At 46.9% G+C, this 64637-nt stretch overlaps 2 protein-coding genes across 2 annotated transcripts; both read left to right on the top strand.

The window, feature by feature from the left end:
- The first annotated feature begins 23086 nt into the window (after positions 1–23086).
- LOC126543898 (carboxypeptidase B-like) lies at positions 23087–48380 on the top strand. The gene is made up of 11 exons (XM_050191040.3): positions 23087–23228; positions 27351–27432; positions 28947–29083; positions 30894–30984; positions 34331–34432; positions 35638–35736; positions 36974–37084; positions 37156–37246; positions 40398–40600; positions 47951–48035; positions 48089–48380. The coding sequence occupies exons 1-11, from the start codon at positions 23134–23136 to the stop codon at positions 48286–48288; spliced, it is 1296 nt and encodes a 431-aa protein (XP_050046997.2). The 5' UTR covers positions 23087–23133; the 3' UTR covers positions 48289–48380.
- Positions 48381–49168: 788 nt separating this feature from the next.
- LOC126543896 (uncharacterized) lies at positions 49169–64067 on the top strand. Its single transcript, XM_050191037.3, has 3 exons — positions 49169–49414; positions 53640–53941; positions 63442–64067. Exons 1-3 carry the CDS (start codon positions 49412–49414, stop codon positions 63935–63937), a joined length of 801 nt encoding a protein of 266 aa, XP_050046994.1. The 5' UTR covers positions 49169–49411; the 3' UTR covers positions 63938–64067.
- Positions 64068–64637: the final 570 nt, after the last annotated feature.

The raw sequence follows: 64637 nt of genomic DNA, 5'->3' as shown, positions 1-64637 counted from the left end.
TTACTCATGAACCAGAAATTGCTGTGCTCACAGAGACTTGGCTATGCAAGGATATATAAGCGAATTCGTTCCAAAAAATTACGTGTGCTTCCGTAAAGATCGAGATAGAAGTCTCGATCTTTACGGAACTTTACGGGGTTGCTATTCTATTTAAGGCGTGTTGAATGCCCGACACTTCAGACATTGAAAGCATTTTTTGTACTGCATGCAAAAAACTCATCTGTCCTCGAAAATCTTGAGAATTACATGATCTCTCATATAAAGCCCGACGATATTGACACGTGAACTCGTTTATATTTTACGGGTGAGCGCTTTTACCGTCTAAGAAATGTTATCGCTCAGCGCAGGACGCGTCTACATGTATTGGAAGTTTCTAGAATGTTATCGATGCTTCTATCCGCTGTCTGTTGTCGCCGAACCTTGCGTAATCTGATTGCATGCATGCGCGACGCGAGTGGCGTAGAACTTTGTGGAAGGCACTCGGGTCCCAGCGATTACTCTGGCACATTCGACGACTGATCTATAAAAGCCGACGCGCTTGACTGCTGATCAGATTTTCGACGATCGCCGGCTGTGTTCGCCGTTGTCGCCGTTCTTTGAGAGCAGCCTGTTTTTCTGGGCACAGGTTCGCCCAATAAAGTTAGTTTCGCCATTCACAGTTTTCTTGCTGTGTCCTCAACCGTCACTACCACGTGACAATATATCAATTTTAGCCGACGATTTTAATTTGCCGAATATAAATTGGAACACTTTCTCCGCGCAGTCCTCAGATATGAATAACATTAAAATGTCATTCGTAGAATGGTGTCCGAAGTACTTGTTTGTATTGTTTAGTAAGTCTCTGAAAGATGGGTGTATTGCCAGAATGAAACCATTGCACAAACCGGTCACAAATCAAATGTCACATTATTTTTAATTTCGATTTGTTACAGGTTGTATCTGAACCCACCAGACTTCAGAACGCCATTTCAATCTTAGATCTGTTTCTCGTGAGTGGTACTGTGAAAAACCGTCTTGTGTTACGTCACACCTGGTATATCTGATCACGAAGCCTTAGCTGCTGTTTCGCAACATCTCCTAACTGATGATCAGCGCATTAAAAATAGTCAGTTCCCAAACTTTAAACGCGCCGACGATGAATCAGTCATTGATTGGCTGGATTCTTATTTTATAGAGAGCACTTGTATACATGACCTATGGCTAGCTATACAAAAATATTATTCAGAAATGTATAGTAGGCTTTGTGGCAATAACTAAAAAATCTACACGTATGCCAATGCTTAGATTACTCGAGAAACACTGCAGCTACAACGCAACCTTAGAAGACTAAAAAAGAAAAAAAAGAAAAAATTCTGGAGGTCTATTAAGCCGAGTTCATGCCCTAACACTTCGTTTTCATTTAATGGCCACTTTCTGAGTGATGACCCTACGGTTTGTACAGCTTTCAATAACCACTTCAAATCATCTGTTTCTACGACAGATAATCTTCTAATGTTCAATATGTCCTTACCACGCATGCCGGATGTGGAGATTTCTGAGCACGGCATTTTCAACCTTTTGCTTAAACTAGGGCTAGGGGTTAAAAAATCTCCCGGCCCGAATGATATCCCAAATGCTTTTTAAGAAGGTATGCAGAATGGTGTCCTAAGAGCTTGTTTGTATTGTTTAATAAGTCTCTAAAAGATGGTGAGTGAGTGAGTGAGTGAGTGAGTGAGTGAGTGAGTGAGTGAGTGAGTGAGTGAGTGAGTGAGTGAGTGAGTGAGTGAGTGAGTGAGTGAGTGAGTGAGTGAGTGAGTGAAAACTTTACTGAGCTCTAGTATGGTGTATTGCCAGAATGAAACCATTGCACAAATCCGGTGACAAATCAAATGTCCCATTTCATTAACACCTACTTCTTGTAAAATTTTCGAGCACATAATTTATAAACATATAGTTGATTTTCTTGAACAACCTAAAGTGCTACCAAATGCTCCACACGGCTTTAGAGGAGGTTACGCAACTGGCACACAATTAATTGGAATTGCGCATGATTTCGTAGCGTCTCAGGAAAAACAAAGGAAAACAAACAGACGTTCTACATGGATTTTAGTAAGGTATTTGACAAAGTCTCTCACAATAAAGTACTACATAAATTAGGTTTTGTAATACCAAATCCCAAACTGCTAGCATGGATTAGAGTTTACCTTTCGAACCGCTATCGGTATGTTTCCCTAAACGGCTCTTCCTCAAATCGAGTTGGTGTTGATTCTGGTATTTTCCAGGGGTCTGTGCTTGGGCCTCCGTTGTTTCTGATTTTTATAAATGGCATCATTACTTACACTAATGTTAATATTAAGCTATATGCGGACGACTGCGTGATTTATGACACAGTTAGTTCAATTGAAGATCAAGTCAGGTTAAATGAGAACCTCCAAGAAATCGTATCGTGGTGTGAGAAGTGGCAGATGACTATTGATTTTGAAAAAAAAAAACCGTCTTTATGCTGTCAGGATTGGGGGCTCAATCCCATCGCTCGTGATCCGTTGTCAAGATTGGAGTCGGGCATGAATTAGAAGGTAGCTGGCCCATGCCGTAGTCCAACTTATCCACGCTGAGGACGTTGATGAAGGGAAGGACTGCTTCTCATCGAGAACGAGGAATATGGGTTTATTTACAGTATTTAAATCAGTCTAACATGACTGTTTGAGAAAGTACATCAGTATAACATGACGGCTTGAGATAGAATGTCAGTCCAACATGACTGCTTAAGAAAAGTGTGTCGAGCATCCGCACAACAGCAGTTTTTAAACACTCGGTCCTCCCGCGATACAAGGCGACGGCAACGTTCGTTTGGTGATCGCAAACTAGCCGCCTCTCCGCAGGACGGCCTGCACGCACAAAAGCACACACGTTCGAAGGTCCGGAGCCGACGTCAGAGGGGCCCCGTAGAACTCGGAGCCGTTCCGGGTAGCGCGTTGGGGAGTTTGGGAACAATAGTTGGCCCGCCGAACTCATTCCGTCACAAAGTCGATTTAGTTACGCTGTGGCTAGAAGTTGGCGGCGACGCCCCCGGTATGTTGCCGTCATAGTCGTAAGTAGGTGGCAATCTTGCACTGCAGCTCGCCGTTCTTAACAGCGCCGGGATGTTGCCGCCTATAGTCGTAAGTGGGTGGCAAACTTGCACTGCAGCTGGCCGTTCTTAACAATGCACATAACTCAGAAGAAGCTACTCCTCTTTCATGACGGTGCAAAGCCCATAGACGTGGTTACAAGTAAAGCACTTTAAATTTATCATATCAATTTGAGTATGCAGTACCCATTTGGGACCCGTACACAAACATCAACAAACTGGAAAGGATGCAAAAAAAAGGTAGTGCGACATATTTATAGTTACTGACGTACGCTCGTACGTGAGTTACTGAACTCATCAAGCGAAGTGGATTACCTTCAGTTATCAACAGAAATCTAATTTGTCGTCTAAAGTTCTTCTACCAGCTAGCAAAACAATATTATAACATTACATATTATCACTTACTCCGAAGGCTATGCTACAAGACAACGACATAATCCGAGTTCATGCCCAAACACTTCATTTTCATTTAATGGACACTTTCTGAGTGATGACTCTGCGGTCTGTACAGCTTCCAATGACCACTTCAAATCTGCTTTAACGACAGATAATAATTTTCTTGCAATGTTCACGCGAGATAATTATTTCTGATACTTTCTGAGCATTATTTTTATCCCTGGTTCGGGACTGTTAATTCTCCTTTACTTTGCCAAAGGTACATAACATATTTTTGTTTTTCCTGAGACGCTACGACATCGTGCGTAGTTCCAATTATTTGTGTGCCAGTTGAGTAACCTCATCTAAAGCCGTGTTGAGCGTTTGTTAGCACTTTGTGTTGTTCAAGAACATCAATTATTTGTTTACAAATTATGTGTTCGAACATTAAAAATTAAATTATGGGGTTTTACGTGCCAAAACCACTTTCTGATTATGAGGCACGCCGTAGTGGAGGACTCCGGAAATTTCGACCACCTGGGGTTCTTTAACGTGCACCTAAATCTAAATACACGGGTGTTTTCGCATTTCGCCCCCATCGAAATGCGGCCGCCGTGGCCGGGATTCGATCCCGCAACCATGTGCTCAGCAGCCCAACACCATAGCCACTGAGCAACCACGCCGGGTCTGTTCGAACATTTTGCAAGAAGTAGGTGTTAATGAAATGTGACATTTAAATTTTCACCGAATTTGTAACTCAGAGGACACTTCTTCCAGGAAATAAAGGAAAACATGCTGATTGTGCTCGTGCCTTATCTGCCGCGCCCCGGCCGAAGTAACATATCGCGTTTGGTGTTAGTTGGAAAAAAACCGTGATGGCTCTTGTCTTAGCGTAGATAAACTGCACGGATGTTCCTTCTTTTTTTTCTCACAAAAGCGATCACCACAAAAGCAAATTGACAACGTCACTGCAAAGGTTTAAAGGTGCGTTTTGTTTCGTCCCAGTCGCCATGTCTTTCTCTAATGAGCGGAAAGTAAACATGACCCTAGCCTTGAGATGTGCAAATGGCGACAAGTGTGGCGGTAGACCAAACGCATCGACAATCATTAGAAATTACGACAACCTGGTTGTCCAGGTTGTCATAATGGAGTCCTCCGGCAGCATCAAGAGGCAGCGGCGGAGGAATCCATTTTTGAGTCTTAGCCTACGCACGGACGTTCTAGCATCTATTGCCTCAAACGCCCATGCTAGCGTGCGGGACGTGGCCGCCCAGGTATCCAGGGACCTGTGTAATCGTCTGGATTTCTCGAATTGGGTCCTCACAAAAGCCGATGAGTCACCCGACTTTTTGAGCAACATCATGTGCACAGATGAAGCCAATTTTCACAGAAACGCCCAGGTAAATTTGCATAATATACACTATTGGAGCGATTGCAATGCACACTGGGTAAAGTGCAATCGGCACCGGTACCAGATGTAGTTCGATGCAAGGTGTGGAATTTACGCCGGTGCTATAATCGGTCCAATCTTCTTCGATCACACATTGACTGGACAGCGTTAGGTGAACAAAATCCTTGGAGTGGTATACGAGTTTCTCAGTGAAGCCCCGCTGAGAAACTCATCCACCTTGCTCATCCATCCATCTTGCTGTGGTATCAGCAAGATGGGGTACCCGCACACAGCAGCAGCCGAGCACTAAACTGGCTGGATGCGCAATAGATTGGAAGGCACGGGCCGGTAAATTGTCCGGCTAGGTCACCTGACCTCTCTCCACTCGATTTCTTTCTTTGGGGTTATGTGAAAGAGCGTGCTTATGTGAAAGCTGGTTGCCCGCCCCCCCCCCCCCCCCCCCCCCCCCCCGGAAAAATGAAAACTCTCCGCCTATGCAGCTGCTACATGGTTTGGACACATTCTGCAGGGGTGGTGGAGCGGATTCAACAGCAAGAGGCTTTGCTGCACGTGTATTCTGTGTGCGGAGAGCAGAATTCCTTGATGAGAGTCTGCGACGAGAACGACGTCGTCTGACGTCAGCAGCTGCTTCTCGATGAGTCGACCGGTCCCTCACCATTTTCTTCAAAGACGGAGAGTTCCCTCTTAACTCATTTGATGAGGGGTCGTGGGGCGCCTGACAGTTTGGACACTTATAACTTTTAGCCTGGCAGTTGTCTGCGGAGTGTTGTGCTGCACAACGGGAACATATCGTAGACTTTCCATAGACGACGCTCACGTGACGGAATTTCTGGCATTTTCTGCACTAAAGTGACTTGCGGACAAAAGACCGGACAGCATGTCGGAAATGACCTACCTTCACATGCGACGGAAGGCAGTCACCTTTAAAGACGATTTCTACACATCTGGAATTTCCGAGACGGGTCCCATGATTGGCAGGCTTAATCAAAAGTGGTAAATAATCGCCTGAGATGGTCGCATTAATGTCATATATGACGCCTGTAGTAGCCTCTTCTCCCAGCGGGATGATGGTACGAACGTTCATGCCACCGAGGACATGTAGCGACAGCGCACCGATAGTCTAACGCCGACGCCTGAGCGACGTCTACCGCAACAACATTCTTCCGAGAGTTGACTCTGACCTTCTCAATGCTATTTGGCAACAGTCTCTCGCGTTCAACCGATGCAACTTGCCTCTTGAGGAGCCTCATGTTGTCGGAGGGTAGCGCAGGTAAGAAAATGATGCTGCACTTCGGCGAACTCTGCGGATTCTTCATAGTAATTGTGTCCACAGAGGCCCTGAGCATCCGCCGCTTTGCTTTCTGACTCAGGACAGTCACGTTCGGAGCTGTCCGTCGTCGTCGGAGCTGTCATCGCTCTCGGTCGAGTCTATCGGGGTAGCCTCGCTGTCGCTCGAGAGGCAGTTCCGCTTCCTCCAGGCTGCCGACGCGGGTCAGGTGGCAGTGCGGGTGGCTCCCCTTCCATTCCCGTCGATCAGGGAACAGTGTTCCCCGAAAGAAAGCGAGAATTACCAGAACATCCTGGAGACGGAGCACAAACACTCAGCAACAGAATCACTTCGTCGTATTTAAGAAGTGGCTGCTTAAGTATTTAAAGGAGCTATGCGCCGTAAGTAGTCCAGCTTTTTAAGTGCTTTGTTGGAAATACAATTTATATCAGGAAACCATGACATGTTATTAGTGAAAGAAATGCCCAGGTACTTATATTCGAAAACTTTTTCCAGTGCGCAACTATTAACTGCTTAAGGAAACGTGGATGGAGACAAACGCCTACAAAATGACATCCACACGGTTTTCTTAAAATTTACAGTCATTTGCCAGGTTTTACACCATTGACAGAAGTTATTAAAAGAATCATTAAGAAGAATATGACCTTTAGGGGAGTTTAAGTTTGAAAAATCACACAGTCGCCCGCGTATATTGACAGGTATGTTAGAAGGCAAATCATTAATATACAACAAAAGATATATAATGGCCCCAGAGCGGAGCCCTGCGGCACACCGAATGCTATGTCAATAGCAGAAGAGTGTTCATGAAAGAAACGCTTTGCGAATGACCGGTGAGAAAACTAACGATCCAGTTAACAAGACAAGGATTGTTACATATTGAGTCAAGCTTGCATAAAAGTTTGGAGTAACAGTATCAAAAGCTCGTCATCGATGAAGTAGGCATACTGATCACTTGATGCGCAGGTAGACAAGCCATGACTATCGTCTACCAGGGAGATAGGGCTGTCCTAGCGCAAACAGAAGCTATCCACGTGCTGAGCCAGTTTCTGTGAAGCATTTAGGCCGCAGGGTTCCACAGCTGGCGCAGCGCAGTCAATGGCTGTATATAGCATCAATTTGGTAAGCATAAACAAAGCGCACTAATAATGTCGTCACCAAATTCTATCAACTGAGTAAAGGTGCTGTAACCACGACGAAAACCGTGTTGACAGTTAGATAAAATATTGCTATTGCCAAGGTAGTCTGAAATATGCCTCTGTAGTATATGATCCAACATTTTGCACGAGTAGGATGTTAGAGATATCGGCCTATAATTTAACAGACCATATCGCCTGATATAACGGAATAACTAGTCCATACTAGTCGATAGTGATTTCTTGAATGTAAGCGTTAGGTAGCGACAACACCAAAGAGAACGACGAAGAAAAGCATTGGGAATCTCACCTGGGCCGCCACTTTTTTTCATGTCAAGGTCCGAACCTTGACATGAAAAACATGTTTAACGTGATCGTGTTAAAAACACTTTCCTTGGAGACAAAGGCATCTTCAATAGGGGGATACACATCACTCCTGTAAGGAGGAATTTCGCGACTGTCTATTGTGAAAACAGATCGAAAATGCGCATTAAATGCTGTGCTGATTAGCTTACCATCTTAAGAACTTACGTTAGGAAAAACTGTGCTCTAGCATTTTCTAGGATACCTGCGCAATAGGTTAGTTCAGGTAACATTCTAGTAAAATTTAATGGTTTTCGTTGTCTTAACGCGAAATCATTCTTAATAATATGAAAGAGCGCATAGCATGGATGTCAAAGGCGCGCTTTAGGCGTCTCAATATGGAAATGCGACGGGACATGGGTAGTGATTTTCTAGTCATTCGAAGGACCTTTGTTTCTTAGTTTTTCAGAGGAACAAAGCTTCGTCGCTGCCGTTGCCTCGCCCACTGAAGCCAGAAGCGCATGGTACGAGTTTTATACCCTGGCTCGAGGATGTCACGGGACCATGCTGACCGGTATCGGAAACGTCCAGAACAACGTCATCGATGACGTAGGCATACTGATCGCTTGGTGCGCTGGTAGACAAGCCATGACTATCGTTCACCAGGGAGATAGGGCTGTCCAGGCGCAAACAGAAGCTACCCACGTGCTGAGCAGGTTTCCGTGAAGCATGTAGGTCGCAGGGTTCCACAGCTGGCGCAGCGCAGTCGATGGCTCGATCGGCAAGGAAGAAAGACTGCGCAAGAAGCAGTGTGGATGAGCCTGCTGTCATCGTTGCTGTTGCCTCGTCAACACATCCACTCCAACTCGTTTTTATAGCGAAGCCGTTTTCCTCTAGCCCCCGTATGCATTCCCAGGGGCGGTACCCTGGGCGGCTTACATCCGTATCGAGGATACGCAACGCCACCTTGACTGGCTCAAGGCCGGGGTGCTGCCTCCGTGACATAAGCCAGACGCTCCGGCGGAAGCGTAGGAACGCTTCAGTACAAATCCGCATAATAGTTGTGCACTTGGCTGACTTCTTTATTTCGGCTCTGAGTGCTCTGAATAAAATTAGGCAGAAATATAGAAAATAGAGAGACAGGTGTTTTCTACAGGCACCGGCGTTCTATTCATTTATTCGTTAGAGTTTGCAGCTTCCGCTTTTTAGCCTTGTTGTCCGGGTCAGACACCATGTCATTCAATCGCCGGCAGAAATTTTTTAGGAGAATGTTTGTACTGCACCACAACACATATGTCAGCACCACCTCGCTCGTGTGTCCCTTTTCACAGACGTCAAAGTCTGAAGGCTCCTCATCGCTGAGCAGTTGGAGTGTCAGTTCCGTGGCCACTTGGCGCTGGTTTTGGACCTTTAGCTCACGTAACTTAGCTGCTCATTCAACTCGGATATCTTCTTGGCCATGTAGCGGAGGAATGTACCGTCTTGATGCTCCAATTGCGGGTTCATCCCGAATGATGAACATGTTGACCGAATGGTCCTTGGTTGTGGCATGATGATGCTCCCGTGACTGCGCATGTACTTGTATGCATGGGACGATATTGTAAAAAGTATACAGCAGTACACCATGAAGTCAACAGAGTAGCGGCGTCGTTCTTTTTTTGTTGACATCAGCTGCACTTGCTCGGTGAGCAGTTGAATTGCCGGGAAGTTAACGTCTCCTTGTGTTGCACATATTTTGCTCAGAAGAGAAACGACAGTCTCGCAGATGTCCATATCTGAGTTTTCAGAACTTGAACTCACGGCACTGTCGAACCCCTCGACTCCCTCAAGCAACTCCAGCAGCCGTCGTTTGCTGTCGACCGCCGACGGAACTAGCAATTTGGAGCAGAGCCGCTTCACTGGTGCTTTTGCGACATTTACTGTTAAAAGTTGGGTCTGCTTTTGTAACAACAGAGTATTTAATGCAAGGAGCCTCATCGCTACAAATGTGAGCCAAAATGACGTGTTCATTGCATTCGATGACATGCCAAAATGTCAGCTGCTTGCCTCGAACGGAGTTTGCCAATTCTTTCAAACCACAAAGCTTGCCTGCTTCGTCCTCCTTCTGGGCAGTAATAATTGACTCCGCAAGCACTTTCTCAAAGGCAGCGGAGTCTAAGCGCATTCGCTTGCTCTTTGGGTCCACTCGTCTAGTCCCTTCTCTGGACAGGTAGCTTGGGTAATCGGGAAATACCGTCGGTACGGCATCAGGTCGAAGCCGTAAACGTGAGAGTGACGCTGTCACTGTGCGGCCGGAGGCTTTGTCAATATAGCTTGTTTCTCGAACGATGTCTTCGGCTTTAGACTGACGCTCGCACACCTAAACAAAATAAATATATCCTAGCATAAGTTCGGTTACTTGACATCGCGGGATATGTGTAACACATTTAGCCTTTACGTGCGACAAAGGAGTTGTACGTAAGCAAGGCTTGCAAACCAACGGTAGAAGCAACCTGCTCAGAAAATAAACATTCAAAATTTCTTACCCTGGAGTAAGCTGACACAATCAGGTTTTTACGTGGAATGGGACGTATCCACGCTTTTCTCACTCCGTCGGTTTTAGGGAACGAGAAGACGTGCACCTTGGGGCCTGTCTTGTAATTGCCATTGCATCACGGCACACAACACTTCCCAGGCATTTCGCAGTTTCTTATAATTCTGCACAACCCTGTTCGGCACACATAACACGCGATAAACACCGATGTCAGTAGCCGTTGCCGATTCACGCGCAGAAATAAAGATTCGGAGGCGTTTCCAGCGCTCGTTCCGCTCGGACGTGTTTTTCCGTAGCTCCGGAATTTCGCCCCGTTTGCTGGTTTCTTTTAACTTACACGTGCTCAATAAGATGTTTCCGACACAATACAGGGCCACCTGCCCTTGGTGCGGTGCCAAACCTACACTCTACCACATCACCTGGGAGTGCGAACGCAACAAAGCATTCCACAAACACGAACACCCGAGTGCGGAGCAATGGGAGAGTCGGCTCACCAGCAGCGAGCTCACGGCCCAAAGGGCCCTAGTGCAGCACGCGAGCGATGCAGCACGACTCAGTGGAGCCTTGGAATAGGGGCCCACCCTTGCTGAAGAGGAGTCTCAAGTCGCCAGCGCCAAGAAGATGAAGACGACGGAGACCTCGTAACCGCGAAACTCTTGAAAGACACAAAAGTTTTCACTCACTCACTCACTCACTCCCCGCTACTGGAACTCTATTGTTTATGGACCGCTTTGGCGGTTCGTAATTACTACTGGCACCTATCTACAAGGTCCGTCGTCATCTACACCCTCCTGCTGCGTCGTCCAACTCGAGTTCCTGCGCGGCTTCGCGAGTGCGAGTGCCCCCGCGGCACTCGCCGCATCGGCGCGGAGCATCCAAGATGTTGTCCGCTGCGTCGAAAGAGCGGAGCGTTGCCGATGCAGCTGCCATCCAAGTCAGGAGCGTCTCCTTCGTGGGGACAAGTGCAACGTGCGAAGGCGGTACCCTGAGCATGGATACCACCAACATGGAGCAGAACAGCCCTGCTGTCGTGGCGCACACCTCAGCCAAGAGAACGAAGGAAGCTACTGGCCTTCCATCGGATGAAAATGTAGCTCCAGCAGCCCCGAAAAGACCTCGCTCATCACAAGGCCTGCCCGCACGACCGACACGCACGTCTCCGGAGTCGCCAACAACATCGTGGTACAAAGTGGTTATCAAGCCTCGTGCTAGATATGACATGTCCACTCTGCACAACCGTATCATTCAAGCGGCCCTGAACGCCTGCCTCGAGACTTCCCGATTTCAAGGTTTTGCTCTACACAAACCCACTAATACGGTCTCAGTATGGGTGTCTGCTATGGCACTAGTTTATAAACTCGAAGAACTGCAACAAATACAAGTCTCGGAAGAGTGTGTCCTTCCAGTCCAGGCGTACCTCGCCAGCGGTACCGATTTAAGACGCTACGTGGTTAATGGCGTTGACCTTGACGAAGAACCCGAGAGGCTCCTGCAGGAACTATCGTGTCCCACACACAAGGTCGTGGCTGCTCGCTACCTAGGCAGCGGTCGTACGTGCCTAATCACGCTTCAAGGTCCTAATTTCCCACCTGAACGTATCCTGTATTACGGCTGCGTACTGCGCCCGCGTCCGTTCAAGCCTTCCGTTGTGTACTGCTACTCTTGCTTTAGACAGGGACACATGAAATCATCCTGCCCCTACCCACCTAAGGACGACACCATGGAGCCTGAACCGTCGGCATCGTTTAGATGCGGCCTATTCCAAACAAACGAACATGACATCACTTCCGCGACGTGTCCTACGAAGTTGAAGGCCACTAAGAAGGCTCGACAACGCCATTCTCGACAGCCAGCAAGGACCCCTCGAGATTCATCAATGGAACAAGTCCCTGTGTACAACCGTTACGCCGTTCTGGCCTCACTGGAAGAGGACGCTAGCCAGGTGACAAAAGCAAGTACAGCGACAAGTGATGCTGCCACTCGTACCTATAGCGCAGCTGTTAGGTCGTCCACTTCACAACCGCAACGGGCGTCACAATCGATAGAAGACACGCCGCTTCCTTTGGCAGACGAAGAGTTCGAGATCGACGCTCGCCTGGCCAACCTTGAAAAGGAAATCCAACGTCTCAAGGAACGCCGTACAGTGCTCCGGCGTCGTCATGACGGAGCGCGGCCGTCGCATTCGCCGTCGACGTCTAGTCCTGCTCATATGGCTAACCCGGCATCTGTGTCGAAGCCTCTTTCACCCCAAGAACTCCTGCGCTTCGTTGCGCAACACCTCCAGCATCTCACCTCGGTTCTACTGGCCAATCTTAATCTATGATGGCTGCTACGTCTTCAAGTGTGCCAGAAGGCATCTTACAGTGGAACTGTCGCGGCATCGCGGGGAAGGTCGGAGAGCTGCGTCAGCGTCTCAGATATGGGAAGCTGCGTGTCTGGGCTCTACTGCTTCAAGAATCCTACGGCCTGCCACCCATTCCAGGATTTGTGGCATACTCATCGCCTTCAATGTTGGACCGTAGGAGTGCTACGCCCGATGTCCCTCCAGGAAAGGCTGCAGCATATGTAAGATGCACTCTTCATCATACTCGCGTTGATCTTTCACGGTGGTGTACTCCAAACGCGCGTTAATGACATCTTAGTTGAAATCAAGAAAAAGAAATGGGAATGGGCAGGACATGTAATGAGGAGGAAAGATAACCGATGGTCATTAAGGGTTACGGACTGGATTCCGAGGGAAGGAAAGCGTAGCAGGGGGCGACAGAAAGTTAGGTGGGCAGATGAGATCAGGAAGTTTGGAGGGTCAACATGGCCACAGTTAGTACATGACCGGGCAGTTGGAGAAGTATGGGAGAGGCCTTTGCCCTGCAGTGGGCGTAACCAGGCTGATGATGATGATGATGATGGTGGTGTACTCTGTGGCAAGAAGTCGTGGCCGTATTGGTTCGTCTCCAACGCACGGACGTTATCATCGTTTCATACTATGCCCGCCCCTACAGTGGTCGTGGGGCTCGGTTGTGTCTCGGCTGGCTGGCGCACCTACGACAGAAACATCCTGGTTGCCCCATTATGGTAGCAGGAGATGTTAACGCGCCCCACACCACATGGGGATACGCTATTTTCAGTGCGCGTGGTACCTGTGTGCTGGACACATTTATGGACGCCCAATTCACTCTGCTTAATAATGTGTCAGTGCCTACTCGTCGGCGAGACCCCCCTCGCGCGCCGCCACACTCACCGGACTTATCTTGGTGGCTAGGAAGGACGACCGTCTCGTGGTCATGTGAACCCGACTGCTGGGGTAGCGACCATCATCCGATTCACCTTGGCTTATCTTCGGGCGGAACAGGCCGCCTCCGCCGACTATGTCGAGTGGTGGACTGGGATCGATACAGGGCGGTATCAGAAAGCAATGTATCCAACTTCATGGTGGACCCGTCCCATTGTCTTAAGGCGGCATTAGTTGAGGCGACACGTACGTCGTGGGTTGAGAATCGCGAACCGCTCCTGATTTGCAACTTCTGCGTCTCTGGGCGTCGCGCCGCCAAGCAGAACTTGCATCAGAACGTGACCCTGCATCAAATACCCTTCGCTTAGAGGCCCAACGCCTTACTGCAGTAGCTCGGCGCCATGAACACCGCTTAGAACGTGGCCGCTGGATGGACTGGTGCTCTTCTCTCGGACCTTCGTCGTCCAATGCCTCCATTTGGCGCACCTTCCGAGTAATGGAACGTGGTCGGCGTCCTCCAGAGCCCGCAGCCTGCGCCCTGTTAGCATCGGGCCAGACACCAGCAGTATTCGCACAAACTGTCGCCCACACCTTTTTTCCGGCTTTGGACACAGCACCGCCTCCCTTCGTTGTTCAAAACTGCCTTCCCGCGGACGCAGGCACGCCGCCTACGCTCTCTGACATCGAGGGTATACAAGCTGCCTTCACTATGGCGGAATTTTTAGCGGCAATCGACCTGTCGAAGCCATGCAAGGCACCAGGACCGGATGGCATACCGTATGAACTTTATAAAAACACGGAAGGCAAGGTTCTCGAAGTGCTGTTGGGGGCCATAAACGAAGCTTGGGCTACAGGAGTCATTCCCGATTCTTGGCGGCATGCAGAAATGGTCCCTATTCCCAAACCCGGAAAACCCCAAGATAATATCGCTCATATGCGCCCAATAGCACTAACCTCAACGTTAGGCAAGCTGATGGAGCGTATGCTCGCGACACGTATTACATGGTGGCTCGAGCGGTACTCATGGTATCATCTTGGCCAAATCGGTTTCCGAGCTCATCTAGGCGCAGAGGATGGCCTTGCGTACCTATCTTCTATGGTTCTCATCGGAGGCCGCTCCCGAAGAATTCGCACGATTCTGGCAATGGATATTCGTAAAGCGTACGACCATGCGAGTCACGAAGCAATTGTCGGAATTCTCCATTGGCTTCAGTTCCCTAGCCGTGTCTGCACATTCGTCGAAGCCTTCCTGTGCGCTCGCACCTTCTCTACGCCTGGCTGGCCAAGCAGCAGGTCAGTTCGTCGCACATCGGGGTGTCCCACAAGGATCTGTGCTCGCACCAGTCCTTTTCAGTATTGCTCTCCTTCCGCTAGCCTGGAAGCTAGCCACGATACATAACGCACAGTACATAATGTACGCAGATGACATCACTGTCTGGTCAGTTGATCCTGAAATCTGCCACCAAGAACAAGCGCTCCAAGAGGCCCTAAACATGACGCACAACTGGTGTGCTCAGATAGGCCTTGACATTTCCAAGGACAAAACGACGTACATGTCAGTAGCGAACAAGTATGGGCGCCGTCTACTGGCACTCCGGCCTCTTCAGTTAACTCTGGATCAGCAACCATTACACGAGGCTTCAACTCTCCGTGTACTCGGCCTTGAAATGGATTCCCCCGGATCTACGGGACCATGGGTCAAGAATGCAAAGCAACAGGACGCAGAAACGATACAGTTGATACGTCGCATTGCGAAGAAATCTGGCGGAGCGAGCACCAACATGGCTCGCCTTCTTGTCCGTTCTGCATTGCAACCACGACTCGTCTACAGAGCCCAGTTTCATCATCTCACGAAGGCACAATGGGCTCGCCTTGAGTCCATTAATAACGAAGCTATGCGGGCCATAACGGGACTACCACGTCTCACTCCGTTCCCAACCCTACAGGATGAGTCCCAACTCAACACTATTGACGAACTCGTACACCAACGTCGATGCGCGCGTGCCCTAAAGCCATCATATTTCGGCTCAGCTGCTTCACTGGCCCGGTACATGGGACACGAAATAGACAATCCAGCATCTACGAGACCCGATGTAGCTCCGTGGAAAAGGGTACAATTAAGTGACAATAAGCCTCTTGGTCGTCTGTATAGCCCGGTTCCTCGTCAGGCGAATGCCCATGTTTCCCGCCTTCATCGCGCCGATGACAATCAAGACGATGCGACTCTTGTAGCATACACTGATGCCAGCGTTAATGGCACCATGATTCACACAGCTCTCGTGTGTCCATTGATACCAGAGGCAGGCCAAACGTGCTCGTATGTTGCCGATCCTGCACCACCGGCCTACCTTGCCGAGCTTGCTGCCATACGAGACGGCTTGGCCGCGTTGCTACCTACTGTTCAACATGCTCGATACTCTCAACTCATCATTCGCACAGACTCGACTCAAGCCATCCACGACATACGTAGGGTGTCTCGGTCCACTCTATTCTCAGATAGCATTCACCGTCTTGCTGCCACTACGAATATCCTCATACGCGTCCAGTGGGTGCCTCGAGCAGCCCTGCCGGGTCTCCTTGAAGCAGATATGGCAACCCACCCACAGATTACAACATACCCACTTCCACATTTTCCTGAAGACGCCTGTGGACGACTGATCCGGGAAAAGGAAAACCTCCGACGTACCAAGCGAGCTCTCATACCTCCGTGTGGGTCAGACCTCCCTGGTGGGTTAACCCGCTGAGAGGAGGTTACGTTAAGGAGGCTACGTGTCGGGGACGCGCTCACCCCTTCTGTGACCGCTCTCTGGCCACAACAGTACCATGGTCCTTACGGCTCATCGTGCCCATTTTGCAACACAGGAATCCAAAATGTAACAGCGACACACCTATTATGGACGTGCCCAGGACTTCATCTAAGCCGTCTCCGCCACCTCCGGGCAACAGGCCTTCGGCCTGGCCGCCCACCCGACCTTGAACGTTGGATTCATGGACCCCATCATCGTTCACTCCTAGATTTTTTGCACGAGTCGAATCTGTTCGTGTATTTTTAACATCTTTTGTATTATGCCTAAGGGCATGCTTTCGAATTAAAAAAAAATAAAAAGTAAATAAAGATTCAAGCAAACAACCACGTTTTGCAGCGACCACGTGCGTTTGACGGCACCACGGACGCGCGTTCAAGCATGCCACTGCTGCCGCCGCCGCGCCGGGGACCAAGGCCCCATGCCGAACACGTATGATCACGTGGCCACAGGAGCACCCCGGCCTGGAAGAATTTCCTCTAGGTGGCGTTGGGATACGGCGCATGGACGTATCCAAACGTAAGAGGCGATTGGAGGTTTGGCGGAAGAAAAGTAGGGAAACGACAAAAAACGGAGACGTACAAAAGCACAGTTCGCAATAGGGGATGAGAAAACTTGGTTGCGGGAGTTCATAGTGGTTTTTTTTCTTTTTTATTGTTTAACCGAGGTAGGACATTAGGCAGTATAATAGCAAGCGCTTGGTGGCGCAACCCGCCGCCCCGTTCCAAAGGGGACGCTCATAACATCCATCCATCCATCCATGGACAGGAATGGAGACAGGTAGGGGAGAGGGCGAAGTGTGTGGCGACAGCGCTGTAGCAATGGAGGTGGGTAGGGGGATAGGAGGGAAAGAGTGCGGGGACTGCTCCTGCGCACGTCCCCACACTCTTTTGTGGTTATAATGTCACGCGCGTCGGAGGTGCCGGCGCGGCTGCAGCAGCGGTTGCGGCTATTGAATGGGAGGTGCGGTGACCACGGCGGCGCTTGTATCGGCGTAGTGTGGTACCGTATGAAAAAAAATGCCTGATTTCATAATGCATGCAGCCCATATATGTAGCTTAAACAGCTTCGATGGTAATCCGTCGCCACATGAATGTGGCGACGAATTTTTTTTAAAATTCTTCTCTAAACTTTATTTTCATTATGTGAATAATTGACCTAGGTAAGCGTACTCCTGTGCAGACTCTATAGGCTGACTGGTGATTCTGAATTCTTGCTCCCTTGCCTGGCTAGTGAACTTAATTACCTTTGTCTTCTGCACACTAATATTCGACCACACTCTTACCCTTTTCCGGTTAAGGTCCTCGATCATTTGTCGTAATTCATACCCGTGGTTACTGAACAGTAGAATGTCATCTGCAAACCAAAGGCTGCTGAGATAATCGCCGCCGATCTTCACTCCTAAGTCTTACCAGTCTTATAGCTATAGGTCACTGATATTGGCTGAGAGTAGCGCCTTGTCCTGTCGTCTTTCTTGTCTCTGTCGTTTTGCGCTAAACAAAGTATTCATGGATTCGCACCAACTAGCCCGCCAACGCATTGTGCTGAGCTAGAATACTTCTAAGCATGCAGTGTATAGCATTGAAAAGATTGAATCTTTCCAATGTGATTTATTGTGGAGAGCTAAGGCAGCTGTGGGATATTTGTAGATATTTCCCAAGATATTCACGTATGCCTCCTGTACTCCTTGATTACGGAATGCCTCTATGAATGCTGGTATCTCTACTGAATCAAATTTTTTTTCGCAATATGTGGAAGCCATATAGAGAGGCTGATTGTACTCCGCAGATTTCTCAATTGCATGATTGATGACATGGATGGGAACCATTGTAGAATATCCCTTCCTGAAGCCAGTCTATTCTCTTGGTTGATTGAAGTATTGACCAAGTTCTATTGGAAATTATTCCAATAGAATTTCAATAGAACTGAAAGCAAGCTAAGGACCCTATAATTCTTCAATGCTTTAACGTCTGTTTTTAAGCAGAACATTTCTAATGTTGCGAATGTCAACGTTAAAATTGTTTCATATTAATGATGGAAAGAGTGTACATTATTCGCAACCTAGTCGAAGAGTACTTAATGTACGACTCGATTCTTTTCTGGCACTATTCGGACACCGGTAATTATTTCTCTGGTGAACCATTAATGGTACGGGCTATGCATTACACATTTCGCAGGAACAAAGCTTGAAATTCAATCGTTCACAATTCACTGATATTGGTCAAATAGCATACCAAAGGCCGGCTGCAACGAAATTTTGGACCGCGTAAAAAACCTATAGTTTCAGATAGTGCAGATTAGAGCAGTAACCGTGCAAACTTTTATACGTTTCGAATATGAGCTGATGTGTAACGAAAAGCGCGCAGAAATATACGTTTTCGGCACCGAAACTGAAAAACAACGCCGCTATTACCGGTTGCCAGCGAAATCGATGCATGACGCAAAACAGAACTAGCGTGGTGCCGGCGTCTGAGATTAGTGTTCCTGTATATGCTCCCGCAGGGAGCAGAGTTGCGCATACCTTTTCCGGCGCCGCTCGCACCGCTATTGGCCGAGCGCGAAAAATGACGTCAAATGATCCGCGCCGCTGCGAAGCCAACTTTACGGGCGCATTGCCGACTCACGCGAACTCGTCGTTTCCGTCAGTACCATCGCCATTGCAATCAGTGGACCGTCGATCGTGCGTTCAGAGGAGCAGCTAGAAGCTCTTGCATCTTGAATCTTTTTCTATTTGCAGATTTGCTGCTACTAAATAGTAAGCACTACTAAATAGTAAGTACTACTAAATAGCAATAGTAAATAAAAGTAAGCTTTGCTTAAAATGTGCACATGTCAACATTTGAAATGCGCTTAAATCTGTGTCTGCACCGCATGTATCGAAAACGTGCAGCTGTTGTGAACGATGGTTAGTGATAAATGGCGCTCTGTTAATGGTCACTGACATAACTGCAGGCACGATAGCTCTCTTGGCGACGGTCATTAATCGGCTGGTTTCGGCAGCCAAAATGCGCTAAGTGTCCACCTTACGTGTGTGAAGTTTTAAACACTCTTTAAAACATTTCTTGCTTTCTGGCCATGATAAGACAACTTCATATGCATGCTGAAAATCATTGCACTGCTGTTTGTGGCAACGTACTGCGCGTTTGCGAGCGAACTTTGGAGCTGTTCGAGCCACGGGAGTATATTATTTTGGGGAATCGAAGGCGGTCCCACCCCATATTTGTACGTTCGTGTGTGTGTTTGTATATGCGTGTTTACATAGGTACATACAAAGTTTCGGTTGGTTGGAAGCCCACCCCCTCCGGCTGCACGAATGACTCGTTCGAGCGTAGCCTGTATTAACAAGTGCCCTTTGCTAAGCGCCTGCGAACAATTGGCGCTTGTAGCTCGCGACCACCAGAGAAAAAGGCGGAACACCGCGCGGCATTTGGCTCCTGCGCGCGCGAGGAGTGGCTTCGCTGCAGAGCTGGATCACGGCGGCGGAACTATGCGCAACTCTGCTCCCTGCGGGAGCATATACAGGAACACTATCTGAGATTATTAAGCAGCGCCCGCGGCTGCCCGGCGCGCTGAAAACTCAGAGGCTGCGTGCTGCGAATTACGTCATATCCGCTAACCGCCTGGTGCAAGCGTCGTCAGCTTCTTGCTGTTATTGAAATGCTGCTACTAATAAGAAAATTGGACAAATATGTACAGCTTTGCCAAGATTACTATTTTTAATAATAGTAGTAGTAATAATAGTAATAGTCACCTCTATTGTTTGTGTTTGAGCAAAATACGATTGCGGGCCCACAGCCACAATGCGCTTGAGGGGCAGTGCCCGGCAGTTGCGGGTCTCGGGGGGTGCAAATTAAAAAGCGAGAAGAAACGGAAAGAAAATGCCGACAATAGTGATGTTTGAAAGCAAGTATGAGCGCTGCACACCAAATGTACATATGCAGCCGATTAGTACAAGAGCTGAATATGCAGCCGATTAGTACAAAATATACATATAGATACACACGCACATGTACGCAATATACATATATATGAATTCGCATACGCACCTGTAAATGCATATAGTAACAGATAAATATACACAATAATCCCTGTAATAAAAAGGGCAGACATATACCAAATTCTTTACATTTTGGGCTATAATCTTAAAGTTACGCCCTTTGGGGCTTGTCCCACAACAATAATCATCTTGCCCGCATTTACTTTCTCTCACGCTGCGAGCTCGGTACTTGAAAGTTACGAACGAATTGTGCGTTATCAGCGTAAGGCAGCATTCTCAACACAAAATTAGAGAGCGCTGAGTTTTCAAGAAAGGAAACGCAAGCAAGGCAGATGATGATTATCCTTGTGGGACAAGATAAGCCCCAAAGGCTGCAAACTTTTTTGGGAGCATACTTAATGAAAATAATAATCATACCGAGTGCCGAGAAAAGCGTATACTACGAAAGGTAATCGCTAAAAGCTGTTACGTTGCAATTCTATGTAAGCAAAAATTGCAGCCAATGCTAAAGCTGGATATATTACATTCTTAAAAGTTTGCACCTCTGGGGCTTGTCCCACGACATTAATCGTCATCTGCCTTATTTGCGTTTCCTTTCATTAACGCTGCGCACCCGGTACTTCCAGTTCACGAACGGCATGCGCGTTATCCGCGTGACATAGCATTCTCGACAAGAAAGTAGGGAGCGATGAGTTTTCAAGAAAGGAAACGCAAGCAAGGCAGATGACTGTTATTGTTGTGGGATAAGATAAAACCCAAAGGGTGTGAACTTTTTTAAGAGTGTACGAACCAAAAGGTTTGTGAACATGGGCCCTGGCTTCGAACTGAGGGGAACTGTCCTTAGCACTATCATAAAACCGTCTATTCGCTATGCAAGATGCCCCGGGTTACTTGCTCGCCGGAGTTTGCTCGACGGCAGTCAGTGAACAACAATAGCGCGGAACGCGCGAAAGCAGCTGACAATAAAATGTCAAGATAAAGCCACGTATGTCAACAAGAACACACCTTACGCAAGCCGCTTCCTCGTATCAAACAGAAATTGTTATGAATGCAATATTGCGATACAGTGACTGTCCAACTAGACAGTGGGACAGTCACTGTATAACGAAATTGCGGTATCTATACACTCGATATCTACACACTAGGCGTAAGCCTGGGGCGCGTCACGGGCGTGTCTCGTCTTTCGGACATTATCTATCCACCATCGAATGAGAACAATGCACACGTGATGCATATCCACGCCAACCCTTTCTTTCGAATGCGTTAATATACAACATTTTTTTGATGCGAAGGCACCAAATGGCCCATTGATCGAAAAAGCTGGCGTGTGTAGCAGCGAAACGGCACCTAAGTTTTCATTTGGCTGCGACGCCACGTCACGCGCGCGCCTCGACAGAGCAAAACGGGCGAAAGGGAACAGCTGCATCGCTGGCGCGCCAGCTGTTGAAGGAGGCGTATAGAGGGCATCGCCGCGACGTCGCCATCGCTCTCGGAAGCCTGTGTTATCCGCGCTTTCCTTGTCCGCGCAAGCCTGCGTTCTAACTTGGCCTCAATAATCGCTATAAAGAAATTAATGTAAAAAAAAGCAGAATAAATCCGAAAGCAAAAACGTTGGTGGTAGTGAGTCTTTTTTTTTTTGGTTGTGATTCAACATTTTTCTTATAGAGGTAAATAAGTAACCTATAGCCACTCGTAGGTATTAGTTCATGTTCCGCAGTCATCTTTCTAAGCACTCTGCGTAATGAAATCATGCTATTTGGACGGAAATTTTTATTTCCTAACCCGGCGTGACGAAAGCGGTGACGTCAAAATCACCGCGGCTTACTCGGGAGCGTCCCCATTAGATTGTGTGGCAGTCGGGCAAGGTAACATGACGTCACAGATCGAAGTGCACCGGCCTTGTGCTACCTAGGAGGCGTTGTCCAAGAATTCCAACGCGCTCGCTTGCCCGCAAGGAGTTCATAACCAGAAGGACCGATCAGCGGCGTTCAATTGGACATTAATGCTTTCACATTCACAACTCGTAAGGAGAACTTAGGTGTCCTCGAATTTTTCCACAACTTACTTGTCCATGTTGGTAATGGACTGGGTTGAACGATAAATAAATGAAAGAAGGCACTGACGATTTGACCACCTGATCGATTCCTCCTTTTGCGGCCGCCCATGAGGTAACGCCCAAGAGATGATGACCCATGAGTGAATCTAGATAAGCCAATCAAACTGGAGGCGTGCCGAGGATTGAGTTTCATGCCTAGACACCATTAGCTCACTAATCTGAGGGCTTCGCCAGAGCTCGTGGAGATCCAGAACTTCGCCAAACTCGGGCCTTCCTGCATAAGACCCCTGGTTCTTTTTTTTTATTTTTCCGTTGCGAGTCAACAGTTTTTCTTATACAGGTACATAGGTAACCAATAGCCACCCGTAGATATTCGTTCATTCTCCGCAGTCATCTTTCTAAGCATATTTTGCCGATCAAAATCGGGGCGCCTCCTATTTGTGGCCAGTGTCGCCGAAGGCCCGTATTCGTCCGATGAAATGTGGCACTACGGCAGCATGCCCTTAGCGCATGCCTACAAAGTGCGTGCCAGGTGCTTGTACCTCTGACTTTGGTACAAGTGAACTACGGCGAGAGCAACCCAAGGACCGGGAATGGGCACGGAGAGTGTTGACTGACGGGCCGCCGCGCTCGCTCAGCGCGTGGTTGTCATCAAAGGGTCCATCAGTCAGCGAGTGCGCGCAGCTGCATTCAAGCGCCGGGGCCCCGCATGGCTGGAGGCGGGCGGAGAGCGTCGTCGACATGAACGAGGTGACCTGCATTGGCCCGGTGACCTGTAGCGCTGACGGTGCAGAAATAAAAAGACGCAAAACGGGACAAAAACGAACCTGTTCCCGTCCTGGCTTCGGCCGCTGCTGCTCGCGCGGACGGACGGCCGGCCCACTGCTCCACCGACATGCTGCTGCTCCTGCTGTGCGCTCTGCTCGCCTCCGCGACTACGCGCGGCGCCGAACCTCCGCAGGGAGCCGACGGCAAGGTGCACTTCGACGGGTAAGCCGTGCACCGCTCGGCGGCGCACGCGCGCGATGAAGCGCGTTTGTTTTTCGCGCAACCTCCTCCAACCTCGCGCTGACGCCTCTACTTTCGCGCCTTTTGGGGAAAGCCAGGAGGCACGGATGCAACTTAACGCGAGCACGCATGTTCAAGCGCATGTTCAGGAGCTGTCAATTCGTATTCATTGCTGGGAACCTCGGGTAGTACGTCTATAGTCCGCGCCACGCCTTTACCGCGTGTTCTGAACTCAGCCTTACGGTTCCAGTGCGAACATGCTTTGCCATAGACATACAAACTCGGGGTCATACTTCCACTCTTCAACAGGATACGCATTTAAGCGAGGAGGCGTTTGCGCCAGACGCACTCTACTAGTTCCTATTCTTCTGCGCTCGTGTAGTGCCGTGCATACGTGCCTATGTACATTAGGATTCAATCCGCGTTGCACATCGACAAGGATTACAGGAGCGTGGTCGTGCCTTACCTTGTAGAAGTCGTGTGATATGTGTGGCCTATAGTTCTATCAGACGCTTGTGTACAACCTTTATCGCCTCAAAGAAGTGCTGGAGAGCATACGCTCGTCTTCATTTGACTGCTGCAGAGCGACACCTGTATACGAATGGAGCACGTTCATGCGCTCTATATCCATAAGAAATCACTGCTGCACAAAACGCCTCGACGTACCACGTGCGGATAGACCACGGCCGCGACGTCGAGAAATTCGAGCGCACGGTACCCAACCAGTTTAACTCGGCCGTGACTGTGCGGAAGGCTCACGACCATCATCACGACAGCAGTAGACGTTGCGTGTTCTGCAAGGACGTCAAAAACTATAGGTTAGTCTTAGATGACGACCGCCTCCAACTCCACTGCAGCCTATGGCATATATATATATATATATATATATATATATATTCAGTCAGCATGGAAAAGTCAATGGCATGGTATACCCAATTCTCTATTACATGCCACTCATGGTGATCCGATCTAAATGCAGTATGGCTGCAGAGTTCGCCAAGTAGCGATAAATTTGTTGACGGCAATAAGTAGAATGCAAAAACATTTTTGCTTGTGAACTGGTATGTGTGTATACGTATGTAGAACTGGCTGGGCTCTTTCTTTTTCTTTTTGCCCGCCATGATATATGTCTGCTTCCGTACGCGATTGCGTGTTTGTGAGCAGTGTGACTGTACACAGTTTATTATATTAGTAGCCGCAAATTGCGGAAGACAGAGTAATTAGGCCATGTTTGCTTAGGAGAAATTCTAAGACTAACACGAGTTACGACATATCCGTGACCAATAAGGCATCCAATTTAGTATTTCCTAAAAGGCTTTACGGGGACCAGAAATACGTAGAATTCCAGTGTATCTTGTTTCATAGAGGAACTTGTCTCAAAAGCTGGTGCCAGCTTTACGGACACTCCTTGAGTGCCCAACTGCAGCTTCAATTCCACCATCCCAACATGCTCTCTACAAACAACATTCTCTCCTAACTAACATCTAATAAGTGAAAGTGGTAATCATGTAATGCAATCAGGATTACACAGGGAAACAATATCTCCCTCTTCAAGTAATCCAGCCGAAGCGGCGGGATTGCAGTTTCTACGACATGTGTTTCTCGAATAACAAGCGCGTAAAGAAAGCAAAAACAAAAGAACGATCAGCATATTTGATAAAAAAGCAAAGTGAAGCTTTAAGCTTCAGTACACTGAAGCTGTACTAATTAAGAGGTTGCGCGTTTATCAATGTTTTGAACCTAGATTCTTGAAGTTTACATCACATAATACATGCAGCTCTCGCGTCTCATATGTCACGCCATGCATGGGGTTTATTTTGTCGACTGTGTTCGGTGAGTTTCGCTCTGTTGTGCCTTAAGCACAACAGAGCGAAACACACACACACACAGCAGACCAGGATAGCGCAAGCCTGCTGTCCATCAAGCCAACCGATGCGCCATATTGCGCGATCCTTGTCTGTTGTGTATTTAAATAGGCGAAATCTTCACAATAAAATTTACTTGCGATTTAGCGCTTGTCCTGTGCGTCGGTGTCTTTCTCTTGTCCCGTCTTGAAACTGCGCTTACCAGTATTCGTTTATTGGACTGCAGTGTTATTACCAGCATCAGTAAACGACATCATTTAATGAAGCGAATGATCAGCTCATTACACGAATCTGCAACACAGGGAACGCAATTGCAGGTTTTCCTTACCTTTTTGTTTGAATCATTGAAACGCAGCTGAAGTTGCGTTTGACGTCTAGTGGCGCCAGTGACATAATTCTATTTTCATTTTCTCATTCTCACATACTCTAAAGAATGTATGAGAACCTCCTATCGAGAGCGTTTATGTCAATTGCAGCACAAGAATCGGAACCGTATTAGAAGATGTTTAAGTAGTTGGAGTTCCCCTGCACAAAAACAATGTTGCCCATGGAAAATAATTCCCTAATTACTGTCAAAGTCGCGATCGCGGAAAACTGAATACTACCTACTCGTCTTAGACAGTCAATTGGATACCACGATATTCAATTCGAAATTCGAGAAATTATAACATTCTTACACCCTTAATTGTGATTTCTATCTTGGGGACTTACCGCATAAAATTAAATTCATTTCAGTATGAGCGCTAAAGCAATGTATGGGAGAGACAATAACTGTGTGTGTTCTGACATCGAAACACACCTCATGCCTCCATATACACCTTGATCAGGCATCGACCAACAAATGCTAACACGATGGCGGTGCAGTGTTCGTTTCGGCTAATTTATTGCTGCTTTTTTCGAAATCGATAATCCAGAACAATCAGGCAAACAAAGTGGATAGATTTCTAGTAACAACCACGAATGAACCATGAACAGACAATGAACTCAAGGAAAGCATTAGAAAATTAACTTTTATTGCTCAAATGCAGAGTAAATTATTAATGACGGTTAAAATTGCGATAAATTTCACATTTTAACAAGGAATACGTGGAATGAGAGTGCAAGAATAGAAAACTAGCCGCCTGTGACCTGCCGCCATGGTCGTGAGTGGCGCTGAGCCCCTCCGCCGTCGCGCACATCGAGGCACCCTATCGCAGGGTAGACTCTCAGGCCCGGAAAGGACCGGTCAAGGCGTGGGCCATGGAGGAAGGAAAGGAAAATTTTCCTTCCTCCATGGTGTGGGCCCATAGAGCTTCATATTACTATGTGTGTGGGCCAAGTAAACAAGAAACCAGCTTGGTTTCGCCAGGCCCCGCACACTCTCAAGTTCAAAAAATGGCCACAGATGGCGAAAAAAAAATGGACTGTGCGACGCTGCTAAAAAACAGGCATTGTACAGAAATTAAAAATATTCTCCCGTGAGCGCAATATCTGCAGCTATAGGCGCCGTAGTAAGCGCAATTTTAACCTACAAACTTTCTCCGACACTAATGGAAGCGTTTTTATTACATGTGACTTTATCCTAGGGCTAGCTTTAGTGCCACGTACATAAAAAAAAAGTTGCAGTTTCGCCCGAAAGGCGAAGCATCGATTGCCATGACAAATTAGTGCACAGCTATACGAAGTAAGGATAGATATAGTTTTATCGGCCGTACGAACTCGTAAACACAAGCATATTAACTAAATTAACAAGCATGGTGTCACGCGCGCACAAGCAAACATGAACAGATCTCACTCGATGACCGTGGGAACTCGCTGTCAAAACGCTGCAGTGAGGAAACGCGGCAGCAGCGCCGAGCGAATTGACGTTCGTGCAGCCGCTCGCATCAACGCGAAGTACGCCGCGAAAACATCGCAGCGCGGACTTCGTACCCGTCGCAGATGACTTTCAAGATACAGCGGCCCGGCCGGGGGCGTGCGGCCGCCCATGCCGCCCGGAGTAGAACGCGCGCCCCCTCCCTGCCCTGGCGCAGGCAACGGCTTTCCGCCGTTACGTGCACGAGATTGAGCGGCGATCGCCGGCTCACCGTCGCAAGCTTTCACGCGCACATACACCGTACGGTGCGCGGCGACGATTCTATTGCCCTTCGACCTTTTTTTTCGTTTCTTTTTCAATCGCGCGCTGAAAAACAAACGCTCTTATTGCCTTTCATGAGGAATTTTCGTCTTCCGAATGTATTTGTTTTCGCTTGTGTCGCAGGTATACAGTATACAGGCTGTACCCGAAGGATGTGCAGCAGCTGAAGTACTTGGCTGATCTTGAAAACAGCGAAGTCGATGGAGTACGTATGATCCTTTCAGTTTGTTTGCAAGGCTATTCGTGCCAGATATGTAAATAAAGAAAAGGCTATAAGGGTAGGTATACTGAGACAGAGAGAGAAACTTGCATTTCATTTGCAATCTCGCCGGGCCAAGCGATCACGGAGTCCCGTGCAACTGCACTTGGCGGCACTTCGGGCCCGAGCGAGCGTTGGTCCTTGATCCAACGCTAACTCTTGGGAAAGCCACGATTTACGTCCGGTGGAGCGGGTGCTTCGCTTTTTGTAAGAGAATTTGTGGAGCTGGACGGCTTTTGAAGGTTTGGTGGTTGGAGAGGGGTGGATGCAGAGGAGGAGGTTATATGTAGGGGCGTTCATAGGGCTCGGTGCCAATTGATTGGTTGCGTCAGTGATGACGTCATCCGTGCCGCGGCGGATGCACAACAGAGTTGGTATAACGTAAGTATTCTATTCTAATGGGCTATTAACTTTCGTTGTTCGTCCGTGGTTATCATGGGGATCGGCTGGCCATGAACGATGGGTTAAACGAAAGGAATAGAATTGAGCGGAAAGGAATCCTCATATTATAGCGGCCCTGTGTCTGGTTGCGGCAGACGAAACGGGCTCTGGGTTCGCACGTTGTGTAACGCTACAGAGATGGCTCCAAATGGAGCGGCCAGCTTAGTAATGACATTAAAATGCTTAGTAATGACCAGTAATGACTAATAATGACTGAAATGATTTGTAATGACTAGGATATGACCAACATGTCTAACAACGGCTTGTAATGACCACAATCGATTACAAATGACTAAAAATGATTAGTAGTGAGCAGTAATGACTAACAATGACTGAAATGACTTGTAATGACTAGTAATGACTACGAAATGACGAATATGTCTAACAACAACTTGTAACAACTACACTTCATTAGAAATGACTAAAATCCTTAGTAATGCCCAGTAATGACTAATCACGACTGAAATGACTTGTAATGACTACTGATGACTGATGTGACCAACATGTCTAATGATGGCTTGTAATGACCACAATTGATTACGAATGACTAAAAATGCTTAGTAGTGAGCAGTAATGACTAAAAGAAAGAAGAGAAAGGGAAGAGGCAAAGAGAAAGAGGCGAATGATAAGAGGAGGAAGAGTAGGCTTTCGCCGTTCACCTCGTAAGAGCGACCTTAAGAGACCCTCTAATCTTTAGGGCTTCGCAATGTGCAGCTCTGCGTTCCCGACCCTCCAGTGCGAACGCGTCAGGTGCCCTGCTGAGAGGCTACGTATTGTCCTCACTTTCTACCTATGCGTTCCTCCTACGGTACCGAATATAGTGTCGTCGCTTCTGCTTTTCGTTAAAGGTGCACGTGTGCAATCAGTTCGTCTAATTTCTATCTTAAAAATCAGTAATAAAAAGTAATAAAAAACCTCAACAAAGGTAGTCGTTTACAACCAAAGCGCTAGAAACATGATGGCGGATAATTGTAAGTCTTGGTCGCTGTGCGTGACGTAAACATGATAATGCGACGCAGTTCGACTTCTGGCTGGAGCCGTCACGTGTGCATCGATTCGTGGACGTGAGTGTCTCACCGAACAAGCAGCGCCAGTTCCTCGACCAGCTGCACTGGAGGGACATTCAAAGCGAGGTGCTCATTCGTGACCTCGAGCAGTAAGTGGTCATTTCAAAAAAAGACAAAAAAAAGAAAAGCGGGGGTAAGGTGGAGGGGGGGGGTAGTGGGTGAGAAAGCGCTTTTTGGGGTAAACGTGACGGGGCACTGTGTAGACATTTTGCGAAATTCTGAAAATTGGCTTCTTCACATAGGTATTTCAGCCTTACCAAGATTGCGAACTTCCTGTTAGGAGTGCGCGCAAGCTCATGCAACCGGTTCTTGCCGCCCTGCCTTTGGAACTTCCGGCACGTTACCCTCAGCTCCGACAGTGACACGTGTCATGTCAGCTATCTTCGTTAGTACGATTTTGTTGGGTGACGAAGCGCGCCTGTGCGAATTAGCATCATTCAGCCAATGTTCCTTCCGTCGTTTTCCCTCACGAGGTGGTGAAATTACTCGCCGAAAAATTCCGGGGTTTTACGCGCCAAAACTACGATCTGGTTATCAGGCATGCCGTAGTGGGGGACTCCGGATTCATTTTTAACGCCTGGGGTGCTTTAACGTACACTCGAATCGAAGTACCACGAGCGTTTTTGCATTTCGCCCCCATCCAAACGCGAACGCGCGGCCCTGATCGAAGCCGTGACCTCGAGCTCAGCAGCGCTACGCCATAGCCACTAAGCTATCGCGGGCTGAATTACCCAGCAAACTATATTTAGCAAAGGACTATTTTAGCCCTTTAACCCTCGCCTAGTCAGGTGGTACCACAGCGGTGAGGCTCGGAGCGAGCGCAGCTGCCACGGCTCTCCGCAGCGGAGCACGTGGCGTGACGTCACACCTGCTACAATTGCGCTCCAGCGGCTCAAGGTCATTGCGACGCGATGAATGACCTTGAGAGACATGGCAGAGCAGAGCCTTCGATTTAAAAAAGAACACTGAACAATCACGAATAATAAAGACCCTTCGCATAAAACTGTGACTGAGAGGACTTGCGATACCAAATCCAGGACTCTCTTGGATACGGTCCTGCTGACGGACGTGTTCTTGCTCATCAGTCGCTCCTTCAGGTGCACGTTGTCTAACTAGCGGTAAAAAAGACGTAGATGATATGGTGATATCACTTGAATTTGCTGCGGCGCAGTATTGTGGCACCATCTAGCATGCAGTGGGCTATTGACGTCGGTTGTCTCTGGTATTGCGGTGCACACGTTTGCGTATTCTGCATTTTTTTTATTATACATATGATGGACAAAAGGCTCCGGACAAGATGGCACCGCACCAGTGCAAACAAGTATACCTTTCTATGGCAAGTAAGATCTTGCGCAGTCATAAATCTCAGAGGCACATATGACACGTAAGATGCTTCAGATAGTGGATTCACGAACTATAACTTGCTATTGGAAGTAAAAACAATAAATATGCAATAGCAAAGTACGTATTATCAGCAACAAACTTAACGCATCAATTTAGGGCGACCTAACACACGTACTTTCGTTTCTGCCGTCTCCAGTTCGCGTATACTCGGCACAACTTGGTCCTTTGCGTTTAGATAAGAGCACGTATACCACTTCGGTGCCATCACCACATGCGCAGCCCCGTGATATCGTTGTAATCTCAGGGTGGCGGCAATGAGATTAGAAAATGATCCACAAGGACTGGGAAGAAAGTACACATAATACTTAAGTAGAATATGTTACTGCGTGAGTTGGTTGAAGTCTATATCTAATACTTACTTCCGCAGGAGAAAATACTGATAGGGCGCTGTGAGTGTACCAAACGGAAGCCGTTACAAACGCTTAAACGTTGTGTTTGTGTGCTGATGCCTTCTCCAAGCGCAAAGTGACCTTTCTTTTTAACCTTCTATTTCAGAGAAATAAACAACTCTACAATGAGTAGAAGTGATGTCCCCGATTTGAGAAGTCCTCGAAGCTTCTTTTCCGACTACCAACGTTTGAACACCGTAAGTGTGAACACGAAGTCAAAGCATCATAGACAACCTGTATATTTGTAAACAAAGAGGGCTCTCGATGTATTGTGATCACTAAAGTACAGATGACCTGGGTAGGCTAACTAGCAGCAAGACAGTTGACGTTCGGTAAGGCTTGCGCCAGGGTAGGCCCTTGTCACATACATATATATACACGCAAATAAAACCGTTCTGCCAGAGCGATCGGTAGGCAGACGTCTTCTATTCCTTGATGAGACGTCTCCTATTCCGGAGACTGTCCTAAGGAACGGGACAGTCTCCGGATATTCCGAAAAAAATTCAGTTTTGTTAGGCATTTAATGCATCTTTAATGCGTACGTACGCGCCGCTTCGACGTGGTGAGTTTCCGCGGCTTTGTTAGATGGCGTGACAGAAAGGCGCAGCCGGAAAACTTTTGACAAATAGTGGAGGACTAAGGGCAAAAAAAAAAATCTCTAACCAGAACTAAATATTTTTTGTTCAGTCTAATTATGCATAATCAGTGTGCACACGTCATATCGCTTTCGCGATTTTCGGGACATCGTGTGACACGCAGGCGAAGCGGATGTAGCCCGAAAGTTTTTTCACCAATCGTGGATGGCTGATTACAGAAATGGAATATAAACAGTTTGGAGTAGCTTTACGTTATATCACCCCTGATATACGTAGTTCCATTGATTATCTTCCGGGTCTGAATGACCATACCCCTCTTCATTTCACGGTGGATCTACCTATTAAGCATCGTCGCAGTCATACTAAATATATAGGAGATTATAGAGCTGCTGATCTTGAGGCTATCGATCGTGAGTTATCTGCGTTCATGGGTGAAATCTTGCAGCGCTTTTCTAAGCGGTCTGTCAACACCAACTGGAAGCTACTCAAAGACAAAGTTGCATCCCTCATAAAAGCGTTTGTTCCACTAAGGCTGGTAATGTCCAATAAGCACGCGCCTTGGTTTAACCAGTCACTGAAAAAGTTAGCGAGCAAGAAGAAGCTAGTGTTTCGTTCTGCAATCACGCTGGGATACATATCGTTCAGTAAATGCAGATTATAAAAAAAAAAAAAAAAACACCGCAATCGGCATAGGACTTATTTTTTTAAATAATGCCCTTGCTTTTATGTTTGGATGATCATAAACAAAAGCGGTACTCGTGATATAACACTTAAACCACCGGACGTAAAATTAATCCCCAACGAAAAATGAGCCAACGTCTTAAATGCTACGTTTTCTTCGGCATTCTCTAGCGATTACAGTTTTGGTATTCATGAATACCCTACATTTGAATTTATCCCCATGCATTCAATTTGTTTTGATTTGACATGCATTGTTAAAATAATGTAGAACCTAAAAATATCCTCGTCAGCTGAATTGGACATCAGTTCTATGTTTCTCAATAATACTAAAGTATGCAGTTCCTTCATACTCTCAAAACCATTTGAGCAACCACTTGAACCAACGACCAGTATCAATTACCACCATACCTTGCGAAATCACGGCACATGTTTCCTCTCGTATTTCCTCTCAACTTTGTAGAAGACAATTCATTTTTTTAGTAATGATCAACACGGATTCCGCAAAACAATTTCGTGTGAAACGAAACTTTTGCGTTTTACTCATGACTTACATTCCATTCTTGGCCAGAGGTCCGTTATAGAAGGTATATTTTAAGATTTTTTTAAGGCATCTGACAAAGTAACGCATAAATGCTTCTTTGCTAAATTGCACAGTTTTAATTTGGATAGTAAAGTTGTTGCCTATAGTTGCAAGGAGCGCTCACAAATCGTTCCCACTTTGAAAAAGTTAATAACACCGAGTCCTCTTATTAGTCACTTACTTCAGGCGTGCCACAAGGCGCCGTAATACGTCCTCTGCTCTTTGTGATTTTCATAAACGACTTGTCCATGAACATAACGTCTTCCATTAGTCTTTTCGCCGATGACTGCGTCATTTATAGAAAAATTCAGTGACTCAATTTCAGTTATCCTGTAGACTGATATTGACTGGGTTTATGAATGGTGCCAGTTATGGAACATGAAATCAAACATTAACAAATGCAAATTTATCCGTATTTGTCAACAACATATTAGTTACCCAGCCTATCACATTGAAATAAAAATGATTTGGAATTGGTATGCTCAAAGAAATACCTTGGTGTGCACACCTCGTATAACTCATCTCGGAAAACTCACATTGATTACATAACTGACAGTACCAGTCGTACGTTAGGTCACCTCGCAAAAATTTTCCTCGGGCCCGTGCACCCTCACATTACAGCTTGATAACACGTTGGTCCGCACTAAACTTGAATTCGCCGCAGCTATGTGGGATCCTGGTTTCGAATCACTTATAGCAGGCTTAGACGGGGTACGAAACCGTGCATCACGTTTCATTCTTTCCAACTATCATCGCACCGCTATAGTGTTTACAGCTATGAATTACACCTTTTCCTTACCCAGCCTTTCTCATCCAAGAAAAGTTTCCTGCCTTTGTTTATTTCATAAGCTTTATTATCCCGATTCATTCCCTAAGAATAGTTAATAACAAAACCACCCGACACTTCCACGTGCATTGATTACTACCACAAAGAAAGTATTCCATTCTCGAATACTAAATCTTATCATGACTCATTTATTCCTTGCACATGCTTGTGCTGGAACCGCCTTCCACAGAGTGTTGCTGCCATTAGAGACATTAACGCTTTTAGAAGTGCTGCTACGAACCTGGTTTGTAAGTAATTACAAAACTGTTACATCATTCCTGTTATGGTTGTCAATCGTATTGCATTTATTAACATTGTACCCACTTCCCTCTCTAATGCCCTAAGGTCCCTGAGGGTAACCGAATGAATGAATGAATGAATGAATGAATGAATGAATGAATGAATGAATGAATGAATGAATGAATGAATGAATGGAAAACAATTGTTGCAATGCACAGCCCAGAGGCTTCTTATTTAATTTTCTACAGGTATATATGCAAATGTTAGTTAAACTCATTGATGAAATTACCTAATAGATATAAAATCAAGAAGATGGTGGTGGGGGGACCGATGGAGTAGCACACTGTGGTATAGAAGTTACGTAAACAGCAATAAATGGCCTCGGAAAGGCTGGTTAGCTTAGCTTGCCATATTTATGGAACTTCTAGTAGATACAGAATCTCACAAAAAAACTTCGCTGCGACATGAGAAACCATGGCTAGATGCTTTTAACCGCCGTTCCAAACGCCACTGTACTCTTATGCTTCGCGCGTGTATCTTCAGGGTTGCAATCAAGTGCATGTGGATGAAGTTGTACTTGTTTATAATTTCACTTTTTGTTTTTATATCCCGCCGGCAAGATCCACAACCATTTGCAGACATTTAGTCTACGAAGAAAGTCTTTGGTAAACGTCATGACCATTGGAAAATCATTTGAAAACCGTGACCTCAAGCTTGTCAAGGTGAGTCTAGGATGGATATAGTACATAAACTTTACGCAATAGTCAATGCATTGCATATGTTAAATAGGAAAATATTCAGTAAATCATTCATAAATGAACTGCGCATACATTCATTGCTCGCGTGTCACACTATTTTTTTTTTAATTATGAGCTTTTACGTGCCGAAACAACGATTTGATTATGAGGCACGCCGTATAGTGGGGGACTCCGGAATAATTTGGACCATCTGGGGTTCTTTAACGCGCGCCTAAATCTAGGTACACGGGCGCTTTTGCATTTCGCCGCCATCGAAATGCGGCCGCCGTGGCCGAGATTCGATCCCGCACAGCACCATAGGCACTAAGCAACCACGGCGGGTAATAATTAAATTTTAGCTATTCACTTTAGTGCACATGTTTCGATGGTGAAATTGAAGCCGAGCAGTAGTGAAGCCATGTCTGCGTCTGAGAAATCACGAGAGCATAAAATGTGCTGCGAAATAAATAATTCTTCCAGATGATAGTTTCCCAAAAGCTTTCCTCAAGCAGTTCGGAACTATGTTAAATGAAACGCTCATGCTTTTCGTTTTTCGGAATTTGGGGGCGGGACATCTCGAAAGTGGTGCTAGTCTTAGGATTTCAGCTAAGCTGACATGACTATATATACTGTTCGGCTTCAATTTCGCAATCGCTGCATGTGTTATTAAGGAAACCATTAAAAGTTGATTGTGGAAAATGTTACCTTGTTGCCTGGACATTGACTGCTATTTGTATTTGTCGTGAGAGTGATTTCCACCTCTTTTAGAAATATACTTACAACGGCCGATTTGCGCTTTATACTCCACGCGATTCTTAGAAAACCAGTTCAAAATAACAAAAAGCGAAAAACAACCACACGTACGCAAGCAAGCGCCCACAGACTTAGCAAAGTGAATGTTTTTTTTTTTTTTTTTTTTTACTGCAGAAACATTGCCGTAGAAAATGTTTTGTGAATAGTCCTACACGCCAAGCAACACAAGTGAAACAAAAGACGACTTCTTTTAGCGCAGGCATATAATTTTGAGCTCACCATCAATTCTATTTTGCATCACAAAGATATGTGTGCCGCTACTGTTCAAAACCTTGACTTTTAGGGCAGCATCAAATTGTGTTAGGATCTTTTTTTTACGCTCCGCGGTGTGGAGCTCCTGTATTATACTCCTGTACTTTCATCGCTTCCTTGCGCAGCTATCGTCAGGACGAGCCAAAAGAGCCGTGTGGCTGGACGGTGGCATGCACGCCAGGGAGTGGATTTCCCCCGCGACAGTCATGTACATCCTTGAAGAGGTTCGTATGCACGAGTTGTTGACCATTGTCCGTGCTTTCGTCGTTACACGCTTCAGAGGCATCTACTGCTGTCTTTGCACAGTCGCCACGTTAGTTCTTCCGCCAAATGATTTTTCTTTGCAGTCAGCATAACAATAATTCTCCAAAAGATGTTTATATGATAGAAACAATGTCGCTGAATGTCCGGCCATGAGATTGGGCCGCATCGAAAGGCACACAGGCCTAGGGCGTGTCCGCATGCAGCACCTACGGACGTGGTTAAGGGCGTAGTTCTGTAAGCAGCACAGTAAACTAACAATGAAGCCAAGCGCTAGCCATCTGCCTGTTCCAGAAGTATACGGCGTTTTTCTTAAATGTATGTGCTGCGCATTAGAACATTCCATGAGTGCAACGCATTATCAAAAAAAAAGGATGACAGTTTATACAAATGTTTTCGCATAGACAGATAAACAAACCCTCCAAAGCACTGCTGCAGCAGATTCACTTGTTTTATGACGCAGTGGCTAATGTCTAATGTTCGTTACCAGTTCACGATGTCAGCAGAGCATCGTGCATCGTATATTTGCACAAATAAACGAAAATGCAAGAAAAAACTGGGAATGGAGAATGGGGAAGGAGGGAAGACGTTCGCCTTTTGCTTTCTCTCGTCCGAGCTCTTGCTCATCGCAAGGGCTTCGGCAAATACGCGACGAAACCCGAGATTTTCCCTGACTATGGGTGGCAATACGTCCGGCTATCGTCAACTCCTGCCTATTGGCCGACTTGGGCTTTGAGCTGCGCACACAACTTATTAGGGACTTTTCATGGCACATACTGCACATCGACTCTGACCGGAACCAGGCACTGCTGTGTGAAGCGTGATCGTGCAAGAAGAGCAGCCTGCACAAGCATGAGAGTACCAGCAGATGGCGCTGGTTGGCCTCCGTAAGAGCTAATAACACATACAAAAAGCATTCGAGACGAACAATTCGAACCGGTCCCTCATTCAAGCTCAAGCGAGGCAACAACGGACGTGTTGGATTCACTATATGGTCAGGGAAAACCTGGGGGACCGGTTTGCACCTCTCGTTTGCACATTTGAAACAGCGGCGACACAGTGATGTCCTCGAAGTGCGAGCATGGTCAGGCCGTAACTCGCCGCTCGGCCTCCAGGCCAATCGAGTGGGGTCCGTCGGTGGTGGTTTGACCGCAACGACGTGAACTCCTGAGCCCGTGTCATTTTTCCTCTGGTACCCAGCTGGTGAGCGGCTACAGCAATGACAATGACACGACCAAGATTCTGGACACCTTCGACGTGTACGGTCTACCGGTGGCCAACCCGGACGGCTACGAGTACACGCACATCCTCGTGAGTCATGGGCGCTTCTTCGCTTGTCGGTGAGCGACGCGGGGCATATCAATGGCGCCGGCTGCTTGCAGAACCGGCTGTGGCGGAAGACGAGGTCCACGACCGCCAGCTTCATCTGTCGCGGTGCCGACCCGAACCGAAACTTCGGCTTCAAATGGAGCTGTGAGTATACGAAGGCATCTGACAGCAAGCGTGCCGCGGGTGCAGGAAGCCGTGGACCGAGCATCACACGCCTGCGTATGTCGCGCGCGTGCGGGGCCGTACTTTGCCGCGTAGTCGCTGCTTTTCTCTTGACGGCATGCAGGAGGAATGACAACAAGTGTTCGTGCAGCGACGTGCATGTTTCGCTACAAATGAAGTTGTCGGAGCACGCTCCTGCACGGCCGTCGCCATGTCCTGGCCGTGCAACCTGAAACGCGGCGATTGGGGCGGCGCGAGTGCTCAACTGAATGCGCGCTGCTGGGAAGCGTGATGGGCTGGACTGCACGTTGCACGCGAGGAATATCCATACGTCGCCCCCACTGCTTCGCAAGTCATTATCGAGTGAATTTTGAAAAGGTGCACCCGGTGCACCCAGTTTTCCCTGCTTATAAAGACTTTCGACGAATTTATCGGTGCTACTTACGAAGCGTGGATATGACCAAAGTATAGGGGTCGGTCGTTAGTGGAAGAGGCGCATACGCAAAGATAATTTTTAGCTTACTTTTCACACAGAGATGACATGGAATCGAGGGTTTTCTCTCTATTCAATGACACCTCAACAATTTTACAGGCGAAGTTTTATGTAAACAAGTGAGCTCAATAAAATTTATATGCTTCGTGCAAGCGAAGAAGTCATAGCCGGGAATGGCACACGTGCTCAAGCTGAACTAGGCATCAGCTTAGCTAGTTACCACAGCGCCAGCTTGTTAAACACCTCGAATGAAAGTAGCAATGGCAGGGAGAGCCGTCAGTATTGCCAGTGATGAACAAAACTAACACCCCAGGTAACTTATCATGCTCTCTGGTTTGGTTCGCATAGCATATGTTTGTTAACATGCGTCCTCCATCTTTCTTACATCTTGTCCGTTAGCAAGGTAGCTGAAATGCTCGAAACAACCCACCAAAATTTTTGTCGCGTCTTATTGTTATTAATAAAGGAAATAATATTATTTTCCTATTTCGCCCGTTTTTTGTGGTTAGTGAATTTCACCGTCGATAAAAAAGGCGCCGAAGCAAAGGGCGCTCGCGCAACCGCGTTGCGGGCGGCCAATCGTCGCCGAACGTCACGGATACCAGAGGCGCACCTGCGCGAGACGTCGTTTGGACGACGCTACTCCGCTGCAAGATGGCAATGCACTTTGCAGGCCTGCGCTCGCGCCGCTGGAGGCAACACGCATAGGACGAATCGCCTTATTAATAAAAAAATAATGGGGTTTTACGTGCCAAAATCAATTGCTGATTATGAGGCACTCCGTAGTGGGGGACTCCGGAAATTTGGACCACCTGGCCGGGGCTCTTTAACGTGCACTTAAATCTAAGTAGACGTGCGTTTTCGCCCCCATCGAAATGCGACCGCCGTGGTCGGGATTCGATCCCGCGACCTCGTGCTTAGCAGCCCAACACCGTAGCCACTAAGCAACCACGGCGGGTACGAATCTGTTTATATGTTATACAGCCACCTTCTAAATTATGCTGGTTAACAGCTCTCTGCGGAATTACGCAACGAAATAGCAAGCGCTACCTAAATATCCAATAAACGCCTTCAAGCGCGTCATTCCGTTAAGTACCTACAAATGATTTGAGGACGTATGGAACGTAACTTCAGACGTAGCCAGAATTGTCTGCTTCGGTTACTTGTTTCACTGCCGTATACTTTGCGAAAAAAAAAAAAGGAAGACCAAATGTATTGGCAAAAGCAAGGGTCCTGGAACGGAAAGGCAGGCGTGCGAAACGTGCGTACACAAGAAAAAAAGAAAAAAAAAAGGGGTATACTGTCGTTTTACGTGCCACGACCTGATTTTGAGGCACGCCGTAGTGGGAGACTCCGGATTAATTCTGTCCACCTAACGTGCGCCTAAATGTAAGTATACAGGATTGTTCTTGAACATATATGTAACAGGGACGAACATATATGTGAACGGGGATGAAATATATAATCTGTGCGCCGAATATATATTTGTGAGTGAAATATATATGTTTTGGTGGTTCTTAGCCAAGTGTATTTTCTTTAATAGCGAAGTGCTCATTCTCTTTTCCTTGATTTATTCTTCCAGCAAGTAACGCGGGTAGCCGTATTGTGTACACTTTCTCGTTCAGTTTTATCGAAGGCAGCCGAAGGACCTCACAGTGCACAAGTATTTCCAGTACGGGTCGTAACCTAACGACTTGTACACGAGCTCGATCCCGTGTTTCTCGGGGAAAGTTGCGTATTTTTCTACAACCAAAAAACGCAAGGCTCATCTACATTGCAGCGCAACTTTCGCAACTGCCGCCATTTTAGGAGGGCCTTGTTCAAGCCACGCGCTCCCAGTCACCTTCGCAGGCAGGCACGCGACTAAAGGACAAAATGATGACGAGGTCAGAACAGCGCGCTTCCGGCTATTCAAACACATTTATACTCCGCTTCGCACATCGGGTTGCAACGCTGTGGAAGCTACGCAAGAAGTACGCTCACCGAAATTTATCGGCCCGCGCGTTCCGTCTATGCTTCGCTGCGCGCCAGCAGCGTTTTGCTCGCGCGAGCGTGCACGTGAGGCTGCCGCGACGGATTGGAAATAAAAAAAAAACAACGAAAAGCAAATTGATCTAAAACAACGTGTTAGCAGCCCCATAAGTACACGATTTGTTTGTGTCTAAGGAATTTTTTTTTTCATTCAGGGATGAGCTTATATCAAGAACGTTTTCGCAAAAATCGGTCAAAAAACACCGAACTATTGAAGTGCGAACGCAGTCACTACAAGAAGTCGCTGTATCTCAAGCCTCCACAGCGTTGCACTTGATTTACGAAACGGAGTATAGGTAGAGAAAAAAAAAAGTTATATGCACAACACAGTGCATACGAACTAGCATATAACTGCGATAATAAATAAATAAATAAATAAATAAATAAATAAATAGAAGTAAATAAACAAATAAGTAAATAAATAACCAAGCAGCAAACTTGAGTCACAGTTAATACATTAAGTTAAGCCGAGCTTGAAATACATGTTACAGCCGTTACTTTGTTCGTCGTGTGTCTGTTGCCGTTGCACGAGTTGGACATTCCAGTCCCGACGGAAGCAGAGAACGCTTCGTCCGCTCGTGTGCCTCACCGTGCAACTGTTGTGCGCAGCGGGCGGGTCAAGCAGCAAAGCGTGCTCGGAGGTCTTCGCCGGGAACAAGGCATTCTCGGAGCCGGAGACCAAAGCGATCGCGAACTTCGTCTATGCCCGGCGCCGCGAGATCATGGCCTTCATCACCTTCCACTCGTACTCGCAGCTCTGGCTCACGCCGTGGGGCTACACGGCACTTAAGCCGGCCAACTACCTCGAACTCGTGAGTGCTCGCACGGATTCGCACGAAAGTGGTGCGACGTAAGGAGCTCCGACCGCGTTTTGAGATGCGAGGCACGCTGCCAGTCACACAACATGGATGAATCACCTCCCCCATCCACCCCGCCTCGGTTTTTTTTCTTGTCTTTGTTTTTTAACTCATTGGATTGGCATAATCGGATTGGCAGCAAATACTATTGTTACGTGACTGTTATGTTACGTGACAATGACCATGTTACGTACACAAACAAAGGAACTAATTACGATGTATTTACAAAAGGAGCGCAGCCACCAAGATGGAAACCAGCTTGTGCCAAGCCCAGATGCCCGTCTTCGTCTTAATTTGCGCCATGTCTCTTAACCGTCTGCTGTATCACAACGATATCGAGACAAAGCATTAAAAGAAATGTACAATTCGTGCACGTGCAATATGTCTAGAGGTATGCAGGGTGTTTCACGTAACTTGTGCCAAGGATTTAAAAAAGAACGTGCTTAGCCGCAGCTGCATGAAACCAACGGCATGTAGTTTGTTGTCAAGTGGCGCTCCTTAGAGTATCTTTTATATTCCGTTTAATTAGTTAACTTAATGAATTATGCACTTTTTTAAATATTCACTTTAGGGCCAAGTGCGTTTCGGTGCCTTGTAGAGGCGGTTCAGAGACGACCGATCCTTTTGTGTGCGTGCGTGCGTGCGTGCGTGCGTGTGCGTGTGCGTGTGTGCGTGCGTGTGTGCGTGTGCGTGCGCGTGCGCGTGCGCGCGCGCGCGTGTGTGTGTGTGTGTGTGTGTGTGTGTGTGTGTGTGTGTGTGTGTGTGTGTGTGTGTGTGTGTGTGTGTGTGTGTGTGTGTGTGTGTGTGTGTGTGTGTGTGTGTGTGTCGGCCTTTAAAGAAAGCCCACGAAATGTGAAAACCTCGTGACTGCGCTTATGCGCTATCGCTCGTGCGCTCATGCGCTATCATGCGTGTTTCTTCTCTCGACAAGGATCACACATAGCCTTCGTCCTCATGACACAGAAAGCTAACAGCCACAGGCGACGAGGTCCTGCGCGTATCGCGACCACTGTACCGCTGCTGCCTCAAAGAAGCTTCGCATCATTATTCCAAAGTTACGTTGGATCTCTTTTTTTTAATGGAAAGCATTCTTTGCTACATTCTAAGCACTTCGCGTTAGGTGGGTTCCTGTCCTGCCTCGTTTTATTTAAAAAAAATTGTGTGATCAAATGGTGGTATCGAACCTCTTCCGTCAAGCACAGTAGCCTGGTGCTCTAAACACTAGACCTCTTGAATTAGGGAACATCGCGGAATACGAGGACGTAGAAGCGGCTCTGATCTCTAATTCGAGATGTTCGACCAACTAGCCGAGACGTTCACTTCATCAGACCACGATCGTTTCGTTTTTTCTTCTTTTTTGCCTGTATACAACTTCAGTGCAACACATTCGCAATCACAGTGACATTTCCTTTTGAGTGGCTGTCTTAAAACACCCAGATCAATAAAGAAAAAAAATAGCTGAAATCAAAACTTCCTCAAACATGCAAGTTCATCTATATAGTATGGCGAGCCAGTGCGGCGGCTCAGGCTGAGCTCATGCATCCATTATTTAGGCCACGATCGCACGCTTACTTCTCTCGTTCCAAAACCGATTAGCTCTTTCAAACATTTGGCGCGTGCGTCCCGTGCCCCGTTCCTGTCTTCTTTCTTTGTGACAGCTCGCGCTTTGGGGCGCTTTGTTAGACTGCACTATTTCCGCCACATTCCCCAGTACTTTCCTGGTAGCAGCTAACGCTACGTAGAAACTGTGCGACGTTGCACCGACTTCATGATAGGCCCAAGTTAACCTTGTAATAACATTTCTTCGCCGGAATACAAATGTCATCCTTGTTTTACAATGCATATAACATATCACATAAAGATAGATATAGGTACGTACGAATATATATATAGAAAACTATCAGTCATAGCTCTCGTAGTATAGCCCTCTGGGCCGTTTCCTTTTTTTTTTTTTCGAGAGTAGTCCTATTAGGGTTATTATAATTACACGAAGGTATTTCGCCCTCATCAGCAGCAGTCCTTGGTATAGTTATTCTGGCGGCTAGCTTCCCACGCTAAGCGTGCCGCCATCGCACCTGGTTAAGCTTTTCCTAGACGCTAGAGTTATGCTTTGTCCGCGCAACCTTGAGCGATCGGAAAGCGCGTTTCCCCCCTCTTGGCCGGCGGAGAAGGGAGGCTTCGTTCCGGCCGCGAAGCTCTCCACATCTCTGTAAGGTGCCTTGTGGATGTCTCGTGCTGAAGATGCCCTCTCGGTGAGCGCATATTCCCCCCCCCCCCCCCCCTCATCTTTTAAGAGGTTCAATACATACAAGCATTTGTCTCGCAAACCAGATTTTTTTTCAAGGGAATTTTCCACGTCTCAGTAATTTCTCTCGTCGTATCCGAGTGCTGATTGCCGTGTTATAGTTTGTTAACGAAGCTTTCCCCTCAAGTCTAAATATTTTAAGGCAGTTTGTCGTGTGCGTATGATGGCCACGCACGCTTATATCGCCTTCCGTTTCTCTACCACGGTTGCGCTTTAAAACCACGACGCTGCAAGTTTGCTTCAGAGACTATCCTTTCCTTCCCACTTCTCCGCCCTTAAACTGGCTCTCTCAACTACTACACGCAGAGACAAAGCAACAGCGCGCGCATTAGATCCCATAGATGAGATGAATATTTACAATTATTATTAGGGTTATAATTATATTCGAGTGCTGATTGCCGTGCTATCGTTTGCTAACGAAACTTTCCCTCAAGTCTAAATATTTTAAGGCAGTTTGTCGTATGCGTATCATGGCCACGCACGCTTATATCGCCTTCCGTTTCTCTACCACGGTTGCGCTTTAAAACCACGACGCTGCAAGTTTGCTTCAGAGACTATCCTTTCCTTCCCACTTCTCCGCCCTTAAACTGGCTCTCTCAACTACTACACGCAGAGACAAAGCAACAGCGCGCGCATTAGATCCCATAGATGAGATGAATATTTACAATTATTATTAGGGTTATAATTATATTCGAGTGCTGATTGCCGTGCTATCGTTTGCTAACGAAGCTTTCCCTCAAGTCTAAATATTTTAAGGCAGTTTGTCGTGTGCGTATCATGGCCACGCACGCTTATATCGCCTTCCGTTTCTCTACCAGATTGGTCCACCTGGACTGACCAAATAGGGCACCACTGTAGGTTAAATGAGGCGTACAACTCCTGCGGGACCCGCCGTGGTTGCTCAGTGGTTATGGTGTTAGACTGCTGAGCACGAGGTCGCGGGATCGGAACCCGACCACGGCGGCCGCATTTCGATGGGGGCGAAATGCGAAAACACCCGTGTACTTAGAATTAGGTGCACGTTAAAGAACCCCAGGTGGTCGAAATTTTCGGAGTCCTCCACTACGGCGTGCATAATCAGAAAGTGGTTTTGTCACGTACAACCCCATAAATTAATTTTTAATTTAACTCCTACGGGGACGGTAGAGTATCCGTCTCCAGTGCAAGAGGACCGTGATTCAAATCCCGGTGCCGCGCTATTCTCCACCGGAAAATACAAAAAAAAAACCGTGTGTTGAGAAAATTGCACAAACAGGCCTGGAGTGCGGCCTGATCCCGGTGACCAGAACCGGTAACGCACTCTCTCACCAGAGCAGGATTGGCCACCCTGGTGCAGTACTTGGCCACAACCTCCTATATGAATACAACAATCGAACCCCGGCCCTCAGTCCCCAGCAGCCGCGAAGCAACTGACCACGGCGGCGGTCAGATCTGTGACGCTGCAGAGGGTGCTAAGAATACCTGGCTCCGGACAGGCCGCCATTGGAATCTGAACCTGGCAACGTTTAACGTTAGAACGCTATCTAGTGAGGCGAGTCTAGCAGTGTTATTGGAGGAATTAGAGGGTAGTAAATGGGATATAATAGGGCTCAGTGAGGTTAGGAGGACAAAAGAAGCATATACAGTGCTAAAAAGCGGGCATGTACTGTGTTACCGGGGCTTAGCGGAGAGACGAGAACTAGGAGTCGGATTCCTGATTAATAAGGAAATAGCTGGTAACATACAGGAATTCTATAGCATTAACGAGAGGGTGGCATGTCTTGTTGTGAAACTTAATAAGAGGTACAAAATGAAGGTTGTACAGGTCTACGCTCCTACATCTAGTCATGATGACCAGGAAGTCGAAAGCTTTTATGAAGACGTAGAATCGGCGATGAGTAAAGTCAAAACAAAATACACTATACTGATGGGCGACTTCAATGCCAGGGTAGGCAAGAAGCAGGCTGGAGACAAGTCAGTGGGGGAATATGGCATAGGCTCTAGGAATAGCAGAGGAGAATTATTAGTAGAGTTTGCAGAACAGAATAATATGCGGATAATGAATACCTTTTTCCGCAAGCGGGTTACCCGAAAGTGGACGTGGAGGAGCCCGAATGGTGAGACTAGAAATGAAATCGACTTCATACTCTGCGCGAACCCTGGCATCATTCAAGATGTAGACGTGCTCGGCAAGGTACGCTGCAGTGACCACAGGATGGTAAGAAGTCGAATTAGCCTAGACTTGAGGAGGGAACGAAAGAAACTGGTACACAAGAAGCCAATCAATGAGTTAGCGGTAAGAGGGAAACTAGAGGAATTCCGGATCAAACTACAGAACAGGTATTCGGCTTTAACTCAGGAAGAGGACCTTAGTGTTGAAGCAATGAACGACAACCTCATGGGCATCATTAAGGAGTGCGCAGTAGAAGTTGGTGGTAACGCCGTTAGACAGGAAACCAGTAAGCTATCGCAGGAGACGAAAGATCTGATCAAGAAACGCCAATGTATGAAAGCCTCTAATCCTACAGCTAGAATAGAACTGGCAGAACTTTCTAAGTTAATCAACAAGCGTAAGACAGCGGACATCAGGAACTATAATATGGATAGAATTGAACAGGCTCTCAGGAACGGAGGAAGCCTAAAAACAGTGAAGAAGAAACTTGGAATAGGCAAGAATCAGATGTGTGCGTTAAGAGACAAAGCCGGCAATATCGTTACTAATATGGATGAGATAGTTCAAGTGGCTGAGGAGTTCTATAGAGATTTATACAGTACCAGTGGCACCCACGACGATAGTGGAAGAGAGAATAGCCTAGAGGAATTCGAAATCCCACAGGTAACGCCAGAAGAAGTAAAGAAAGCCTTAGGAGCTATGCAAAGGGGGAAGGCAGCTGGGGAGGATCAGGTAACAGCAGATTTGTTGAAGGATGGTGGTCAGATTGTTCTAGAGAAACTGGCCACCCTGTATACGCAATGCCTCATAACCTCGAGCGTACCGGAATCTTGGAAGAACGCTAACATAATCCTAATCCATAAGAAAGGGACGCCAAAGACTTGAAAAATTATAGACCGATCAGCTTACTGTCCGTTGCCTACAAAGTATTTACTAAGGTAATCGCAAATAGAATCAGGAACACCTTAGACTTCTGTCAACCAAAGGACCAGGCAGGATTCCGTAAAGGCTACTCAACAATAGACCATATTCACACTATCAATCAAGTGATAGAGAAATGTGCAGAATATAACCAACCCTTATATATAGCTTTCATTGATTACGAGAAAGCGTTTGATTCAGTCGAAACCTCAGCAGTCATGGAGGCATTACGGAATCAGGGTGTAGAGGAGCCATATGTAAAAATACTGGAAGATATCTATAGCGGCTCCACAGCCACCGTAGTCCTGCACAAAGAAAGCAACAAAATCCCTATAAAGAAAGGCGTCAGACAGGGAGATACGATATCTCCAATGCTATTCACAGCATGTTTACAGGAGGTATTCAGAGGCCTGGAGTGGGAAGAATTGGGGATAAAAGTTGATGGAGAATACCTTAGCAACTTGCGATTCGCTGATGATATTGCCTTGCTTAGTAACTCAGGAGACCAATTGCAATGCATGCTCACTGACCTGGAGAGGCAAAGCAGAAGGGTGGGTCTGAAAATTAATCTGCAGAAAACTAAAGTACTGTTTAACAGTCTCGGAAGAGAACAGCAGTTTACGATAGGTAGCGAAACACTGGAAGTGGTAAGGGAATACATCTACTTAGGGCAGGTAGTGACCACGGATCCGGATCATGAGACTGAAATAACCAGAAGAATAAGAATGGGTTGGGGTGCGTTTGGCAGGCATTCTCAAATCATGAACAGTAGGTTGCCACTATCCCTCAAAAAGAAAGTGTACAACAGCTGTGTGTTACCAGTACTCACATATGGGGCAGAAACCTGGAGGCTTACGAAAAGGGTTCTGCTGAAATTGAGGACGACGCAACGAGCTATGGAAAGAAGAATGATGGGTGTAACGCTAAGGGATAAGAAAAGAGCAGATTGGGTGAGGCAACAAACGCGGGTAAACGACATCTTAGTTGAAATCAAGAAAAAGAAATGGGCATGGGCCGGACATGTAATGAGGAGGGAAGATAACCGATGGTCACTAAGAGCTACGGACTGGATTCCAAGGGAAGGGAAGCGTAGCAGGGGGCGGCAGAAAGTTAGGTGGGCAGATGACATTAAGACGTTTGCAGGGACAACATGGCCACAATTAGTACATGACCGGGGTAGTTGGAGAAGTATGGGAGAGGCCTTTGCCCTGCAGTGGGCGTAACTAGGCTGATGATGATGATGATGAATGTATAACACTTAGTCGTTGATCACGTTCGCCCCCATTGACTACCTATGTTGAGCCCGACAATCGGCACGTATAAATTCGCCTCGAACGGCTCCCACTAGCAATCGTGCCGTTGCCGCCGTGGTCGTCGTCGTGCTGCTGTCGTCGCACATACTACACACATACTCGCGTCATACACATAATTACTCGTATTACGCAAAAGTGTTGGCCCACATGGCAACGCTTTGCGGAACCGCAAACAATGCTGGATAGCCAAGCAGCTGCAAAATGCTTCGCATAAAATCATTTGCACAGTGCGTGGGATCTGCACTTTCTTTTGCTATATAGATTTGCGCGATCGACAAATCGCGCGAGGAAACATCGATTGGACTAGCGCTAGTCTTGTGCTAATTACCTTCTGTGATTTTGGTTTATTTGCGCACTTAATCATGTTAACGGAAATGCACCAATGCACCAACAAATTGTCGACATTATGTTAGGAAAACTTTATCCGGGACTACATACTCAACGCGTTACATATGTAACTATTTCGGAGGTGCAATTCTCTTCCGCATCTTGTATTTGCTTCTTAGCGCTAATGTGGCTGGTGTCACTGTCCTTTTCTTCATCTAGTATGTCTCTGGTGGTAAACTGGAGAGGGGGGCCACCGTACCCACTGACAAGCGCTCTGTCCCATGCAGGCCCGCGCAGCAAGAGTCGCCACGGCTGCGCTAGAGAAGGTTCACGGTACCAAGTACAACGTTGGGACATCCACCAGTATGCTGTGTAAGTAGTAAAGGGAGGGAGAGCTCCTACGCGACCCATCTTCGTTGTTGCAGACGTCGCCTCTGGAGGCTCGGACGACTGGGCCCTGGGCGAGGCGCAGATTCCGTACGCGTACACAGTAGAGCTGCGTGACACCGGTCGCCACGGATTCACCCTGCCGCGCGACCAGATCGTGCCTACGGGCGAGGAGACCTGGGCAGGAATCAAGGCCCTGCTGCTCGAGATCGCCAGTAAGGTGGACGAGGGAACGTGATGCACGGCCACTGTGGCCGAGAAGACAACAACAAATGCATATTGATATTCTGCACACGCAATTTGTGAATAAATATTTATAAATAAAACGTACCACCTATATTCAATCTATAGCCTGATTGTGGCATAAAGTAAAAGGTCCTTTAAGTTCTTTCTAGTCAGGCCCGCTATGCAATAAGAGGCGGTACATATTGGTGGTTGTTAGGCCCATGTAAAGTGCCAAGAATGCTCCCCCGCTGCACTTTTGTCACGTGTTCAAAAAGAATTAGCGAAAATCATGACAACCTGCCGTCCGAATTCGCAGCGTTCTGTGTCGTGATGTCGCACGAATAACAGAAGTCGCTTAGCAAGTTGGTGTGCACAGTTTTTCATTGCACGAGGTTCGTCCAAATGTATCAAGTCCCCGGATATGCTTGCTTGCTTTCTTTGCTTTAATATAAAAAGAAGCGAATACAAGGACTTTTGCTATCAACATGCGCCTAAACATGCTCGCGAACGATTCAGACGGTCCATTCCACTTGCCAATCCAAAGGGGGGTCTAAGCATTTATGGGTCCGAGAGACCTTTCCTCCCCTTCTGTCGCCCCCTCCCCTTTCCGAGTTACTACTTGGTTAATGAGTCCCCCCTTTACCCTTGAGATGGGGTGCGCGTATCGTTCGTGAGCCTTTGTTGAATGACAGCAGCTGCTCGGCAGAAAGTCCAAGATGATGACATCATTGTCTTCGCGGCACAGTATAAGCACGACATGCACGCAAAATATTAACTTCTCTCGCAGTATAAATGACGCACTAGTTAGGCGATAGCCGAAAACGAGAACGAATGTAATTTATTTCTCCTTTTCTTTTTTTCCAAGTAGCATTTTTATGGACCAGAAAACCCTTTAAACCTTGCTTGCAGTGAGTGTCGTATTTCGGCAGCAGTTGAATTTGCGCCTGCCGCGGCGTTACAGTCGCTAATCGAGTCGTTTGAAAGAAGTGAAGGTGCTCGCGTGCAGCGAACCTCGCGCCTCGCGCATTTATCTCGCGCACATCCCTTCGCGGTCCTCCAGAGACGCTCTCGGTCGTTCGTCGAGCTCTGCGGGTGCGATCTTCCCTGGGTTAGCAGACAAGGACAACTTGACCATCATGGTAAGATGCTGCCTTCCGCTGACACTTCGCTCTGTCGATGACCTGCTATAGGAACGCGGGAGCTGAAAAGGCATGTTTGTATTTTTAAACAAATTGGAGGACGCTTAAGCCTCGCCTGAGTGGAACGCGGTAGCATTCGGAGATCCCTGACTGCTTCTCACGCTTCCCGGCAAATACAGCTTATGTAACCGTAACGTTTACCGGAAAACACTAGCGGCGAACGCTATATATGCACGAAGGCGGGCTTTCTGGTAGAAACGCGGCCTCTTGCGTGGGCCAATCCCGGAGGTAGTCAACAGCCGCACCAACCGTTAAACGGCAGAGAAAATGGGTTTGTGTTTGAGTCTCCGCGTAACAGAATTATGTTTTCTCGTATATACGAATTACAATCCGACGCTATTATGTCTATAGGTGAGCGTAAGTCGTACTTTACGATTTTTCTTGCGCATTTTACCTGGATAATTCAATTAGTTCAGTAATGCCTCTGTGCCACGCGGAATGCCTGCGTGGATCGGGATGCGTGGTTCGGGATGATTTTTCTCTCGCGGACAATGCCGCCGACGCCGAAGTTTCTGCGACACGGGGCCCTTAACATTAAAAAACATGAAATCGAGTCATTGGTGAATGTGAACGTGCTGAGTTTGCTACGTATACATTCGCAAACGGCTATCTCGTTGTGGTTTGTCCATAAAGAAAAACGGTGGCGAAATATGCTGATTAGCTGTTCATCGAAGTTTTCAGAATACAAACCAGGAGATAATTGGAGTTCCTCAGATCGTATAATTGTGGAGCTTAGGGTGTGTGGTGTGCGTCGGCCAGGGCGCGAGGACTTTTTTGCTTTTCCATGCTTTGAAAACGCTTGCGGATAGCTCTGTATAGCTTAATTCGCTGTATAGGGAAGAAACAGGTCGACCGATGGTTCAGTGATACTCGTTCAGTTTAGCGCTTCGCCAGCCACCCGAAGAGATTGAAAGTAATAACGAACCAGCCTAAGCCATACCGTAATAAGCTCTAAGCGAAGAACCCTTGCTGCATGAACCCTTGCTACCTCGAGAAGTCGTTCGTTTCTTATACAGGATCCTCAAAGCCAATTACGTAGTAATTTTAATGCTACAGCTACGCATATGCTGCTTGCACAGGTATATTTTATGCACTTTAGCGGACAGTGAGGGTCGGCAAGTACGTAATTAACAAAATTGTTCAACAACTTCTTTAATTTCGCGATCGTGGTATATGTTTGTGTTAGAAACATGAATACAATTGTATTCGAGGCCAACTCCTTTGTCTGAAATAGTATATAAATCAGTATGAATTAGCTCCGGTACTACGCGCTGACCGAATGCACTGAGCAAAGGTCTTGGCTTTCACTTCTGCCGAGGAATCTTGTTTGTTGAAGCAATGAAGCAAATGGAGCGATGGGATATGCCACAAATAACGCATGGCGATTTTTGAAGTCCTGTCGGCGTTTTTCCTGTCGAGACAGCGTAAAAGGCGAGGAGGTTTTGGCGGCGGATGGCGGTGTATCGGAGACTACGGGTGTGCCTATCATTTTTCCTTGCGGCCCATTCATGACTTCGGTCTTATTATTATTAACCTCACCTGCCCTTCACTTCTCAGTTGTAACACGTTAGCGGGCAGTTGGTTTGAAGGCCTGATATAATGTGTATCGTGACTGAACGAGTACGTAGAAACAGACAGAGAAGCGCTGTCTCTGTGTGCCTGTTTCTTTCTATAGGTGGTTGTATCACGCTTAGCATATTCCGCGCAAGGTCACCAGAGTACATAGACCTCTCCATGCTCCTGCCTGTTTTCACCAATCAATTACCAATCACTCACTCAATCGTCCACAGAATACAGAGTCATTATAACGCTTATTTTCATGATCTTTCTATTTTAACGCGATAGCGTTAAGGAGCCCGTCCCGCGTCCGCGTTGGACGTCGCTTCGGCGAAAAGAATTTTGAACCACATTCCTAACCACGCATACCCAACTACTTCTCTACCACCAAAGTTGCTCATACCTTGTATTTCATTTTTTACCAAGTTATTCCTCGGAATTTTGAGAACGGCAGCCCACAAACAAGTGTAATGGAAAGAAACACCAACAGCGCATGTCCTTTATGTTAGCTCTTCTCAGACTGAAATATTAAAAGTGCGAAACAATAACAGCAGATTGACCCACGCAAGAGGCAGCGTTTCTACAGAAAGCTCGTCTTCGTACATAGCGTTCGCAGCCAGCGTTTCCCGGTAAACGTTATGGTTACATAAGCTGCAGTTGCCGGGAAGCATGAAAAGCAGTAAGGGGTCTTTGAATGCTATCGCGCTCCACACTCTTAAAGGCGAAGCTTAAGCGTCCTCAATTTTTTTTTCATAACTCGCTTTTCCGAGCTTTGCGTTGTTGTCATATACTTTCACATATTGTTCAATTGCACTTCTCTCTTTTTTTTTTACATTCACCTTGCGCCTTGTTGTATGTACTCTTGTTTTCAAGATTGTTCTTTTTATTCATTGTTACTTTTTTACTTGTATTCCCCTGCAGTTTTTTCTTTATTTACCTATGTGTGCGCCAGCACTTAGACCTCGAGCATGGTTGTTCCTGGGCACGCTAAATAAATAAATGATTTATTTAATTTATTTATCAAGTTATATTATTATTACTTAAGCTCGTACTGAAAATACTGGCTTGCTCAAGAGGATAGCAAACGATATATACTTTAAGTTGGTTGCATTCTCGTAGCACATGCGTGCATTTTTTCGAAGCTTGGCACGAGTCAGCCGAAACACCGTCTATGTGTTACGGACCTTAACTCCACGCATTCAAAGTCTGGCGTGCTGGTGGCGTCGCGGCCTCGCCTTCTACACCGAGGTTCTTCACTGTTCATTCGCGTGTTTTACTTCACGAAAGGCGAACTATCCGCACGAGAGGCGAACTATCCGCTTCCACCGCCAACAACCACAGACTTATTGATGTAACAAAATGACGCAACTGACGCTTCCGCGTCGCTAGCCACATGTGCGCCGTTGATCCTACCCCGCCCCTTATAAAAACACGTTCGCTTTCCTCTTCTGTTTATTTCTACAGTTCAAGCGGTTCGAATAATAGCGATATATCAGTAGTTTTCGTTTGCGGCAGAAGAACGGTGCAATATATGGCATTCCTGGTGTAAAAAAAAATAAATAACGCCAGTCTCTTACAGTGAAAAGCGTTAGTGTAGTACAGTTAAGTACCATTCACACTTTGTTCGATCGCGCTTTACTCGCCGGCTAAATACGCGCTAATGTATTCCACAGCTGGCATCTGCATAGCACTGTCAATTTGCAATATACGTGTGGAAGTGGCGCCTGCGTAAGTTCCGTGCGCGTGCAAGTGCACGGTTCAGACTGCATATAGTCATATAGTTTGTAGGAGCGGCAGTCGACAGCTTCATTCGTTAACCACAACGGCACTGATCGGTGGATAAGGTGCGCAGCGGCGATGTCGCCGTCCTTGCCGGCAATCAAACCAGTGGCCTTGTCTTCATCAGCAGAGCGCACGAACAGAGGAAAAGTGGGTGCAACGCACGTTTAAAAATCGCCACTCGGGTCGCTTCATTCCCGTAACGTTTACATGCAACGTGGCAATAATCTCGCCGATCAGCGCTGGCACTCCGCCACTCTACCAGCTTCCGCAAAACCCATCGGCCGGCGTGCTGACCATACGAAGGGTGACGATCGTTCTCGCACCTGCGGTCGCACATATAGCTCTCCTTTACCCCTGTGAGGTTTTCGATTCACGTCACAAGCGAACTTTATAATTTACGATGCCATTTTTCACTCTTTCGTAAATACGTGTATAGATAGTTTCCCCCTCCTATCCTCTGCTATATGTCCTGTCTTGATGGCGTATAACCCCTTCTGATGTTGGCCACCGTTTAGCTAGGTGCCAGCTTGAAAAAGCTAGACAGTTTCCGTGTGGCCAGCAGCAATATCATTCCCATCCTTTTCGTAAAAGAAAGCCCAAGTAAACAACCGCTCGCTGTTCCGTTTGAACTACAGGTGTGGCTTCTTCCATGGATTTCTCAAATCTGCGACGTCCGTGACAGACGCATATGCGACGCGACTCGCGTTCGCCACCCCGTCGCGATCATTTTTTTAGCGCATTCCCGCAGAGACCCACACACGAGAGAACGCGCCAGTTCAGAACACTGCACGTCACCTAGCTGCTTGTGTTCATGCTCCGCACGCAGCACAAGGCGAAGATCCACTTTTCGGCCGGTGACCGTATTACATTCGGCGGAGACGAAGAAGACGAGGTTCCGCTCACCCAACCGGAAGCCCGCGGTTCCTTATGGAGCGGTCAGGCCTCGGGTTCGCAGTCCGAGGTCACTTTCCAGGGAGGGCGGCGCCCGGCATGGCCAAAATCGAAAACTCAGCCGCGTAGAAGCCACTCCCGGTCTTCACTGCAGCGGCAGGACGAGGGCCGCCCTTTCTCGAGGCTCCGCAGGCGCTCGAGGAACTCCCGGGCCACCGGCGTCAAGTTCCACCACTGGTGAGAAGAATATCGCTGTCCTATACCTGCTGTACTAGTTTGTCGCAGAAGTACACGCTACCCGACGAGACTGAAAGAAACGAGAGCATGAGGGGATCAACTGTGAAGAGAACATGTGCCGGAGTAATGTATAACGATTCTATTCCACTGCCGTTGTTCTTCGCGCTCGCGATGTGGCCCGACCGCGTTATCTCCTGGATCGGCTGCACGTGAATGGTGGATGATAAGAAAGGAGTACAATCGAGTGAAAGAGATTCTTACTTTATACACCGGCCATGGCTTTGATGAGTGGAAAAGGCAACTCGTCACCATGACGAAACCCACAAAATCTGCGCGCAGTGTTTGAAGATTGATAAGAAAAAAGGCAATAGATACCTTAAATGTGTAATAAAGAAATCAGTAGACTAAATTAAATATGTCTAGAGATCGACCTGTCTATTTAATGCAGTGCGCTGAACAAATATTAGTGTTCAGCGTTTTCTATTATTATTTTTCAAAAATTCGGCGTTCTTTGTTTTTCGGTTTTTATTTTCAGCATAAAATTACTTTTCCTACTTTTTCTTCTTTCTTTTTTACCTTTTGCCTTTTTTGGGGATTTCGGTGAATATCTAGTTCACTAATTTTGCAGACACTGAACTGCGCCGTATCACTACACACCCTGCTCTCAGCACTGCGGTTGTGTCCAATATACGCAGAATAGCAGTTTTCGAGAAGTCGACAGCAAGGGCACAACGACTAAGCAACAATTAAATAGAGCGCATTTGATATTCAAGCAAAGAATAGAATGAGACTTTATTGGTACCATTATGCAGGCATAGAGCTATGACAAGGTAGATAAGACTTCGGGTTCACATTAGCGAACTTGACTATTGCACCCTCTACAGAGCGAAGTCTGCAAGGACCCTGACCCCTCTGCGTACCCTCCCTCCTCCCCGCTTCCCGTATTTGTAGCAGTTATAGGCAAAATGGCTGCACAAATTTCTTGGGCATCAAGCTCCTTGTATTGGAGCGCATGTCGGCTTGTAGCTAAAAGACGATCGCTGTCTTAGCTCTCTGGCAATTTTGCTTTTCAGTGACCCTTTTCGGTTAAAATCGAATTCCTGAAAAAGGAAAGTAAGAAGAATAGGTGTAACATTTTTTCGATTCAACAAATATTAGAGGCCTTCGTATACAGCACGAGCAGTAATCTATAAGCAGAAAACTAACCCTCTCAGCAGTGAAACGCGGAAAATTGCTGTATTCGTGCCGCTCTAGAAACTGGGGGCGAATTTACAAAGCCCTCAGTTCGTAAGCATTGTTCGTGGTTGACCGACCAACGTTCCTTGGCTAATAATTTTCGCTATGACTAGTCTATGTTCTCGAGTCGCTCTTGTAGCGATCGTGATGCGTGCTAAGATGCAAGTAAGACTGCAGCTGCACCTGGGGAGCTGCTCTCGACACGCGGGAGCGGAGAAGTCGCTAGGCATCCGCGGAACCGACTTTGTTGCATTTAAAAGAACACCGAGCTACATCAGAGTTGTAATGCGTTAGAATTAGGCGTGTCAAAGTAGGGAAGAAAGTGTAATGTGTGGGAAGCCGGTATATGCCACTAACGGTCGTCTGCTCCGGGCCATCGTCAGTTGCACTTCGCTCCTCGAAGAGGCAGAACGTGTGTCCATTGAGTTCCTGAACAACTATGCAGTGTGGCGAACGCACTTTAGATATAGATCCGGGACCTCAAAGAAGTCTGACGTGATGTTAGCGCATTTCTCGAGCATTTACCACTGAATCTCCACAGAATTTCTTAATCGGGCCTTTAACTGTAAAAATAAAAATTAAGTTTACAACTTGACAATAAAAACAGATAATACATACTGTGAACTTCATAAATTCAGACGTCAAAGCGGGCAACGGCAAATATAGTATTATACACTGCTGTGAAATATGGCACTAATTTGTGAACCTGCATGGCTCGGATTCGCAAAGGTTTTCGCTCGCAAGTGCTCTCTGCAATTCAGTGGCGCAGCCAGAAATGTATATCGGGGGGGACGGGGGTGGGGGTCTCCGCCGACAACTCCTCCCCCTCCCCTCTCTCTCTCTCTCTCTCTCTATATATATATATATTATATATATATATATATATATATATATATATATATATATATATATATATATATATATATATATATATATATATATATATATATATATATATATATATATATATATAGGGTGTTTTGTTTAGTTGCACCAAATGTTTGAGATTGCCTATGGTAGATATCACAATTCTAACCCTTGACCTAATTTACTCGATGAGGCAGCCATTACTACTACCAGAAATCAAAATGTTCACTTGAATAAGTAACGTAAATATGCTATGCTAATTAACTTTTTATTTAATTACTTTACGCCACGTATTTCAACTACGAATTATAGTCGCTGAGTTCGCACGGCGTATCCACTTGGAACGAATTCTTTGGGCAGCACCAGTTCTGAAATATTAATTCAAGGTGTCCGTCGAAATGTATTGGCGTTCAGTTACTTTTGTGCTTTAATGTATAAAGCAGCGGTTTCTTTAAAAAGTAACTGGAACGTCAATGCATTTCGTCGAACACTTCGAAAATTAATATCTCGGAAGTGGCGCTGTCCAGAGAAGTCATCCCACTCTCCTTAAAATTCTATTCCGTTAGTGACTGTTGCACTCACTTCTCAACATTCACCGGGTTGTTGAACGGCGACGCGGCCCCTACCATTGCTATATTTCTGTTTCTGTGTGGACTTCGAAGCCATTCACCTACCTGCCCTCCCACCTGTTTGCTGTGACGGTTTCCTACCTTCCCTGGGAAAGCACCCCATACTTGATATATTTTGCGGTGCGCAAATAAGCGTTCTGTAAGCCTTCCTTTCTTGTCCAGTTTTGACCCGGTTTTTATTCTTAAAGGGCCCCTCACCAGGCGAAACAGCAACTTTCGGTTATACGCTGGAAGTGGTTACGTATCCTCTAGGTAGCTTTCTGCCGCAAAAAAATTTTTAAATCGGCTCATTAATAGCCGAGATAGAAATATTTCAGTGCCGCGAACCCATGATTTCAGGAGGCGAGCTCCACTGCCAAGCGAGACGCTCTCTCCACTCGCCCCGTCTAGCATCCGCAAGCGAAATTCCTTCCCTGCGTTCCCCCATGCCGGACTCGAGGATCGCGTGACGCATAGGTCACGGGCCCCGCCTTCATTTTTTCCCTCGATTTTTTGCGGCACGGCGCGCTTCCGCTGACGGCGTCGAGCGCGAGCTGTTGATTGTCTCGTTTCGCGCAGCGCACAAGTTTCTGCACTCGTTTCCGCGAGTGCAGAATATACAATGCTTGATAACGATCGTTTCTGCAAAGTATTACATCGCTACGCGCCGCGGAAAGACCTGAAATTTCAAGCCGAACGCCATTCTCCCTTCTCCTCGTGGCCGCCGCGCTCCAAGCCGGAGGATGACGTACACGTGCTAGTGCGCCTACGTACACGTGTTTGTGCTGGGACGTCACTCGTGGTGACACATGACTTCAAGAATTATTCAAGGCAACATCTGTTATTTGTGTAATATGTTGCTCAAATAGTCGAATTAAAGCTTAGAGAAATAATTTAACACACAAACCGAATGTCTGCGTGTGTTTGACTTCGCACCGAAGCAAGAGAGACGTTTACTTCTGCTTCGTCTGTTTGTTACCACGTCGTGCAGTCGCGCGCAAGCAGACACCGAAACGATGTCATTTTCTACCGTGTTCTAGCGCGGGATCATGCGCTGTGATCTGCTTGTGTCTGCCTCAGAATTCGTGTAACACTGACTTATACCGCTAGTCAGGTGTCCTCGTGCACAGCGCGCAAAATCGTGCGCTGCGCGAAACGAGACACTCACAACAGCTCGCGCGCGATACCGTCAGCGGAAGTGCGCCTTGCCGCAAGAAAGCGAGGGAAAAAATGAAGGCGGGGCCCGTGACCTATGCGTCACGCGATCCTCGAGGTCCAATATGGGATCAATCGTCACTTACAGCGCATACATAGACGAGGGACAAAAACGACGACGAAGACAGCGCTTGTCTTCGTCGTCCTTTTTGTCCCTCGTCTATGTATGCGCTGTGACTACTGATATGGAATACCAACTAACCCGTACCCAAACCTTGATCCAGTATGGGGGAACGCAGGGAAGGAATTTCGCTAGTGGAGGCTAGACGGGGCGAGTGGAGAGTGTCTCGCTTGGCAGTGGAGCTCGCCTCCTGAAATCATGGGTTCGCGGCACTGAAATATTTCTATCTCGGCTATTAAGGGGCACGATTTGAAAATTTTTTTTGCGACAGGAAGCTCCCTATAGAATACGTAACACCTTCCAGCGTATAATCCAAGTTTGCTGTGTGGCCTACTGAGGGGCCCTTTAACAGTGCGTACAAACTAGCTTGACAGCAAGCGCTTCTCGAGTTTATTAACATGATGAAAGTCCGAGACAGAAGAAAGAAAAAGAAGAAAAATTATGCGGATCCCATGCGCTGTGGGAATAGTAGTAAGCGAAGCTTTCTGTGCTGTTTGCTTGAGTGACGATAATTATCGGTGATATTGACGGCAAATGCTTAATTTCTTCAACGTTTAGTCCAACACGAGAGTTGTGAGTTGACGTTAAACGTTACCTTGCCTGCACCACTGCTGCATGTGTGCGCAGCACACAGAACACACAGGGGGACGTGTTTGCTTCAGCCGTTGCTGTGCGCCATACTTCATAACCTCTAAGAGGGTTGAGCATATTCATTGCCTCACATGGCACATCGAATCGTTGCAAACTTTAGTTGAATTATGGGGCTGTACGTGCCAAAACAACAATCGGATCATGAGGTGAGCCGTAGTGGCCGACTCCAGAATAATTGACACCGTGGTGTTCTTTAAGGTGTCCCTAAATCTAAGTGCACGAGCGTTTTCTATTTTGCCCCTGTCGAAACGGGGCTGCCGTGGTAGGGATCAAACCCGCGACCTCAAGCAATGCCGTAGCCACAAGGCTACCGCGGCAGGTACAAAAGTGTTGATTTGACATGTGACCGCCTCCGTAATGTCGCGTAGGCCCTACGGTGTGCTTTAATGCGGCTCTGCTTCTGCACGCCCTGCGTAAGTTGTCCGCTAGACATATTTGCCTGGTATTTATTTTCAGAAATAGCAGAAACGTACCGTACCGTGCTTGCCCGCAACCGTTGTTGTGTCCTCACGTCACCTTTCCCTATCACCCCCCTCTTGTATGGGAGCTGCGAGCGAAGAGTGGCATGGCTCTTTTGACTTGTTTCGCTACTTCGCCGGTTCTACCCATTCTCTGCCTCCCCCCCCCCCCCTCCCCGCCTCTCTTCCATTTTATCTAGCTTCCCTCTGAACTTGCACGTTAGTAGAAAGGTAAGCGCTGCAATTTCTGCAATGCTTTTGCGAGGGGTCACGGATGTCAAGAAGCTATTCTGAGCGAGCTCCACCACTGGAAAAGCTGGCGCCACCGTCCGCGTGACGTGACAGGAGGGATCACGTGGGCACAGCGGCCGCGTCAGCTGCTTCGGAAGCGCCGAAGCGAGCTGAAAACGAAAGTTTAAAGTCCCACCTGCGCTGCGGTTCTCATTAAGTGTCGAGGCTTTCCCGCCTTGGGTGTCTGCTTGAAAACATTTGAAAGCACTATAATTGGTAGTGGCCGCCTTTGGAGGCGTGCAGCATGGTAGGCTACTGCTCGGTGCCGCAGTGCCGGACGTATGCAACGGAGCCCGGTGTCAGCCTTATTCACACGTAGCCGCAGGACAAGAAGCTGCGTGAAGCTTGGCTCGCGAAACTTAGAACCGGCAGAGAGCCATCGGCTACAACTCGAGTGTGCAGCAAGCACAGACGCGAGGAAGATTTCTTATACGGCGTCGGGGCTGCGATGCTCGGTGAGTAGCCGAAAGCGCGCACTGAGACGCTCGCCCGCGCTGCCCGGCTAATGTCATGACGCTTTGGTCTATGAATGTGTTGATGCTAGATACTGGAAAGTTCACTGGAATGGAAATGGAACCATAAAAAGCACATAGAAAGAGGCATGACATATGCTCACGCTTTGGTAGCACCAAACAATGAAATGTACTGGATTAAATAAACGAAGCAGCGGATAATTGCTCGCTGAGACGACCGATAAACATACAGTGCGAGGCAACTTGAGAAATAATGCTATTTAAACGTTCAAGACCCTAGAAAAAAAAAGATTCAATCGTAGCGACGGGACATCCCAAGTCGCCCTGGTAGGTGTCGAAGTCCGTAGTTATAGCGAAATTATTTTTGAACAGCTCTGATACTTTCCACGCAACACTGGTTGCTTGTGTGCTGTAAAATGCTCATATGCTGCTGCCTAAAGCTCAGGGCACGATGCGAAAACGCGCTAGAAGCGAAAGGGGAACATTGTGCGCGTACGTGGATACAGGCGCGCAGTCGGTCACCGCGAACCCGTGCGATCGCTGCATTGAGGCCTCATTCTGTTATACTCCATTTAGTTATACGGACAGCCCACTATAAGAACATATTTCATATAGTTTGCCCACAGCGTTTGCCTACCTTTCACGTAAGAAGCTGCTTCGGGAGACTCCATCGCGGCGACCGCGCGCAGTGGCGTTCACGTACGTATTCGGTAAAGAGATAGCGTCTGTAGACCATTCTGTGCTTTCAGTTTGCCCAAGATTATTATTTCGACAGTAAAAAAAAAATCGGCAATTATTTGTGAAAATATTTATTTATTTATTTATTTATTTATTTATTTATTTATTTATTTATTTATTTATTTATTTATTTATTTCACATACTGTCAATCCCTCATGGGATTATAACAGGAAGGGCAAGTACATATGGTAATATTTGCGAACAAAGAATATAAGTACATTATATAATCATAAGTGTGTTATTGCAAAGGTTTTGGTTTCGCTAAACAAAAGAATTAAGTAGTTCATCACAAATGCAATATTTGGGTACAATATACTATAACAAGAAGAATCTGAGAAAACAAGAAACCAAACAAGAAAAAGAACAAAAAAGAACGAAAAACATCTGAAAACACATGTGATATAAAATACCTAATGAACATGACAAACAGGATGCAGTCATGCGTATGATGCATCATACAAAAAGAACACTGATAGATTAAGGTGTTAGCTATGAAGATCGGTAACAGACCTGAGTATGTAAGTCAGAGCTGTAAGGCAAGGAGATGTTCTTTCATTGATTTAGCAAATGTATCTAATGAGGGGCTGTTACTAATGGATTCACTCAGTTTATTCCACTATCTTAACGCTAAAGGAAAGAACGAATTCTTAAAGCAATCGGTATGAAAAGAATGCTAATTGAGTGTTTGTGTATTTTTATGCCGCGTTGGCCGTATTTCATTTCTGGAGATGTATCTAGAGATATCAATATTAAGCTTGTTGTGTAAGAGCTGGTACACAAGTTTAGAACGGGCTAGTACAGCTCGGTTTTGTACTGTTAGGATTCCGGCTTTTTTAGGTGGTTCGGTGGGCGAGTCTGTTAAATTATGTTTATTGTATATATACCGTAGAGCTTTCCTTTGTACACCTTCTAGTTTTTTAATTAGTTGTTTAGTGTATGGGAACCAGATAACATGTGCGTACTCAAGGACTGACCTGACGAAAGTTTTGTAAGCCGGAAGTTTTGTATCGGGTGGTGCTAGTCGGAGATGTCTTCCAAGAAAGAAAAGGCGTTTCATTGCAGTTGCTGTAACGTTATTTATATGGGAGTTCCATCTGAAGTCATGTGTTAACGTTAATCCGAGGTACTTGTGTTCATGAACTCGTATTAGTGGCACGTCATTAACGGTATACATAAAGCTCGAGTTACTTTTTTTTTTTTTTTGGTGATTGAAAGAACAGCAGATTTCTTAGTATTGATGGTCATCTGCCAGTGGGCACACCAGTTAGACACAGCTTTCAAGTCGTTGTTTAATGTTATGTGGTCATCATGTGAGTTAATATTTCGATAAACAATGCAGTCGTCTGCAAATAGCCTAATGTTTCCTGTGATTTTGGCGGGTAGGTCATTAATAAAAATTAGAAATAAAAGGGGAGCCAGAACGCTTCCTTGGGGGACTCCTGATGTTACCCGGGCTGTCTGGGAAATCTGTCCGTTCACTTCCACAAACTGGGTACGGTTAGTAAGATAGTCGCAAATCCAGTCAATTATGGGGCCTGTACCTAATGTAATCTCAAGTTTCCTTATGAGCTTTTTGTGTGATACCCGATCAAATGCATTCGAGAAGTCGAGTAGGATGAGGTCTGTTTGTCTGTGTTGGTCGATATTAAATATGTCGTGGGTTAGTTCAGTAGTTGAGTGATTGTAGAAAGGCCTCTGCGAAAGCCATTTTGATATGGTGATATGATACTCTCCTTTTCTAAGAAAACGGTTATATGTTTTAGTATGATGTGTTCTAGAAGTTTGCACACGGTACTCGTAAGCGAAATCGGCCGAAAGTTGGACGGGTCGTCTTTGCAGCCTGACTTATGTATTGGGACAACTTTTGCAGATTTCCAATCCTGTGGAAGAACAGATGATGATAATGATTTGTTAAATATTATACAAAGGTACTTCGTCATCCATTCTGCGTATCGTTTTAAGAAAGCGTTGGGTATTTTATCCGGGCCTGGCCCTTTTTTTGTGTCCAGATTTAGGAGAAGGTTCAGTACTCCGGCCTCCGTGACGGTGAGGGGGCTTAGTGTGCTGTTAACGGTGATGTCAATTTGGGGTAGTTTCCCATCGTTAGATGTGAAGATAGAAGAAAAATAGTTAGTGAATAAGCGCTTTGTTTGTTAGTTTCGTTTTGTTTGCTTTGTTGCTAGCTTTGTTTGCTAATCTCTAAATTAAAATTCTGCTTTCAAAATTAGCAACAAGGAGTAACATGCATTTCCTGAGTTGACTTTGGGCACACACGTCTTCGTGGGATACGTATGCTCTTTATTTAACGGGAAGCTATATAGTAGGTATTTAGATAACTTCTTAAGCGACATTGCTGTTTCCGATTTCGTCACTTTGAATAAACTTACACGAAACATAACCTCTTAGATATGGCGAATGCCCTTCCTCGGAGGCCACAAGGGCGCCACAGATATGTATCACAATTTGTTTCTTTGCATGCACATGCTACAATCTTGCACCGCCCCCATCCTTTGACGAGTTGAAAGCTTCACCGCGAACAGAATCTATTTTTCGTAATACCTGACGAAAGATTCGTAAAATCGTAGAACGTGCGAGCCAAAATTGTGCGCTTTATATATGAAAAATTTGGGAAAGTTGGCAGGTGTAACAATACCCAACTTCAGGCAGGCAGGCGCGAGTCGATTGTTGTCGCACTGCGGCCAATTACTCGTGCCACGTGTGTTAATCCGCGCACTGTTATGCGCTGGCTAGCTGTTAATTGGGCAAACATGCACTTTTGTTCTCTCTGGCATAAAGGACGCGGTAACGTGTCGTTAAATAACGTCGTTCTTGGTGTCGCAGGACCGCGCTGTGGATCGTTCAGATGACTGCCGTCGTAGTCACATTCGTTGTGGCAGCGCTGGTCGCTCTGACGTATGTGCTAAGGGAAGCCACGCTTAAGGCAAAGGAAGCTCACGATGCCGGTAGCGCCATGGACATCGACGACATCGGCAACGTCACGAACATCACTGCTGCGCTTCTCGGGGACCGCTTCGGCGCTGCAGACTTGGGCAACACCAGCCTGGAGGCAGCCGTGGTGCGCGGCCCTGGCTCCTCTTTCACCGGCAGCGACGAGCTCTCCACGCACGACGCAGGTCCACCCTTGAGGCAAAGAGCTGGCGAACGGCCGATTCCGAAACACCCCTCCAAGACCGTGCGTGGCGCCGGACCGAAGGGAAAGCAACGCAGCAGTTTGCGCCAGCCCGGTAACGAAGAGAACAAACTACGCCAGGAGAGCGAGGCATCACAGGTACATACCATCGAAAGCGCGGCACAGAAGACCTCCGTGGAAACCTGAAAAACAGATCCGTGGCTTCAGGACTTAACGTCAGGATTTAACACCACCCTCCATCAGCCTGACGCGGCTTCAGTGAATGGACGTCGTAGTGGGAGTGACAATAAAGGCCATGTCCTGCGGTGTTTCTGTACTCTGTCGTATTTACAGCGCCACAGTAGTAATGTACCTTTGAGCGTTCAAGCCGCACCAAGAAATTCTGAAATTTTACCAGTAAACATGGGGTGCGGATTATGCGCGAATTTAGACATGCAGCGTGGCTTCGCGCCAGGGGCACTATAACGTAAGACTATTCCAAAATTTCCTATTCTGTTTCTGCAATCGGCCCTCCGCGATAGGTCAAAAACATTTTTGGACCACCCCCGCTTCACCTGTCTATCACGCGACGTCACGAAAACCGCGATAACTCCCCATCTGATATGACGTGTACACGCCGATTATGCATGATTTGACCGAACAAAAGAAAAAGTTATTTCTGATTCGACGCCTTTTCGCCACTAGCCCTCCGCTATTGGTACAAAGTTTTCGGGATGCGGCCACTTCCCCTGCCTATCACGCGATGTCACAAAACCGCAACAATTCGCTGCGTCAAAGTGACGTGTACGCGTTAAAGATGCATTGATATGCCGAACAAAATTGAATTTTCTTCTGAATAGCCGCAGGTTGCCCCGTTCCGAAAGGAATAAAAGATGGCTGCCGCCGA

The sequence above is a fragment of the Dermacentor andersoni genome, chromosome 1 (genome assembly GCF_023375885.2).
Source record: "Dermacentor andersoni chromosome 1, qqDerAnde1_hic_scaffold, whole genome shotgun sequence".
Taxonomy (NCBI): Eukaryota; Metazoa; Arthropoda; class Arachnida; order Ixodida; family Ixodidae; genus Dermacentor; species Dermacentor andersoni.
This window is presented reverse-complemented; position numbering and strand designations above follow the sequence as displayed.

What these genes read in the sequence shown, in the direction of transcription:
- LOC126543898 (XM_050191040.3), top strand. Translation starts at nt 23,134, where the DNA reads ATGCTGCTGCTCCTGCTGTGCGCTCTGCTCGCCTCCGCGACTACGCGC. An exon ending in ACTACCAACGTTTGAACACC is followed by an intron (nt 30,985 to 34,330) that starts GTAAGTGTGAAC and finishes CCCGCCGGCAAG; the next exon opens with ATCCACAACCATTTGCAGAC. An exon ending in CGGCCAACTACCTCGAACTC is followed by an intron (nt 40,601 to 47,950) that starts GTGAGTGCTCGC and finishes TGTCCCATGCAG; the next exon opens with GCCCGCGCAGCAAGAGTCGC.
- LOC126543896 (XM_050191037.3), top strand. An exon ending in GGCGTCAAGTTCCACCACTG is followed by an intron (nt 53,942 to 63,441) that starts GTGAGAAGAATA and finishes TTGGTGTCGCAG; the next exon opens with GACCGCGCTGTGGATCGTTC.